The following is a 70,640-nucleotide window of genomic DNA, read 5'->3' as shown; positions in this document are numbered from 1 at the left end:
TGTGTGCGCACCTTGCCAACTGATAGAAAACAGTACCTTTGCACTCTCCTGGCTTTTCCAATCACATGAACATTCGATTGGAAGCTGTTTTGGACAACTTTTCTTTTCTTCCTGCCAAACACTTGGCAGACATCTCTGCAACGTCTAGAACACGATGGGAGATGTTTTCTGTGCTGGCACAGTTTTTCCTAGCCAGACAGAGTGGGAAAGCGTTTTGCCGAGATGTAGACAACAAAAGACGCGAAAGACGAAGGTAGGATGCTCTCCGGAGCTAAGAGCCGCTGCCGGGCGTCTTTCGGCAGAAGCCGCGCTAAGGAGAGCACTGTGAGCGGCACAATCGTCTTTGCGCGAAGAAGCCGCTTCTTGGGCTCCGGGAGCCGGCGAGAGCGGCAGCTTCGGGAAGGTGAAGAAGCAAGCTGTACAACACTGGGATTGTGCGCGCCCCTTGCCAACTGATAGAAAACAGTACCTTTGCACTCTCCTGGCTTTTCCAATCACATGAACATTCGATTGGAAGCTGTTTTGGACAACTTTTCTTTTCTTCCTGCCAAACACTTGGCAGACATCTCTGCAACTTCTAGAACACGATGGGAGATGTTTTCTGTGCTGGCACAGTTTTTCCGAGCCAGACAGAGTGGAAAAGCTTTTTGCCTGATGTAGATGAGAAGAGGAGCTAAAGACGAAGGTAGGATGCTCTCCGGAGCTAAGAGCCGCTGCCGGGCGTCTTTCGGCAGAAGCCGCGCTAAGGAGAGCACTGTGAGCGGCACAATCGTCTTTGCGCGAAGAAGCCGCTTCTTGGGCTCCGGGAGCCGGCGAGAGCGGCAGCTTCGGGAAGGTGAAGAAGCAAGCTGTACAACACTGGGATTGTGCGCGCCCCTTGCGAACTGATAGAAAACAGTACCTTTGCACTCTCCTGGCTTTTCCAATCACATGAACATTCGATTGGAAGCTGTTTTGGACAACTTTTCTTTTCTTCCTGCCAAACACTTGGCAGACATCTCTGCAACGTCTAGAACACGATGGGAGATGTTTTCTGTGCTGGCACAGTTTTTCCTAGCCAGACAGAGTGGGAAAGCGTTTTGCCGAGATGTAGACAACAAAAGACGCGAAAGACGAAGGTAGGATGCTCTCCGGAGCTAAGAGCCGCTGCCGGGCGTCTTTCGGCAGAAGCCGCGCTAAGGAGAGCACTGTGAGCGGCACAATCGTCTTTGCGCGAAGAAGCCGCTTCTTGGGCTCCGGGAGCCGGCGAGAGCGGCAGCTTCGGGAAGGTGAAGAAGCAAGCTGTACAACACTGGGATTGTGCGCGCACCTTGCCAACTGATAGAAAACAGTACCTTTGCACTCTCCTGGCTTTTCCAATCACATGAACATTCGATTGGAAGCTGTTTTGGACAACTTTTCTTTTCTTCCTGCCAAACACTTGGCAGACATCTCTGCAACTTCTAGAACACGATGGGAGATATTTTGTGTGCTGGCACAGTTTTTCCTAGCCAGACAGAGTGGAAAAGCATTTTGCAGAGATGTAGATGAGAAGAGGAGCTAAAGACGAAGGTAGGATGCTCTCCGGAGCTAAGAGCCGCTGCCGGGCGTCTTTCGGCAGAAGCCGCGCTAAGGAGAGCACTGTGAGCGGCACAATCGTCTTTGCGCGAAGAAGCCGCTTCTTGGGCTCCGGGAGCCGGCGAGAGCGGCAGCTTCGGGAAGGTGAAGAAGCAAGCTGTACAACACTGGGATTGTGCGCGCCCCTTGCCAACTGATAGAAAACAGTACCTTTGCACTCTCCTGGCTTTTCCAATCACATGAACATTCGATTGGAAGCTGTTTTGGACAACTTTTCTTTTCTTCCTGCCAAACACTTGGCAGACATCTCTGCAACGTCTAGAACACGATGGGAGATGTTTTCTGTGCTGGCACAGTTTTTCCTAGCCAGACAGAGTGGGAAAGCGTTTTGCCGAGATGTAGACAACAAAAGACGCGAAAGACGAAGGTAGGATGCTCTCCGGAGCTAAGAGCCGCTGCCGGGCGTCTTTCGGCAGAAGCCGCGCTAAGGAGAGCACTGTGAGCGGCACAATCGTCTTTGCGCGAAGAAGCCGCTTCTTGGGCTCCGGGAGCCGGCGAGAGCGGCAGCTTCGGGAAGGTGAAGAAGCAAGCTGTACAACACTGGGATTGTGTGCGCACCTTGCCAACTGATAGAAAACAGTACCTTTGCACTCTCCTGGCTTTTCCAATCACATGAACATTCGATTGGAAGCTGTTTTGGACAACTTTTCTTTTCTTCCTGCCAAACACTTGGCAGACATCTCTGCAACTTCTAGAACATGATGGGAGATGTTTTCTGTGCTGGCACAGTTTTTCCTAGCCAGATAGAGTGGGAAAGCGTTTTGCCGAGATGTAGACAACAAAAGACGCGAAAGACAAAGGTAGGATGCTCTTCGGAGCTAAGAGCCGCTGCCGGGCGTCTTTCGGCAGAAGCCGCGCTAAGGAGAGCACTGTGAGCGGCACAATCGTCTTTGCGCGAAGAAGCCGCTTCTTGGGCTCCGGGAGCCGGCGAGAGCGGCAGCTTCGGGAAGGTGAAGAAGCAAGCTGTACAACACTGGGATTGTGTGCGCACCTTGCCAACTGATAGAAAACAGTACCTTTGCACTCTCCCGGCTTTTCCAATCACATGAACATTCGATTGGAAGCTGTTTTGGACAACTTTTCTTTTCTTCCTGCCAAACACTAGGCAGACATCTCTGCAACGTCTAGAACACGATGGGATATGTTTTCTGTGCTGGCACAGTTTTTCCTAGCCAGACAGAGTGGGAAAGCGTTTTGCCGAGATGTAGACAACAAAAGACGCGAAAGACGAAGGTAGGATGCTCTCCGGAGCTAAGAGCCGCTGCCGGGCGTCTTTCGGCAGAAGACGCGCTAAGGAGAGCACTGTGAGCGGCAAAATCGTCTTTGCGCGAAGAAGCCGCTTCTTGGGCTCCGGGAGCCGGCGAGAGCGGCAGCTTCGGGAAGGTGAAGAAGCAAGCTGTACAACACTGGGATTGTGTGCGCACCTTGCCAACTGATAGAAAACAGTACCTTTGCACTCTCCTGGCTTTTCCAATCACATGAACATTCGATTGGAAGCTGTTTTGGACAACTTTCCTTTTCTTCCTGCCAAACACTTGGCAGACATCTCTGCAACTTCTAGAACATGATGGGAGATGTTTTCTGTGCTGGCACAGTTTTTCCTAGCCAGATAGAGTGGGAAAGCGTTTTGCCGAGATGTAGACAACAAAAGACGCGAAAGACAAAGGTAGGATGCTCTTCGGAGCTAAGAGCCGCTGCCGGGCGTCTTTCGGCAGAAGCCGCGCTAAGGAGAGCACTGTGAGCGGCACAATCGTCTTTGCGCGAAGAAGCCGCTTCTTGGGCTCCGGGAGCCGGCGAGAGCGGCAGCTTCGGGAAGGTGAAGAAGCAAGCTGTACAACACTGGGATTGTGTGCGCACCTTGCCAACTGATAGAAAACAGTACCTTTGCACTCTCCTGGCTTTTCCAATCACATGAACATTCGATTGGAAGCTGTTTTGGACAACTTTTCTTTTCTTCCTGCCAAACACTTGGCAGACATCTCTGCAACGTCTAGAACACGATGGGAGATGTTTTCTGTGCTGGCACAGTTTTTCCTAGCCAGACAGAGTGGGAAAGCGTTTTGCCGAGATGTAGACAACAAAAGACGCGAAAGACGAAGGTAGGATGCTCTCCGGAGCTAAGAGCCGCTGCCGGGCGTCTTTCGGCAGAAGCCGCGCTAAGGAGAGCACTGTGAGCGGCACAATCGTCTTTGCGCGAAGAAGCCGCTTCTTGGGCTCCGGGAGCCGGCGAGAGCGGCAGCTTCGGGAAGGTGAAGAAGCAAGCTGTACAACACTGGGATTGTGTGCGCACCTTGCCAACTGATAGAAAACAGTACCTTTGCACTCTCCTGGCTTTTCCAATCACATGAACATTCGATTGGAAGCTGTTTTGGACAACTTTTCTTTTCTTCCTGCCAAACACTTGGCAGACATCTCTGCAACGTCTAGAACACGATGGGAGATGTTTTCTGTGCTGGCACAGTTTTTCCTAGCCAGACAGAGTGGGAAAGCGTTTTGCCGAGATGTAGACAACAAAAGACGCGAAAGACGAAGGTAGGATGCTCTCCGGAGCTAAGAGCCGCTGCCGGGCGTCTTTCGGCAGAAGCCGCGCTAAGGAGAGCACTGTGAGCGGCACAATCGTCTTTGCGCGAAGAAGCCGCTTCTTGGGCTCCGGGAGCCGGCGAGAGCGGCAGCTTCGGGAAGGTGAAGAAGCAAGCTGTACAACACTGGGATTGTGTGCGCACCTTGCCAACTGATACAAAACAGTACCTTTGCACTCTCCTGGCTTTTCCAATCACATGAACATTCGATTGGAAGCTGTTTTGGACAACTTTTCTTTTCTTCCTGCCAAACACTTGGCAGACATCTCTGCAACTTCTAGAACACGATGGGAGATGTTTTCTGTGCTGGCACAGTTTTTCCGAGCCAGACAGAGTGGAAAAGCTTTTTGCCTGATGTAGATGAGAAGAGGAGCTAAAGACGAAGGTAGGATGCTCTCCGGAGCTAAGAGCCGCTGCCGGGCGTCTTTCGGCAGAAGCCGCGCTAAGGAGAGCACTGTGAGCGGCACAATCGTCTTTGCGCGAAGAAGCCGCTTCTTGGGCTCCGGGAGCCGGCGAGAGCGGCAGCTTCGGGAAGGTGAAGAAGCAAGCTGTACAACACTGGGATTGTGCGCGCCCCTTGCGAACTGATAGAAAACAGTACCTTTGCACTCTCCTGGCTTTTCCAATCACATGAACATTCGATTGGAAGCTGTTTTGGACAACTTTTCTTTTCTTCCTGCCAAACACTTGGCAGACATCTCTGCAATGTCTAGAACACGATGGGAGATATTTTCTGTGCTGGCACAGTTTTTCCTAGACAGACAGAGTGGAAAAGCATTTTGCCGAGATGTAGATGAGAAGAGGAGCTAAAGACGAAGGTAGGATGCTCTCCGGAGCTAAGAGCCGCTGCCGGGCGTCTTTCGGCAGAAGCCGCGCTAAGGAGAGCACTGTGAGCGGCACAATCGTCTTTGCGCGAAGAAGCCGCTTCTTGGGCTCCGGGAGCCGGCGAGAGCGGCAGCTTCGGGAAGGTGAAGAAGCAAGCTGTACAACACTGGGATTGTGCGCGCCCCTTGCCAACTGATAGAAAACAGTACCTTTGCACTCTCCTGGCTTTTCCAATCACATGAACATTCGATTGGAAGCTGTTTTGGACAACTTTTCTTTTCTTCCTGCCAAACACTTGGCAGACATCTCTGCAACGTCTAGAACACGATGGGAGATGTTTTCTGGGCTGGCACAGTTTTTCCTAGCCAGACAGAGTGGGAAAGCGTTTTGCCGAGATGTAGACAACAAAAGACGCGAAAGACGAAGGTAGGATGCTCTCCGGAGCTAAGAGCCGCTGCCGGGCGTCTTTCGGCAGAAGCCGCGCTAAGGAGAGCACTGTGAGCGGCAAAATCGTCTTTGCGCGAAGAAGCCGCTTCTTGGGCTCCGGGAGCCGGCGAGAGCGGCAGCTTCGGGAAGGTGAAGAAGCAAGCTGTACAACACTGGGATTGTGTGCGCACCTTGCCAACTGATAGAAAACAGTACCTTTGCACTCTCCTGGCTTTTCCAATCACATGAACATTCGATTGGAAGCTGTTTTGGACAACTTTTCTTTTCTTCCTGCCAAACACTTGGCAGACATCTCTGCAACTTCTAGAACACGATGGGAGATGTTTTCTGTGCTGGCACAGTTTTTCCGAGCCAGACAGAGTGGAAAAGCTTTTTGCCGAGATGTAGACTACAAAAGACGCGAAAGACGAAGGTAGGATGCTCTCCGGAGCTAAGAGCCGCTGCCGGGCGTCTTTCGGCAGAAGCCGCGCTAAGGAGAGCACTGTGAGCGGCACAATCGTCTTTGCGCGAAGAAGCCGCTTCTTGGGCTCCGGGAGCCGGCGAGAGCGGCAGCTTCGGGAAGGTGAAGAAGCAAGCTGTACAACACTGGGATTGTGCGCGCCCCTTGCGAACTGATAGAAAACAGTACCTTTGCACTCTCCTGGCTTTTCCAATCACATGAACATTCGATTGGAAGCTGTTTTGGACAACTTTTCTTTTCTTCCTGCCAAACACTTGGCAGACATCTCTGCAACGTCTAGAACACGATGGGAGATGTTTTCTGTGCTGGCACAGTTTTTCCTAGCCAGACAGAGTGGGAAAGCGTTTTGCCGAGATGTAGACAACAAAAGACGCGAAAGACGAAGGTAGGATGCTCTCCGGAGCTAAGAGCCGCTGCCGGGCGTCTTTCGGCAGAAGCCGCGCTAAGGAGAGCACTGTGAGCGGCACAATCGTCTTTGCGCGAAGAAGCCGCTTCTTGGGCTCCGGGAGCCGGCGAGAGCGGCAGCTTCGGGAAGGTGAAGAAGCAAGCTGTACAACACTGGGATTGTGCGCGCACCTTGCCAACTGATAGAAAACAGTACCTTTGCACTCTCCTGGCTTTTCCAATCACATGAACATTCGATTGGAAGCTGTTTTGGACAACTTTTCTTTTCTTCCTGCCAAACACTTGGCAGACATCTCTGCAACTTCTAGAACACGATGGGAGATGTTTTCTGTGCTGGCACAGTTTTTCCTAGCCAGACAGAGTGGAAAAGCATTTTGCCGAGATGTAGATGAGGAGCTAAAGACGAAGGTAGGATGCTCTCCGGAGCTAAGAGCCGCTCCCGGGCGTCTTTCGGCAGAAGCCGCGCTAAGGAGAGCACTGTGAGCGGCACAATCGTCTTTGCGCGAAGAAGCCGCTTCTTGGGCTCCGGGAGCCGGCGAGAGCGGCAGCTTCGGGAAGGTGAAGAAGCAAGCTGTACAACACTGGGATTGTGCGCGCCCCTTGCCAACTGATAGAAAACAGTACCTTTGCACTCTCCTGGCTTTTCCAATCACATGAACATTCGATTGGAAGCTGTTTTGGACAACTTTTCTTTTCTTCCTGCCAAACACTTGGCAGACATCTCTGCAACGTCTAGAACACGATGGGAGATGTTTTCTGTGCTGGCACAGTTTTTCATAGACAGACAGAGTGGAAAAGCTTTTTGCCGAGATGTAGATGAGAAGAGGAGCTAAAGACGAAGGTAGGATGCTCTCCGGAGCTAAGAGCCGCTGCCGGGCGTCTTTCGGCAGAAGCCGCGCTAAGGAGAGCACTGTGAGCGGCACAATCGTCTTTGCGCGAAGAAGCCGCTTCTTGGGCTCCGGGAGCCGGCGAGAGCGGCAGCTTCGGGAAGGTGAAGAAGCAAGCTGTACAACACTGGGATTGTGTGCGCACCTTGCCAACTGATAGAAAACAGTACCTTTGCACTCTCCTGGCTTTTCCAATCACATGAACATTCGATTGGAAGCTGTTTTGGACAACTTTTCTTCCTGCCAAACACTTGGCAGACATCTCTGCAACGTCTAGAACACGACGGGAGATATTTTCTGTGCTGGCACAGTTTTTCCTAGCCAGACAGAGGGGAAAATCTTTTTGCCGAGATGTAGACCACAAAAGACGCGAAAGACAAAGGTAGGATGCTCTTCGGAGCTAAGAGCCGCTGCCGGGCGTCTTTCGGCAGAAGCCGCGCTAAGGAGAGCACTGTGAGCGGCACAATCGTCTTTGCGCGAAGAAGCCGCTTCTTGGGCTCCGGGAGCCGGCGAGAGCGGCAGCTTCGGGAAGGTGAAGAAGCAAGCTGTACAACACTGGGATTGTGTGCGCACCTTGCCAACTGATAGAAAACAGTACCTTTGCACTCTCCTGGCTTTTCCAATCACATGAACATTCGATTGGAAGCTGTTTTGGACAACTTTTCTTTTCTTCCTGCCAAACACTTGGCAGACATCTCTGCAACGTCTAGAACACGATGGGAGATGTTTTCTGTGCTGGCACAGTTTTTCCTAGCCAGACAGAGTGGGAAAGCGTTTTGCCGAGATGTAGACAACAAAAGACGCGAAAGACGAAGGTAGGATGCTCTCCGGAGCTAAGAGCCGCTGCCGGGCGTCTTTCGGCAGAAGCCGCGCTAAGGAGAGCACTGTGAGCGGCACAATCGTCTTTGCGCGAAGAAGCCGCTTCTTGGGCTCCGGGAGCCGGCGAGAGCGGCAGCTTCGGGAAGGTGAAGAAGCAAGCTGTACAACACTGGGATTGTGCGCGCACCTTGCCAACTGATAGAAAACAGTACCTTTGCACTCTCCTGGCTTTTCCAATCACATGAACATTCGATTGGAAGCTGTTTTGGACAACTTTTCTTTTCTTCCTGCCAAACACTTGGCAGACATCTCTGCAACTTCTAGAACACGATGGGAGATGTTTTCTGTGCTGGCACAGTTTTTCCTAGACAGACAGAGTGGAAAAGCTTTTTGCCGAGATGTAGACTACAAAAGACGCGAAAGACGAAGGTAGGATGCTCTCCGGAGCTAAGAGCCGCTGCCGGGCGTCTTTCGGCAGAAGCCGCGCTAAGGAGAGCACTGTGAGCGGCACAATCGTCTTTGCGCGAAGAAGCCGCTTCTTGGGCTCCGGGAGCCGGCGAGAGCGGCAGCTTTGGGAAGGTGAAGAAGCAAGCTGTACAACACTGGGATTGTGTGCGCACCTTGCCAACTGATAGAAAACAGTACCTTTGCACTCTCCTGACTTTTCCAATCACATGAACATTCGATTGGAAGCTGTTTTGGACAACTTTTCTTTTCTTCCTGCCAAACACTTGCAGACATCTCTGCAACGTCTAGAACATGATGGGAGATGTTTTCTGTGCTGGCACAGTTTTTCCTAGACAGACAGAGTGGAAAAGCTTTTTGCCGAGATGTAGACTACAAAAGACGCGAAAGACGAAGGTAGGATGCTCTTCGGAGCTAAGAGCCGCTGCCGGGCGTCTTTCGGCAGAAGCCGCGCTAAGGAGAGCACTGTGAGCGGCACAATCGTCTTTGCGCGAAGAAGCCGCTTCTTGGGCTCCGGGAGCCGGCGAGAGCGGCAGCTTCGGGAAGGTGAAGAAGCAAGCTGTACAACACTGGGATTGTGTGCGCACCTTGCCAACTGATAGAAAACAGTACCTTTGCACTCTCCTGGCTTTTCCAATCACATGAACATTCGATTGGAAGCTGTTTTGGACAACTTTTCTTTTCTTCCTGCCAAACACTAGGCAGACATCTCTGCAACGTCTAGAACACGATGGGAGATGTTTTCTGTGCTGGCACAGTTTTTCCTAGACAGACAGAGTGGAAAAGCTTTTTGCCGAGATGTAGATGAGAGGAGGATCTAAAGACGAAGGTAGGATGCTCTCCGGAGCTAAGAGCCGCTGCCGGGCGTCTTTCGGCAGAAGCCGCGCTAAGGAGAGCACTGTGAGCGGCACAATCGTCTTTGCGCGAAGAAGCCGCTTCTTGGGCTCCGGGAGCCGGCGAGAGCGGCAGCTTCGGGAAGGTGAAGAAGCAAGCTGTACAACACTGGGATTGTGCGCGCACCTTGCCAACTGATAGAAAACAGTACCTTTGCACTCTCCTGACTTTTCCAATCACATGAACATTCGATTGGAAGCTGTTTTGGACAACTTTTCTTTTCTTCCTGCCAAACACTTGGCAGACATCTCTGCAACGTCTAGAACACGATGGGAGATGTTTTCTGTGCTGGCACAGTTTTTCCTAGACAGACAGAGTGGAAAAGCTTTTTGCCGAGATGTAGATGAGAAGAGGAGCTAAAGACGAAGGTAGGATGCTCTCCGGAGCTAAGAGCCGCTGCCGGGCGTCTTTCGGCAGAAGCCGCGCTAAGGAGAGCACTGTGAGCGGCACAATCGTCTTTGCGCGAAGAAGCCGCTTCTTGGGCTCCGGGAGCCGGCGAGAGCGGCAGCTTCGGGAAGGTGAAGAAGCAAGCTGTACAACACTGGGATTGTGTGCGCACCTTGCCAACTGATAGAAAACAGTACCTTTGCACTCTCCTGGCTTTTCCAATCACATGAACATTCGATTGGAAGCTGTTTTGGACAACTTTTCTTTTCTTCCTGCCAAACACTTGGCAGACATCTCTGCAACGTCTAGAACACGATGGGAGATGTTTTCTGTGCTGGCACAGTTTTTCCTAGCCAGACAGAGTGGGAAAGCGTTTTGCCGAGATGTAGACAACAAAAGACGCGAAAGACGAAGGTAGGATGCTCTCCGGAGCTAAGAGCCGCTGCCGGGCGTCTTTCGGCAGAAGCCGCGCTAAGGAGAGCACTGTGAGCGGCACAATCGTCTTTGCGCGAAGAAGCCGCTTCTTGGGCTCCGGGAGCCGGCGAGAGCGGCAGCTTCGGGAAGGTGAAGAAGCAAGCTGTACAACACTGGGATTGTGCGCGCACCTTGCCAACTGATAGAAAACAGTACCTTTGCACTCTCCTGGCTTTTCCAATCACATGAACATTCGATTGGAAGCTGTTTTGGACAACTTTTCTTTTCTTCCTGCCAAACACTTGGCAGACATCTCTGCAACTTCTAGAACACGATGGGAGATGTTTTCTGTGCTGGCACAGTTTTTCCTAGACAGACAGAGTGGAAAAGCTTTTTGCCGAGATGTAGACTACAAAAGACGCGAAAGACGAAGGTAGGATGCTCTCCGGAGCTAAGAGCCGCTGCCGGGCGTCTTTCGGCAGAAGCCGCGCTAAGGAGAGCACTGTGAGCGGCACAATCGTCTTTGCGCGAAGAAGCCGCTTCTTGGGCTCCGGGAGCCGGCGAGAGCGGTAGCTTTGGGAAGGTGAAGAAGCAAGCTGTACAACACTGGGATTGTGTGCGCACCTTGCCAACTGATAGAAAACAGTACCTTTGCACTCTCCTGACTTTTCCAATCACATGAACATTCGATTGGAAGCTGTTTTGGACAACTTTTCTTTTCTTCCTGCCAAACACTTGCAGACATCTCTGCAACGTCTAGAACATGATGGGAGATGTTTTCTGTGCTGGCACAGTTTTTCCTAGACAGACAGAGTGGAAAAGCTTTTTGCCGAGATGTAGACTACAAAAGACGCGAAAGACGAAGGTAGGATGCTCTTCGGAGCTAAGAGCCGCTGCCGGGCGTCTTTCGGCAGAAGCCGCGCTAAGGAGAGCACTGTGAGCGGCACAATCATCTTTGCGCGAAGAAGCCGCTTCTTGGGCTCCGGGAGCCGGCGAGAGCGGCAGCTTCGGGAAGGTGAAGAAGCAAGCTGTACAACACTGGGATTGTGTGCGCACCTTGCCAACTGATAGAAAACAGTACCTTTGCACTCTCCTGGCTTTTCCAATCACATGAACATTCGATTGGAAGCTGTTTTGGACAACTTTTCTTTTCTTCCTGCCAAACACTAGGCAGACATCTCTGCAACGTCTAGAACACGATGGGAGATGTTTTCTGTGCTGGCACAGTTTTTCCTAGACAGACAGAGTGGAAAAGCTTTTTGCCGAGATGTAGATGAGAGGAGGAGCTAAAGACGAAGGTAGGATGCTCTCCGGAGCTAAGAGCCGCTGCCGGGCGTCTTTCGGCAGAAGCCGCGCTAAGGAGAGCACTGTGAGCGGCACAATCGTCTTTGCGCGAAGAAGCCGCTTCTTGGGCTCCGGGAGCCGGCGAGAGCGGCAGCTTCGGGAAGGTGAAGAAGCAAGCTGTACAACACTGTGATTGTGCGCGCACCTTGCCAACTGATAGAAAACAGTACCTTTGCACTCTCCTGGCTTTTCCAATCACATGAACATTCGATTGGAAGCTGTTTTGGACAACTTTTCTTTTCTTCCTGCCAAACACTTGGCAGACATCTCTGCAACGTCTAGAACACGATGGGAGATGTTTTCTGTGCTGGCAGAGTTTTTCCTAGCCAGACAGAGTGGAAAAGCTTTTTGCCGAGATGTAGACTACAAAAGACGCGAAAGACGAAGGTATGATGCTCTTCGGAGCTAAGAGCCGCTGCAGGGGGTCATTCGGCAGAAGCCGCGCTAAGGAGAGCACTGTGAGCGGCACAATCGTCTTTGCGCGAAGAAGCCGCTTCTTGGGCTCCGGGAGCCGGCGAGAGCGGCAGCTTCGGGAAGGTGAAGAAGCAAGCTGTACAACACTGGGATTGTGTGCGCACCTTGCCAACTGATAGAAAACAGTACCTTTGCACTCTCCTGGCTTTTCCAATCACATGAACATTCGATTGGAAGCTGTTTTGGACAACTTTTCTTTTCTTCCTGCCAAACACTTGGCAGACATCTCTGCAACGTCTAGAACACGATGGGAGATGTTTTCTGTGCTGGCACAGTTTTTCCTAGCCAGACAGAGTGGGAAAGCGTTTTGCCGAGATGTAGACAACAAAAGACGCGAAAGACGAAGGTAGGATGCTCTCCGGAGCTAAGAGCCGCTGCCGGGCGTCTTTCGGCAGAAGCCGCGCTAAGGAGAGCACTGTGAGCGGCACAATCGTCTTTGCGCGAAGAAGCCGCTTCTTGGGCTCCGGGAGCCGGCGAGAGCGGCAGCTTCGGGAAGGTGAAGAAGCAAGCTGTACAACACTGGGATTGTGCGCGCACCTTGCCAACTGATAGAAAACAGTACCTTTGCACTCTCCTGGCTTTTCCAATCACATGAACATTCGATTGGAAGCTGTTTTGGACAACTTTTCTTTTCTTCCTGCCAAACACTTGGCAGACATCTCTGCAACTTCTAGAACACGATGGGAGATGTTTTCTGTGCTGGCACAGTTTTTCCTAGACAGACAGAGTGGAAAAGCTTTTTGCCGAGATGTAGACTACAAAAGACGCGAAAGACGAAGGTAGGATGCTCTCCGGAGCTAAGAGCCGCTGCCGGGCGTCTTTCGGCAGAAGCCGCGCTAAGGAGAGCACTGTGAGCGGCACAATCGTCTTTGCGCGAAGAAGCCGCTTCTTGGGCTCCGGGAGCCGGCGAGAGCGGTAGCTTTGGGAAGGTGAAGAAGCAAGCTGTACAACACTGGGATTGTGTGCGCACCTTGCCAACTGATAGAAAACAGTACCTTTGCACTCTCCTGGCTTTTCCAATCACATGAACATTCGATTGGAAGCTGTTTTGGACAACTTTTCTTTTCTTCCTGCCAAACACTTGCAGACATCTCTGCAACGTCTAGAACATGATGGGAGATGTTTTCTGTGCTGGCACAGTTTTTCCTAGACAGACAGAGTGGAAAAGCTTTTTGCCGAGATGTAGACTACAAAAGACGCGAAAGACGAAGGTAGGATGCTCTTCGGAGCTAAGAGCCGCTGCCGGGCGTCTTTCGGCAGAAGCCGCGCTAAGGAGAGCACTGTGAGCGGCACAATCATCTTTGCGCGAAGAAGCCGCTTCTTGGGCTCCGGGAGCCGGCGAGAGCGGCAGCTTCGGGAAGGTGAAGAAGCAAGCTGTACAACACTGGGATTGTGTGCGCACCTTGCCAACTGATAGAAAACAGTACCTTTGCACTCTCCTGGCTTTTCCAATCACATGAACATTCGATTGGAAGCTGTTTTGGACAACTTTTCTTTTCTTCCTGCCAAACACTAGGCAGACATCTCTGCAACGTCTAGAACACGATGGGAGATGTTTTCTGTGCTGGCACAGTTTTTCCTAGACAGACAGAGTGGAAAAGCTTTTTGCCGAGATGTAGATGAGAGGAGGAGCTAAAGACGAAGGTAGGATGCTCTCCGGAGCTAAGAGCCGCTGCCGGGCGTCTTTCGGCAGAAGCCGCGCTAAGGAGAGCACTGTGAGCGGCACAATCGTCTTTGCGCGAAGAAGCCGCTTCTTGGGCTCCGGGAGCCGGCGAGAGCGGCAGCTTCGGGAAGGTGAAGAAGCAAGCTGTACAACACTGTGATTGTGCGCGCACCTTGCCAACTGATAGAAAACAGTACCTTTGCACTCTCCTGGCTTTTCCAATCACATGAACATTCGATTGGAAGCTGTTTTGGACAACTTTTCTTTTCTTCCTGCCAAACACTTGGCAGACATCTCTGCAACGTCTAGAACACGATGGGAGATGTTTTCTGTGCTGGCAGAGTTTTTCCTAGCCAGACAGAGTGGAAAAGCTTTTTGCCGAGATGTAGACTACAAAAGACGCGAAAGACGAAGGTATGATGCTCTTCGGAGCTAAGAGCCGCTGCAGGGGGTCTTTCGGCAGAAGCCGCGCTAAGGAGAGCACTGTGAGCGGCACAATCGTCTTTGCGCGAAGAAGCCGCTTCTTGGGCTCCGGGAGCCGGCGAGAGCGGCAGCTTCGGGAAGGTGAAGAAGCAAGCTGTACAACACTGGGATTGTGTGCGCACCTTGCCAACTGATAGAAAACGGTACCTTTGCACTCTCCTGACTTTTCCAATCACATGAACATTCGATTGGAAGCTGTTTTGGACAACTTTTCTTTTCTTCCTGCCAAACACTTGGCAGACATCTCTGCAACGTCTAGAACACGATGGGAGATGTTTTCTGTGCTGGCACAGTTTTTCCTAGACAGACAGAGTGGAAAAGCTTTTTGCCGAGATGTAGATGAGAAGAGGAGCTAAAGACGAAGGTAGGATGCTCTCCGGAGCTAAGAGCCGCTGCCGGGCGTCTTTCGGCAGAAGCCGCGCTAAGGAGAGCACTGTGAGCGGCACAATCGTCTTTGCGCGAAGAAGCCGCTTCTTGGGCTCCGGGAGCCGGCGAGAGCGGCAGCTTCGGGAAGGTGAAGAAGCAAGCTGTACAACACTGGGATTGTGTGCGCACCTTGCCAACTGATAGAAAACAGTACCTTTGCACTCTCCTGGCTTTTCCAATCACATGAACATTCGATTGGAAGCTGTTTTGGACAACTTTTCTTTTCTTCCTGCCAAACACTTGGCAGACATCTCTGCAACGTCTAGAACACGATGGGAGACGTTTTCTGTGCTGGCACAGTTTTTCCTAGCCAGACAGAGTGGAAAAGCGTTTTGCTGAGATGTAGACAAGAAAAGACGCGAAAGACGAAGGTAGGATGCTCTCCGGAGCTAAGAGCCGCTACCGGGCGTCTTTCGGCAGAAGCCGCCCTAAGGAGAGCACTGTGAGCGGCACAATCGTCTTTGCGCGAAGAAGCCGCTTCTTGGGCTCCGGGAGCCGGCGAGAGCGGGAGCTTCGGGAAGGTGAAGAAGCAAGCTGTACCACACTGGGATTGTGTGCGCACCTTGCCAACTGATAGAAAACAGTACCTTTGCACTCTCCTGGCTTTTCCAATCACATGAACATTCGATTGGAAGCTGTTTTGGACAACTTTTCTTTTCTTCCTGCCAAACACTTGGCAGACATCTCTGCAACGTCTAGAACACGATGGGAGATGTTTTCTGTGCTGGCACAGTTTTTCCTAGACAGACAGAGTGGAAAAGCTTTTTGCCGAGATGTAGATGAGAAGAGGAGCTAAAGACGAAGGTAGGATGCTCTCCGGAGCTAAGAGCCGCTGCCGGGCGTCTTTCGGCAGAAGCCGCGCTAAGGAGAGCACTGTGAGCGGCACAATCGTCTTTGCGCGAAGAAGCCGCTTCTTGGGCTCCGGGAGCCGGCGAGAGCGGCAGCTTCGGGAAGGTGAAGAAGCAAGCTGTACAACACTGGGATTGTGTGCGCACCTTGCCAACTGATAGAAAACAGTACCTTTGCACTCTCCTGGCTTTTCCAATCACATGAACATTCGATTGGAAGCTGTTTTGAACAACTTTTCTTTTCTTCCTGCCAAACACTTGGCAGACATCTCTGCAACGTCTAGAACACGATGGGAGATGTTTTCTGTGCTGGCACAGTTTTTCCTAGCCAGACAGAGTGGGAAAGCGTTTTGCCGAGATGTAGACAACAAAAGACGCGAAAGACGAAGGTAGGATGCTCTTCGGAGCTAAGAGCCGCTGCCGGGCGTCTTTCGGCAGAAGCCGCGCTAAGGAGAGCACTGTGAGCGGCACAATCGTCTTTGCGCGAAGAAGCCGCTTCTTGGGCTCCGGGAGCCGGCGAGAGCGGCAGCTTCGGGAAGGTGAAGAAGCAAGCTGTACAACACTGGGATTGTGTGCGCACCTTGCCAACTGATAGAAAACAGTACCTTTGCACTCTCCTGGCTTTTCCAATCACATGAACATTCGATTGGAAGCTGTTTTGGACAACTTTTCTTTTCTTCCTGCCAAACACTTGGCAGACATCTCTGCAACGTCTAGAACACGATGGGAGATGTTTTCTGTGCTGGCACTGTTTTTCCTAGACAGACAGAGTGGAAAAGCTTTTTGCCGAGATGTAGACTACAAAAGACGCGAAAGACGAAGGTAGGATGCTCTTCGGAGCTAAGAGCCGCTGCCGGGCGTCTTTCAGCAGAAGCCGCGCTAAGGAGAGCACTGTGAGCGGCACAATCGTCTTTGCGCGAAGAAGCCGCTTCTTGGGCTCCGGGAGCCGGCGAGAGCGGCAGCTTCGGGAAGGTGAAGAAGCAAGCTGTACAACACTGGGATTGTGTGCGCACCTTGCCAACTGATAGAAAACGGTACCTTTGCACTCTCCTGACTTATCCAATCACATGAACATTCGATTGGAAGCTGTTTTGGACAACTTTTCTTTTCTTCCTGCCAAACACTTGGCAGACATCTCTGCAACCTCTAGAACACGATGGGAGATGTTTTCTGTGCTGGCACTGTTTTTCCTAGCCAGACAGAGTGGAAAAGCTTTTTGCCGAGATGTAGATGAGAAGAGGAGCTAAAGACGAAGGTAGGATGCTCTCCGGAGCTAAGAGCCGCTGCCGGGCGTCTTTCGGCAGAAGACGCGCTAAGGAGAGCACTGTGAGCGGCACAATCGTCTTTGCGCGAAGAAGCCGCTTCTTGGGCTCCGGGAGCCGGCGAGAGCGGCAGCTTCGGGAAGGTGAAGAAGCAAGCTGTACCACACTGGGATTGTGTGCGCACCTTGCCAACTGATAGAAAACAGTACCTTTGCACTCTCCTGGCTTTTCCAATCACATGAACATTCGATTGGAAGCTGTTTTGGACAACTTTTCTTTTCTTCCTGCCAAACACTTGGCAGACATCTCTGCAACGTCTAGAACACGATGGGAGATGTTTTCTGTGCTGGCACAGTTTTTCCTAGACAGACAGAGTGGAAAAGCTTTTTGCCGAGATGTAGACTACAAAAGACGCGAAAGACGAAGGTAGGATGCTCTTCGGAGCTAAGAGCCGCTGCCGGGCGTCTTTCGGCAGAAGCCGCGCTAAGGAGAGCACTGTGAGCGGCACAATCGTCTTTGGGCGAAGAAGCCGCTTCTTGGGCTCCGGGAGCCGGCGAGAGCGGCAGCTTCGGGAAGGTGAAGAAGCAAGCTGTACAACACTGGGATTGTGTGCGCACCTTGCCAACTGATAGAAAACAGTACCTTTGCACTCTCCTGGCTTTTCCAATCACATGAACATTCGATTGGAAGCTGTTTTGGACAACTTTTCTTTTCTTCCTGCCAAACACTTGGCAGACATCTCTGCAACTTCTAGAACACGATGGGAGATGTTTTCTGTGCTGGCACAGTTTTTCCTAGCCAGACAGAGTGGAAAAGCTTTTTGCCGATATGTAGATGAGAAGAGTAGCTAAAGACGAAGGTAGGATGCTCTCCGGAGCTAAGAGCCGCTGCCGGGCGTCTTTCGGCAGAAGCCGCGCTAAGGAGAGCACTGTGAGCGGCACAATCGTCTTTGCGCGAAGAAGCCGCTTCTTGGGCTCCGGGAGCCGGCGAGAGCGGCAGCTTCGGGAAGGTGAAGAAGCAAGCTGTACAACACTGGGATTGTGTGCGCACCTTGCCAACTGATAGAAAACGGTACCTTTGCACTCTCCTGACTTTTCCAATCACATGAACATTCGATTGGAAGCTGTTTTGGACAACTTTTCTTTTCTTCCTGCCAAACACTTGGCAGACATCTCTGCAACGTCTAGAACACGACGGGAGATATTTTCTGTGCTGGCACAGTTTTTCCTAGCCAGACAGAGTGGAAAAGCTTTTTGCCGAGATGTAGACCACAAAAGACGCGAAAGACGAAGGTAGGATGCTCTTCGGAGCTAAGAGCCGCTGCCGGGCGTCTTTCGGCAGAAGCCGCGCTAAGGAGAGCACTGTGAGCGGCACAATCGTCTTTGCGCGAAGAAGCCGCTTCTTGGGCTCCGGGAGCCGGCGAGAGCGGCAGCTTTGGGAAGGTGAAGAAGCAAGCTGTACAACACTGGGATTGTGTGCGCACCTTGCCAACTGATAGAAAACAGTACCTTTGCACTCTCCTGGCTTTTCCAATCACATGAACATTCGATTGGAAGCTGTTTTGGACAACTTTTCTTTTCTTCCTGCCAAACACTTGGCAGACATCTCTGCAACGTCTAGAACACGATGGGAGATGTTTTCTGTGCTGGCACAGTTTTTCCTAGACAGACAGAGTGGAAAAGCTTTTTGCCGAGATGTAGACTACAAAAGACGCGAAAGACGAAGGTAGGATGCTCTTCGGAGCTAAGAGCCGCTGCCGGGCGTCTTTCGGCAGAAGCCGCGCTAAGGAGAGCACTGTGAGCGGCACAATCGTCTTTGCGCGAAGAAGCCGCTTCTTGGGCTCCGGGAGCCGGCGAGAGCGGCAGCTTCGGGAAGGTGAAGAAGCAAGCTGTACAACACTGGGATTGTGTGCGCACCTTGCCAACTGATAGAAAACAGTACCTTTGCACTCTCCTGGCTTTTCCAATCACATGAACATTCGATTGGGAGCTGTTTTGGACAACTTTTCTTTTCTTCCTGCCAAACACTTGGCAGACATCTCTGCAACGTCTAGAACACGATGGGAGATGTTTTCTGTGCTGGCACAGTTTTTCCTAGACAGACAGAGTGGAAAAGCTTTTTGCCGAGATGTAGACTACAAAAGACGCGAAAGACGAAGGTAGGATGCTCTCCGGAGCTAAGAGCCGCTGCTGGGCGTCTTTCGGCAGAAGCCGCGCTAAGGAGAGCACTGTGAGCGGCACAATCGTCTTTGGGCGAAGAAGCCGCTTCTTGGGCTCCGGGAGCCGGCGAGAGCGGCAGCTTTGGGAAGGTGAAGAAGCAAGCTGTACAACACTGGGATTGTGTGCGCACCTTGCCAACTGATAGAAAACAGTACCTTTGCACTCTCCTGACTTTTCCAATCACATGAACATTCGATTGGAAGCTGTTTTGGACAACTTTTCTTTTCTTCCTGCCAAACACTTGCAGACATCTCTGCAACGTCTAGAACACGATGGGAGATGTTTTCTGTGCTGGCACAGTTTTTCCTAGACAGACAGAGTGGAAAAGCTTTTTGCCGAGATGTAGACTACAAAAGACGCGAAAGACGAAGGTTGGATGCTCTCGGGAGCTAAGAGCCGCTGCCGGGCGTCTTTCGGCAGAAGCCGCGCTAAGGAGAGCACTGTGAGCGGCACAATCGTCTTTGCGCGAAGAAGCCGCTTCTTGGGCTCCGGGAGCCGGCGAGAGCGGCAGCTTCGGGAAGGTGAAGAAGCAAGCTGTACAACACTGGGATTGTGTGCGCACCTTGCCAACTGATAGAAAACAGTACCTTTGCACTCTCCTGGCTTTTCCAATCACATGAACATTTGATTGGAAGCTGTTTTGGACAACTTTTCTTTTCTTCCTGCCAAACACTTGGCAGACATCTCTGCAACGTCTAGAACACGATGGGAGATGTTTTCTGTGCTGGCACAGTTTTTCCTAGACAGACAGAGTGGAAAAGCTTTTTGCCGAGATGTTGATGAGAAGAGGAGCTAAAGACGAAGGTAGGATGCTCTCCGGAGCTAAGAGCCGCTGCCGGGCGTCTTTCGGCAGAAGCCGCGCTAAGGAGAGCACTGTGAGCGGCACAATCGTCTTTGCGCGAAGAAGCCGCTTCTTGGGCTCCGGGAGCCGGCGAGAGCGGCAGCTTCGGGAAGGTGAAGAAGCAAGCTGTACCACACTGGGATTGTGTGCGCACCTTGCCAACTGATAGAAAACAGTACCTTTGCACTCACCTGGCTTTTCCAATCACATGAACATTCGATTGGAAGCTGTTTTGGACAACTTTTCTTTTCTTCCTGCCAAACACTTGGCAGACATCTCTGCAACGTCTAGAACACGATGGGAGATGTTTTCTGTGCTGGCACAGTTTTTCCTAGACAGACAGAGTGGAAAAGCTTTTTGCCGAGATGTAGATGAGAAGAGGAGCTAAAGACGAAGGTAGGATGCTCTCCGGAGCTAAGAGCCGCTGCCGGGCGTCTTTCGGCAGAAGCCGCGCTATGGAGAGCACTGTGAGCGGCACAATCGTCTTTGCGCGAAGAAGCCGCTTCTTGGGCTCCGGGAGCCGGCGAGAGCGGCAGCTTCGGGAAGGTGAAGAAGCAAGCTGTACCACACTGGGATTGTGTGCGCACCTTGCCAACTGATAGAAAACAGTACCTTTGCACTCTCCTGGCTTTTCCAATCACATGAACATTCGATTGGAAGCTGTTTTGGACAACTTTTCTTTTCTTCCTGCCAAACACTTGGCAGACATCTCTGCAACGTCTAGAACACGATGGGAGATGTTTTCTGTGCTGGCACAGTTTTTCCTAGCCAGACAGATTGGAAAAGCGTTTTGCCGAGATGTAGACAACAAAAGACGCGAAAGACGAAGGTAGGATGCTCTTCGGAGCTAAGAGCCGCTGCCGGGCGTCTTTCGGCAGAAGCCGCGCTAAGGAGAGCACTGTGAGCGGCACAATCGTCTTTGCGCGAAGAAGCCGCTTCTTGGGCTCCGGGAGCCGGCGAGAGCGGCAGCTTCGGGAAGGTGAAGAAGCAAGCTGTACAACACTGGGATTGTGTGCGCACCTTGCCAACTGATACAAAACAGTACCTTTGCACTCTCCTGGCTTTTCCAATCACATGAACATTCGATTGGAAGCTGTTTTGGACAACTTTTCTTTTCTTCCTGCCAAACACTTGGCAGACATCTGTGCAACTTCTAGAACACGATGGGAGATGTTTTCTGTGCTGGCACAGTTTTTCCTAGCCAGACAGAGTGGAAAAGCTTTTTGCAGAGATGTAGACTACAAAAGACGCGAAAGACGAAGGTAGGATGCTCTCCGGAGCTAAGAGCCGCTGCCGGGCGTCTTTCGGCAGAAGCCGCGCTAAGGAGAGCACTGTGAGCGGCACAATCGTCTTTGCGCGAAGAAGCCGCTTCTTGGGCTCCGGGAGCCGGCGAGAGCGGCAGCTTTGGGAAGGTGAAGAAGCAAGCTGTACAACACTGGGATTGTGTGCGCACCTTGCCAACTGATAGAAAACAGTACCTTTGCACTCTCCTGGCTTTTCCAATCACATGAACATTCGATTGGAAGCTGTTTTGGACAACTTTTCTTCCTGCCAAACACTTGGCAGACATCTCTGCAACGTCTAGAACACGATGGGAGATGTTTTCTGTGCTGGCACAGTTTTTCCTAGCCAGACAGAGTGGAAAATCTTTTTGCCGAGATGTAGACCACAAAAGACGCGAAAGACGAAGGTAGGATGCTCTTCGGAGCTAAGAGCCGCTGCCGGGCGTCTTTCGGCAGAAGCCGCGCTAAGGAGAGCACTGTGAGCGGCACAATCGTCTTTGCGCGAAGAAGCCGCTTCTTGGGCTCCGGGAGCCGGCGAGAGCGGCAGCTTCGGGAAGGTGAAGAAGCAAGCTGTACAACACTGGGATTGTGTGCGCACCTTGCCAACTGATAGAAAACAGTACCTTTGCACTCTCCTGGCTTTTCCAATCACATGAACATTTGATTGGAAGCTGTTTTGGACAACTTTTCTTTTCTTCCTGCCAAACACTTGGCAGACATCTCTGCAACGTCTAGAACACGATGGGAGATGTTTTCTGTGCTGGCACAGTTTTTCCTAGACAGACAGAGTGGAAAAGCTTTTTGCCGAGATGTAGATGAGAAGAGGAGCTAAAGACGAAGGTAGGATGCTCTCCAGGGCTAAGAGCCGCTGCCGGGCGTCTTTCGGCAGAAGCCGCGCTAAGGAGAGCACTGTGAGCGGCACAATCGTCTTTGCGCGAAGAAGCCGCTTCTTGGGCTCCGGGAGCCGGCGAGAGCGGCAGCTTCGGGAAGGTGAAGAAGCAAGCTGTACCACACTGGGATTGTGTGCGCACCTTGCCAACTGATAGAAAACAGTACCTTTGCACTCACCTGGCTTTTCCAATCACATGAACATTCGATTGGAAGCTGTTTTGGACAACTTTTCTTTTCTTCCTGCCAAACACTTGGCAGACATCTCTGCAACGTCTAGAACACGATGGGAGATGTTTTCTGTGCTGGCACAGTTTTTCCTAGACAGACAGAGTGGAAAAGCTTTTTGCCGAGATGTAGACTACAAAAGACGCGAAAGACGAAGGTAGGATGCTCTTCGGAGCTAAGAGCCGCTGCCGGGCGTCTTTCGGCAGAAGCCGCGCTAAGGAGAGCACTGTGAGCGGCACAATCGTCTTTGCGCGAAGAAGCCGCTTCTTGGGCTCCGGGAGCCGGCGAGAGCGGCAGCTTCGGGAAGGTGAAGAAGCAAGCTGTACAACACTGGGATTGTGTGCGCACCTTGCCAACTGCTAAGAAAACGGTACCTTTGCACTCTCCTGACTTTTCCAATCACATGAACATTCGATTGGAAGCTGTTTTGGACAACTTTTCTTTTCTTCCTGCCAAACACTTGGCAGACATCTCTGCAACGTCTAGAACACGATGGGAGATGTTTTCTGTGCTGGCACAGTTTTTCCTAGACAGACAGAGTGGAAAAGCTTTTTGCCGAGATGTAGATGAGAAGAGGAGCTAAAGACGAAGGTAGGATGCTCTCCAGGGCTAAGAGCCGCTGCCGGGCGTCTTTCGGCAGAAGCCGCGCTAAGGAGAGCACTGTGAGCGGCACAATCGTCTTTGCGCGAAGAAGCCGCTTCTTGGGCTCCGGGAGCCGGCGAGAGCGGCAGCTTCGGGAAGGTGAAGAAGCAAGCTGTACCACACTGGGATTGTGTGCGCACCTTGCCAACTGATACAAAACAGTACCTTTGCACTCTCCTGGCTTTTCCAATCACATGAACATTCGATTGGAAGCTGTTTTGGACAACTTTTCTTTTCTTCCTGCCAAACACTTGGCAGACATCTCTGCAACGTCTAGAACACGATGGGAGATGTTTTCTGTGCTGGCACAGTTTTTCCTAGCCAGACAGAGTGGGAAAGCGTTTTGCCGAGATGTAGACAACAAAAGACGCGAAAGACGAAGGTAGGATGCTCTCCGGAGCTAAGAGCCGCTGCCGGGCGTCTTTCGGCAGAAGCCGCGCTAAGGAGAGCACTGTGAGCGGCACAATCGTCTTTGCGCGAAGAAGCCGCTTCTTGGGCTCCGGGAGCCGGCGAGAGCGGCAGCTTCGGGAAGGTGAAGAAGCAAGCTGTACAACACTGGGATTGTGTGCGCACCTTGCCAACTGATACAAAACAGTACCTTTGCACTCTCCTGGCTTTTCCAATCACATGAACATTCGATTGGAAGCTGTTTTAGACAACTTTTCTTTTCTTCCTGCCAAACACTTGGCAGACATCTGTGCAACTTCTAGAACACGATGGGAGATGTTTTCTGTGCTGGCACAGTTTTTCCTAGACAGACAGAGTGGAAAAGCTTTTTGCCGAGATGTAGATGAGAAGAGGAGCTAAAGACGAAGGTAGGATGCTCTCCGGAGCTAAGAGCCGCTGCCGGGCGTCTTTCGGCAGAAGCCGCGCTAAGGAGAGCACTGTGAGTGGCACAATCGTCTTTGCGCGAAGAAGCCGCTTCTTGGGCTCCGGGAGCCGGCGAGAGCGGCAGCTTCGGGAAGGTGAAGAAGCAAGCTGTACAACACTGGGATTGTGTGCGCACCTTGCCAACTGATACAAAACAGTACCTTTGCACTCTCCTGGCTTTTCCAATCACATGAACATTCGATTGGAAGCTGTTTTGGACAACTTTTCTTTTCTTCCTGCCAAACACTTGGCAGACATCTCTGCAACGTCTAGAACACGATGGGAGATGTTTTCTGTGCTGGCACAGTTTTTCCTAGCCAGACAGAGTGGAAAAGCGTTTTGCCGAGATGTAGACAACAAAAGACGCGAAAGACGAAGGTAGGATGCTCTTCGGAGCTAAGAGCCGCTGCCGGGCGTCTTTCGGCAGAAGCCGCGCTAAGGAGAGCACTGTGAGCGGCACAATCGTCTTTGCGCGAAGAAGCCGCTTCTTGGGCTCCGGGAGCCGGCGAGAGCGGCAGCTTCGGGAAGGTGAAGAAGCAAGCTGTACAACACTGGGATTGTGTGCGCACCTTGCCAACTGATACAAAACAGTACCTTTGCACTCTCCTGGCTTTTCCAATCACATGAACATTCGATTGGAAGCTGTTTTGGACAACTTTTCTTTTCTTCCTGCCAAACACTTGGAAGACATCTCTGCAACTTCTAGAACACGATGGGAGATGTTTTCTGTGCTGGCACAGTTTTTCCTAGCCAGACAGAGTGGAAAAGCGTTTTGCCGAGATGTAGACTACAAAAGACGCGAAAGACGAAGGTAGGATGCTCTCCGGAGCTAAGAGCCGCTGCCGGGCGTCTTTCGGCAGAAGCCGCGCTAAGGAGAGCACTGTGAGCGGCACAATCGTCTTTGCGCGAAGAAGCCGCTTCTTGGGCTCCGGGAGCCGGCGAGAGCGGCAGCTTCGGGAAGGTGAAGAAGCAAGCTGTACAACACTGGGATTGTGTGCGCACCTTGCCAACTGATAGAAAACAGTACCTTTGCACTCTCCTGGCTTTTCCAATCACATGAACATTCGATTGGAAGCTGTTTTGGACAACTTTTCTTTTCTTCCTGCCAAACACTTGGCAGACATCTCTGCAACGTCTAGAACACGATGGGAGATGTTTTCTGTGCTGGCACAGTTTTTCCTAGCCAGACAGAGTGGAAAAGCTTTTTGCAGAGATGTAGACTACAAAAGACGCGAAAGACGAAGGTAGGATGCTCTGCGGAGCTAAGAGCCGCTGCCGGGCGTCTTTCGGCAGAAGCCGCGCTAAGGAGAGCACTGTGAGCGGCACAATCGTCTTTGCGCGAAGAAGCCGCTTCTTGGGCTCCGGGAGCCGGCGAGAGCGGCAGCTTCGGGAAGGTGAAGAAGCAAGCTGTACAACACTGGGATTGTGTGCGCACCTTGCCAACTGATACAAAACAGTACCTTTGCACTCTCCTGGCTTTTCCAATCACATGAACATTCGATTGGAAGCTGTTTTGGACAACTTTTCTTCCTGCCAAACACTTGGCAGACATCTCTGCAACGTCTAGAACACGATGGGAGATGTTTTCTGTGCTGGCACAGTTTTTCCTAGCCAGACAGAGTGGAAAAGCGTTTTGCCGAGATGTAGACAACAAAAGACGCGAAAGACGAAGGTAGGATGCTCTTCGGAGCTAAGAGCCGCTGCCGGGCGTCTTTCGGCAGAAGCCGCGCTAAGGAGAGCACTGTGAGCGGCACAATCGTCTTTGCGCGAAGAAGCCGCTTCTTGGGCTCCGGGAGCCGGCGAGAGCGGCAGCTTCGGGAAGGTGAAGAAGCAAGCTGTACAACACTGGGATTGTGTGCGCACCTTGCCAACTGATACAAAACAGTACCTTTGCACTCTCCTGGCTTTTCCAATCACATGAACATTCGATTGGAAGCTGTTTTGGACAACTTTTCTTTTCTTCCTGCCAAACACTTGGCAGACATCTCTGCAACGTCTAGAACACGATGGGAGATGCTTTCTGTGCTGGCACAGTTTTTCCTAGCCAGACAGAGTGGAAAAGCTTTTTGCAGAGATGTAGACTACAAAAGACGCGAAAGACGAAGGTAGGATGCTCTGCGGAGCTAAGAGCCGCTGCCGGGCGTATTTCGGCAGAAGCCGCGCTAAGGAGAGCACTGTGAGCGGCACAATCGTCTTTGCGCGAAGAAGCCGCTTCTTGGGCTCCGGGAGCCGGCGAGAGCGGCAGCTTTGGGAAGGTGAAGAAGCAAGCTGTACAACACTGGGATTGTGTGCGCACCTTGCCAACTGATACAAAACAGTACCTTTGCACTCTCCTGGCTTTTCCAATCACATGAACATTCGATTGGAAGCTGTTTTGGACAACTTTTCTTCCTGCCAAACACTTGGCAGACATCTCTGCAACGTCTAGAACACGATGGGAGATGTTTTCTGTGCTGGCACAGTTTTTCCTAGCCAGACAGAGTGGAAAATCTTTTTGCCGAGATGTAGACCACAAAAGACGCGAAAGACGAAGGTAGGATGCTCTTCGGAGCTAAGAGCCGCTGCCGGGCGTCTTTCGGCAGAAGCCGCGCTAAGGAGAGCACTGTGAGCGGCACAATCGTCTTTGCGCGAAGAAGCCGCTTCTTTGGCTCCGGGAGCCGGCGAGAGCGGCAGCTTCGGGAAGGTGAAGAAGCAAGCTGTACAACACTGGGATTGTGTGCGCACCTTGCCAACTGATACAAAACAGTACCTTTGCACTCTCCTGGCTTTTCCAATCACATGAACATTCGATTGGAAGCTGTTTTGGACAACTTTTCTTTTCTTCCTGCCAAACACTTGGCAGACATCTCTGCAACGTCTAGAACACGATGGGAGATGTTTTCTGTGCTGGCACAGTTTTTCCTAGACAGACAGAGTGGAAAAGCTTTTTGCCGAGATGTAGACCACAAAAGACGCGAAAGACGAAGGTAGGATGCTCTTCGGAGCTAAGAGCCGCTGCCGGGCGTCTTTCGGCAGAAGCCGCGCTAAGGAGAGCACTGTGAGCGGCACAATCGTCTTTGCGCGAAGAAGCCGCTTCTTGGGCTCCGGGAGCCGGCGAGAGCGGCAGCTTTGGGAAGGTGAAGAAGCAAGCTGTACAACACTGGGATTGTGTGCGCACCTTGCCAACTGATAGAAAACAGTACCTTTGCACTCTCCTGACTTTTCCAATCACATGAACATTCGATTGGAAGCTGTTTTGGACAACTTTTCTTTTCTTCCTGCCAAACACTTGGCAGACATCTCTGCAACGTCTAGAACACGATGGGAGATGTTTTCTGTGCTGGCACAGTTTTTCCTAGACAGACAGAGTGGAAAAGCTTTTTGCCGAGATGTAGACTACAAAAGACGCGAAAGACGAAGGTAGGATGCTCTTCGGAGCTAAGAGCCGCTGCCGGGCGTCTTTCGGCAGAAGCCGCGCTAAGGAGAGCACTGTGAGCGGCACAATCGTCTTTGCGCGAAGAAGCCGCTTCTTGGGCTCCGGGAGCCGGCGAGAGCGGCAGCTTCGGGAAGGTGAAGAAGCAAGCTGTACAACACTGGGATTGTGTGCGCACCTTGCCAACTGATAGAAAACAGTACCTTTGCACTCTCCTGGCTTTTCCAATCACATGAACATTTGATTGGAAGCTGTTTTGGACAACTTTTCTTTTCTTCCTGCCAAACACTTGGCAGACATCTCTGCAACGTCTAGAACACGATGGGAGATGTTTTCTGTGCTGGCACAGTTTTTCCTAGACAGACAGAGTGGAAAAGCTTTTTGCCGAGATGTAGATGAGAAGAGGAGCTAAAGACGAAGGTAGGATGCTCTCCGGAGCTAAGAGCCGCTGCCGGGCGTCTTTCGGCAGAAGCCGCGCTAAGGAGAGCACTGTGAGCGGCACAATCGTCTTTGCGCGAAGAAGCCGCTTCTTGGGCTCCGGGAGCCGGCGAGAGCGGCAGCTTCGGGAAGGTGAAGAAGCAAGCTGTACCACACTGGGATTGTGTGCGCACCTTGCCAACTGATAGAAAACAGTACCTTTGCACTCTCCTGGCTTTTCCAATCACATGAACATTCGATTGGAAGCTGTTTTGGACAACTTTTCTTTTCTTCCTGCCAAACACTTGGCAGACATCTCTGCAACGTCTAGAACACGATGGGAGATGTTTTCTGTGCTGGCACAGTTTTTCCTAGACAGACAGAGTGGAAAAGCTTTTTGCCGAGATGTAGACTACAAAAGACGCGAAAGACGAAGGTAGGATGCTCTTCGGAGCTAAGAGCCGCTGCCGGGCGTCTTTCGGCAGAAGCCGCGCTAAGGAGAGCACTGTGAGCGGCACAATCGTCTTTGCGCGAAGAAGCCGCTTCTTGGGCTCCGGGAGCCGGCGAGAGCGGCAGCTTCGGGAAGGTGAAGAAGCAAGCTGTACAACACTGGGATTGTGTGCGCACCTTGCCAACTGATAGAAAACGGTACCTTTGCACTCTCCTGACTTTTCCAATCACATGAACATTCGATTGGAAGCTGTTTTGGACAACTTTTCTTTTCTTCCTGCCAAACACTTGGCAGACATCTCTGCAACGTCTAGAACACGATGGGAGATGTTTTATGTGCTGGCACAGTTTTTCCTAGACAGACAGAGTGGAAAAGCTTTTTGCCGAGATGTAGATGAGAAGAGGAGCTAAAGACGAAGGTAGGATGCTCTCCGGAGCTAAGAGCCGCTGCCGGGCGTCTTTCGGCAGAAGCCGCGCTAAGGAGAGCACTGTGAGCGGCACAATCGTCTTTGCGCGAAGAAGCCGCTTCTTGGGCTCCGGGAGCCGGCGAGAGCGGCAGCTTCGGGAAGGTGAAGAAGCAAGCTGTACAACACTGGGATTGTGTGCGCACCTTGCCAACTGATAGAAAACAGTACCTTTGCACTCTCCTGGCTTTTCCAATCACATGAACATTCGATTGGAAGCTGTTTTGGACAACTTTTCTTTTCTTCCTGCCAAACACTTGGCAGACATCTCTGCAACGTCTAGAACACGACGGGAGATGTTTTCTGTGCTGGCACAGTTTTTCCTAGCCAGACAGAGTGGAAAAGCGTTTTGCCGAGATGTAGGCAACAAAAGACGCGAAAGACGAAGGTAGGATGCTCTTCGGAGCTAAGAGCCGCTGCCGGGCGTCTTTCGGCAGAAGCCGCGCTAAGGAGAGCACTGTGAGCGGCACAATCGTCTTTGCGCGAAGAAGCCGCTTCTTGGGCTCCGGGAGCCGGCGAGAGCGGCAGCTTCGGGAAGGTGAAGAAGCAAGCTGTACAACACTGGGATTGTGTGCGCACCTTGCCAACTGATACAAAACAGTACCTTTGCACTCTCCTGGCTTTTCCAATCACATGAACATTCGATTGGAAGCTGTTTTGGACAACTTTTCTTTTCTTCCTGCCAAACACTTGGCAGACATCTGTGCAACTTCTAGAACACGATGGGAGATGTTTTCTGTGCTGGCACAGTTTTTCCTAGCCAGACAGAGTGGAAAAGCGTTTTGCCGAGATGTAGACTACAAAAGACGCGAAAGACGAAGGTAGGATGCTCTCCGGAGCTAAGAGCCGCTGCCGGGCGTCTTTCGGCAGAAGCCGCGCTAAGGAGAGCACTGTGAGCGGCACAATCGTCTTTGCGCGAAGAAGCCGCTTCTTGGGCTCCGGGAGCCGGCGAGAGCGGCAGCTTCGGGAAGGTGAAGAAGCAAGCTGTACAACACTGGGATTGTGTGCGCACCTTGCCAACTGATAGAAAACAGTACCTTTGCACTCTCCTGGCTTTTCCAATCACATGAACATTCGATTGGAAGCTGTTTTGGACAACTTTTCTTTTCTTCCTGCCAAACACTTGGCAGACATCTCTGCAACGTCTAGAACACGATGGGAGATGTTTTCTGTGCTGGCACAGTTTTTCCTAGCCAGACAGAGTGGAAAAGCTTTTTGCAGAGATGTAGACTACAAAAGACGCGAAAGACGAAGGTAGGATGCTCTGCGGAGCTAAGAGCCGCTGCCGGGCGTCTTTCGGCAGAAGCCGCGCTAAGGAGAGCACTGTGAGCGGCACAATCGTCTTTGCGCGAAGAAGCCGCTTCTTGGGCTCCGGGAGCCGGCGAGAGCGGCAGCTTTGGGAAGGTGAAGAAGCAAGCTGTACAACACTGGGATTGTGTGCGCACCTTGCCAACTGATACAAAACAGTACCTTTGCACTCTCCTGGCTTTTCCAATCACATGAACATTCGATTGGAAGCTGTTTTGGACAACTTTTCTTCCTGCCAAACACTTGGCAGACATCTCTGCAACGTCTAGAACACGATGGGAGATGTTTTCTGTGCTGGCACAGTTTTTCCTAGCCAGACAGAGTGGAAAAGCGTTTTGCCGAGATGTAGACAACAAAAGACGCGAAAGACGAAGGTAGGATGCTCTGCGGAGCTAAGAGCCGCTGCCGGGCGTATTTCGGCAGAAGCCGCGCTAAGGAGAGCACTGTGAGCGGCACAATCGTCTTTGCGCGAAGAAGCCGCTTCTTGGGCTCCGGGAGCCGGCGAGAGCGGCAGCTTCGGGAAGGTGAAGAAGCAAGCTGTACAACACTGGGATTGTGTGCGCACCTTGCCAACTGATACAAAACAGTACCTTTGCACTCTCCTGGCTTTTCCAATCACATGAACATTCGATTGGAAGCTGTTTTGGACAACTTTTCTTTTCTTCCTGCCAAACACTTGGCAGACATCTCTGCAACGTCTAGAACACGATGGGAGATGCTTTCTGTGCTGGCACAGTTTTTCCTAGCCAGACAGAGTGGAAAAGCTTTTTGCCGAGATGTAGACCACAAAAGACGCGAAAGACGAAGGTAGGATGCTCTGCGGAGCTAAGAGCCGCTGCCGGGCGTATTTCGGCAGAAGCCGCGCTAAGGAGAGCACTGTGAGCGGCACAATCGTCTTTGCGCGAAGAAGCCGCTTCTTGGGCTCCGGGAGCCGGCGAGAGCGGCAGCTTTGGGAAGGTGAAGAAGCAAGCTGTACAACACTGGGATTGTGTGCGCACCTTGCCAACTGATACAAAACAGTACCTTTGCACTCTCCTGGCTTTTCCAATCACATGAACATTCGATTGGAAGCTGTTTTGGACAACTTTTCTTCCTGCCAAACACTTGGCAGACATCTCTGCAACGTCTAGAACACGATGGGAGATGTTTTCTGTGCTGGCACAGTTTTTCCTAGCCAGACAGAGTGGAAAATCTTTTTGCCGAGATGTAGACCACAAAAGACGCGAAAGACGAAGGTAGGATGCTCTTCGGAGCTAAGAGCCGCTGCCGGGCGTCTTTCGGCAGAAGCCGCGCTAAGGAGAGCACTGTGAGCGGCACAATCGTCTTTGCGCGAAGAAGCCGCTTCTTTGGCTCCGGGAGCCGGCGAGAGCGGCAGCTTCGGGAAGGTGAAGAAGCAAGCTGTACAACACTGGGATTGTGTGCGCACCTTGCCAACTGATACAAAACAGTACCTTTGCACTCTCCTGGCTTTTCCAATCACATGAACATTCGATTGGAAGCTGTTTTGGACAACTTTTCTTTTCTTCCTGCCAAACACTTGGCAGACATCTCTGCAACGTCTAGAACACGATGGGAGATGTTTTCTGTGCTGGCACAGTTTTTCCTAGACAGACAGAGTGGAAAAGCTTTTTGCCGAGATGTAGACCACAAAAGACGCGAAAGACGAAGGTAGGATGCTCTTCGGAGCTAAGAGCCGCTGCCGGGCGTCTTTCGGCAGAAGCCGCGCTAAGGAGAGCACTGTGAGCGGCACAATCGTCTTTGCGCGAAGAAGCCGCTTCTTGGGCTCCGGGAGCCGGCGAGAGCGGCAGCTTTGGGAAGGTGAAGAAGCAAGCTGTACAACACTGGGATTGTGTGCGCACCTTGCCAACTGATAGAAAACAGTACCTTTGCACTCTCCTGACTTTTCCAATCACATGAACATTCGATTGGAAGCTGTTTTGGACAACTTTTCTTTTCTTCCTGCCAAACACTTGGCAGACATCTCTGCAACGTCTAGAACACGATGGGAGATGTTTTCTGTGCTGGCACAGTTTTTCCTAGACAGACAGAGTGGAAAAGCTTTTTGCCAAGATGTAGACGAGAAAAGACGCGAAAGACGAAGGTAGGATGCTCTCCGGAGCTAAGAGCCGCTGCCGGGCGTCTTTCGGCAGAAGCCGCGCTAAGGAGAGCACTGTGAGCGGCACAATCGTCTTTGCGCGAAGAAGCCGCTTCTTGGGCTCCGGGAGCCGGCGAGAGCGGCAGCTTCGGGAAGGTGAAGAAGCAAGCTGTACCACACTGGGATTGTGTGCGCACCTTGCCAACTGATAGAAAACAGTACCTTTGCACTCTCCTGGCTTTTCCAATCACATGAACATTCGATTGGAAGCTGTTTTGGACAACTTTTCTTTTCTTCCTGCCAAACACTTGGCAGACATCTCTGCAACGTCTAGAACACGATGGGAGATGTTTTCTGTGCTGGCACAGTTTTTCCTAGCCAGACAGAGTGGAAAAGCGTTTTGCCGAGATGTAGACAACAAAAGATGCGAAAGACGAAGGTAGGATGCTCTTCGGAGCTAAGAGCCGCTGCCGGGCGTCTTTCGGCAGAAGCCGCGCTAAGGAGAGCACTGTGAGCGGCACAATGATCTTTGCGCGAAGAAGCCGCTTCTTGGCCTCCGGGAGCCGGCGAGAGCGGCAGCTTCGGGAAGGTGAAGAAGCAAGCTGTACAACACTGGGATTGTGTGCGCACCTTGCCAACTGATACAAAACAGTACATTTGCACTCTCCTGGCTTTTCCAATCACATGAACATTCGATTGGAAGCTGTTTTGGACAACTTTTCTTTTCTTCCTGCCAAACACTTGGCAGACATCTGTGCAACTTCTAGAACACGATGGGAGATGTTTTCTGTGCTGGCACAGTTTTTCCTAGCCAGACAGAGTGGAAAAGCTTTTTGCAGAGATGTAGACTACAAAAGACGCGAAAGACGAAGGTAGGATGCTCTCCGGAGCTAAGAGCCGCTGCCGGGCGTCTTTCGGCAGAAGCCGCGCTAAGGAGAGCACTGTGAGCGGCACAATCGTCTTTGCGCGAAGAAGCCGCTTCTTGGGCTCCGGGAGCCGGCGAGAGCGGCAGCTTCGGGAAGGTGAAGAAGCAAGCTGTACAACACTGGGATTGTGTGCGCACCTTGCCAACTGATAGAAAACAGTACCTTTGCACTCTCCTGGCTTTTCCAATCACATGAACATTCGATTGGAAGCTGTTTTGGACAACTTTTCTTTTCTTCCTGCCAAACACTTGGCAGACATCTCTGCAACGTCTAGAACACGATGGGAGATGTTTTCTGTGCTGGCACAGTTTTTCCTAGCCAGACAGAGTGGAAAAGCTTTTTGCAGAGATGTAGACTACAAAAGACGCGAAAGACGAAGGTAGGATGCTCTGCGGAGCTAAGAGCCGCTGCCGGGCGTCTTTCGGCAGAAGCCGCGCTAAGGAGAGCACTGTGAGCGGCACAATCGTCTTTGCGCGAAGAAGCCGCTTCTTGGGCTCCGGGAGCCGGCGAGAGCGGCAGCTTCGGGAAGGTGAAGAAGCAAGCTGTACAACACTGGGATTGTGTGCGCACCTTGCCAACTGATACAAAACAGTACCTTTGCACTCTCCTGGCTTTTCCAATCACATGAACATTCGATTGGAAGCTGTTTTGGACAACTTTTCTTCCTGCCAAACACTTGGCAGACATCTCTGCAACGTCTAGAACACGATGGGAGATGTTTTCTGTGCTGGCACAGTTTTTCCTAGCCAGACAGAGTGGAAAATCTTTTTGCCGAGATGTAGACCACAAAAGACGCGAAAGACGAAGGTAGGATGCTCTTCGGAGCTAAGAGCCGCTGCCGGGCGTCTTTCGGCAGAAGCCGCGCTAAGGAGAGCACTGTGAGCGGCACAATCGTCTTTGCGCGAAGAAGCCGCTTCTTTGGCTCCGGGAGCCGGCGAGAGCGGCAGCTTCGGGAAGGTGAAGAAGCAAGCTGTACAACACTGGGATTGTGTGCGCACCTTGCCAACTGATAGAAAACAGTACCTTTGCACTCTCCTGGCTTTTCCAATCACATGAACATTCGATTGGAAGCTGTTTTGGACAATTTTCTTTTCTTCCTGCCAAACACTTGGCAGACATCTCTGCAACGTCTAGAACACGATGGGAGATGTTTTCTGTGCTGGCACAGTTTTTCCTAGCCAGACAGAGTGGAAAAGCTTTTTGCCGAGATGTAGATGAGAAGAGGAGCTAAAGACGAAGGTAGGATGCTCTCCGGAGCTAAGAGCCGCTGCCGGGCGTCTTTCGGCAGAAGCCGCGCTAAGGAGAGCACTGTGAGCGGCACAATCGTCTTTGCGCGAAGAAGCCACTTCTTGGGCTCCGGGAGCCGGCGAGAGCGGCAGCTTCGGGAAGGTGAAGAAGCAAGCTGTACCACACTGGGATTGTGTGCGCACCTTGCCAACTGATAGAAAACAGTACCTATGCACTCTCCTGGCTTTTCCAATCACATGAACATTCGATTGGAAGCTGTTTTGAACAACTTTTCTTTTCTTCCTGCCAAACACTTGGCAGACATCTCTGCAACGTCTAGAACACGATGGGAGATGTTTTCTGTGCTGGCACAGTTTTTCCTAGCCAGACAGAGTGGAAAAGCATTTTGCCGAGATGTAGACTACAAAAGACGCGAAAGACGAAGGTAGGATGCTCTTCGGAGCTAAGAGCCGCTGCCGGGCGTCTTTCGGCAGAAGCCGCGCTAAGGAGAGCACTGTGAGCGGCACAATCGTCTTTGCGCGAAGAAGCCGCTTCTTGGGCTCCGGGAGCCGGCGAGAGCGGCAGCTTCGGGAAGGTGAAGAAGCAAGCTGTACAACACTGGGATTGTGTGCGCACCTTGCCAACTGATAGAAAACGGTACCTTTGCACTCTCCTGACTTATCCAATCACATGAACATTCGATTGGAAGCTGTTTTGGACAACTTTTCTTTTCGTCCTGCCAAACACTTGGCAGACATCTCTGCAACGTCTAGAACACGATGGGAGATGTTTTCTGTGCTGGCACAGTTTTTCCTAGCCAGACAGAGTGGAAAAGCTTTTTGCCGAGATGTAGATGAGAAGAGGAGCTAAAGACGAAGGTAGGATGCTCTCCGGAGCTAAGAGCCGCTGCCGGGCGTCTTTCGGCAGAAGACGCGCTAAGGAGAGCACTGTGAGCGGCACAATCGTCTTTGCGCGAAGAAGCCGCTTCTTGGGCTCCGGGAGCCGGCGAGAGCGGCAGCTTCGGGAAGGTGAAGAAGCAAGCTGTACAACACTGGGATTGTGTGCGCACCTTGCCAACTGATAGAAAACAGTACCTTTGCACTCTCCTGACTTTTCCAATCACATGAACATTCGATTGGAAGCTGTTTAGGACAACTTTTCTTCCTGCCAAGCACTTGGCAGACATCTCTGCAACTTCTAGAACATGATGGGAGATGTTTTCTGTGCTGGCACAGTTTTTCCTAGCCAGACAGAGTGGGAAAGCGTTTTGCCGAGATGTAGACAAGAAAAGACGCGAAAGACGAAGGTAGGATGCTCTCCGGAACTAAGAGCCGCTACCCCGCGTCTTTCGGCAGAAGCCGCGCTAAGGAGAGCACTGTGAGCGGCACAATCGTCTTTGCGCGAAGAAGCCGCTTCTTGGGCTCCGGGAGCCGGCGAGAGCGGCAGCTTCGGGAAGGTGAAGAAGCAAGCTGTACCACACTGGGATTGTGTGCGCACCTTGCCAACTGATAGAAAACAGTACCTTTGCACTCTCCTGACTTTTCCAATCACATGAACATTCGATTGGAAGCTGTTTTGGACAACTTTTCTTTTCTTCCTGCCAAACACTTGGCAGACATCTCTGCAACGTCTAGAACACGATGGGAGATGTTTTCTGTGCTGGCACAGTTTTTCCTAGACAGACAGAGTGGAAAAGCTTTTTGCCGAGATGTAGATGAGAAGAGGAGCTAAAGACGAAGGTAGGATGCTCTCCGGAGCTAAGAGCCGCTGCCGGGCGTCTTTCGGCAGAAGCCGCGCTAAGGAGAGCACTGTGAGCGGCACAATCGTCTTTGCGCGAAGAAGCCGCTTCTTGGGCTCCGGGAGCCGGCGAGAGCGGCAGCTTCGGGAAGGTGAAGAAGCAAGCTGTACAACACTGGGATTGTGTGCGCACCTTGCCAACTGATAGAAAACGGTACCTTTGCACTCTCCTGACTTATCCAATCACATGAACATTCGATTGGAAGCTGTTTTGGACAACTTTTCTTTTCGTCCTGCCAAACACTTGGCAGACATCTCTGCAACGTCTAGAATACGATGGGAGATGTTTTCTGTGCTGGCACAGTTTTTCCTAGCCAGACAGAGTGGAAAAGCTTTTTGCCGAGATGTAGATGAGAAGAGGAGCTAAAGACGAAGGTAGGATGCTCTCCGGAGCTAAGAGCCGCTGCCGGGCGTCTTTCGGCAGAAGACGCGCTAAGGAGAGCACTGTGAGCGGCACAATCGTCTTTGCGCGAAGAAGCCGCTTCTTGGGCTCCGGGAGCCGGCGAGAGCGGCAGCTTCGGGAAGGTGAAGAAGCAAGCTGTACAACACTGGGATTGTGTGCGCACCTTGCCAACTGATAGAAAACAGTACCTTTGCACTCTCCTGACTTTTCCAATCACATGAACATTCGATTGGAAGCTGTTTTGGACAACTTTTCTTCCTGCCAAACACTTGGCAGACATCTCTGCAACTTCTAGAACATGATGGGAGATGTTTTCTGTGCTGGCACAGTTTTTCCTAGCCAGACAGAGTGGGAAAGCGTTTTGCTGAGATGTAGACAAGAAAAGACGCGAAAGACGAAGGTAGGATGCTCTCCGGAACTAAGAGCCGCTACCGGGCGTCTTTCGGCAGAAGCCGCGCTAAGGAGAGCACTGTGAGCGGCACAATCGTCTTTGCGCGAAGAAGCCGCTTCTTGGGCTCCGGGAGCCGGCGAGAGCGGCAGCTTCGGGAAGGTGAAGAAGCAAGCTGTACCACACTGGGATTGTGTGCGCACCTTGCCAACTGATAGAAAACAGTACCTTTGCACTCTCCTGGCTTTTCCAATCACATGAACATTCGATTGGAAGCTGTTTTGGACAACTTTTCTTTTCTTCCTGCCAAACACTTGGCAGACATCTCTGCAACGTCTAGAACACGATGGGAGATGTTTTCTGTGCTGGCACAGTTTTTCCTAGACAGACAGAGTGGAAAAGCTTTTTGCCGAGATGTAGATGAGAAGAGGAGCTAAAGACGAAGGTAGGATGCTCTCCGGAGCTAAGAGCCGCTGCCGGGCGTCTTTCGGCAGAAGCCGCGCTAAGGAGAGCACTGTGAGCGGCACAATCGTCTTTGCGCGAAGAAGCCGCTTCTTGGGCTCCGGGAGCCGGCGAGAGCGGCAGCTTCGGGAAGGTGAAGAAGCAAGCTGTACAACACTGGGATTGTGTGCGCACCTTGCCAACTGATAGAAAACAGTACCTTTGCACTCTCCTGGCTTTTCCAATCACATGAACATTCGATTGGAAGCTGTTTTGAACAACTTTTCTTTTCTTCCTGCCAAACACTTGGCAGACATCTCTGCAACGTCTAGAACACGATGGGAGATGTTTTCTGTGCTGGCACAGTTTTTCCTAGCCAGACAGAGTGGGAAAGCGTTTTGCCGAGATGTAGACAACAAAAGACGCGACAGACGAAGGTAGGATGCTCTACGGAGCTAAGAGCCGCTGCCGGGCGTCTTTCGGCAGAAGCCGCGCTAAGGAGAGCACTGTGAGCGGCACAATCGTCTTTGCGCGAAGAAGCCGCTTCTTGGGCTCCGGGAGCCGGCGAGAGCGGCAGCTTCGGGAAGGTGAAGAAGCAAGCTGTACAACACTGGGATTGTGTGCGCACCTTGCCAACTGATAGAAAACAGTACCTTTGCACTCTCCTGGCTTTTCCAATCACATGAACATTCGATTGGAAGCTGTTTTGGACCACTTTTCTTTTCTTCCTGCCAAACACTTGGCAGACATCCGTGCAACTTCTAGAACACGATGGGAGATGTTTTCTGTGCTGGCACAGTTTTTCCTAGCCAGACAGAGTGGAAAAGCTTTTTGCCGAGATGTAGATGAGAAGAGGAGCTAAAGACGAAGGTAGGATGCTCTCCGGAGCTAAGAGCCGCTGCCGGGCGTCTTTCGGCAGAAGCCGCGCTAAGGAGAGCACTGTGAGCGGCACAATCGTCTTTGCGCGAAGAAGCCGCTTCTTGGGCTCCGGGAGCCGGCGAGAGCGGCAGCTTCGGGAAGGTGAAGAAGCAAGCTGTACCACACTGGGATTGTGTGCGCACCTTGCCAACTGATAGAAAACAGTACCTTTGCACTCTCCTGGCTTTTCCAATCACATGAACATTCAATTGGAAGCTGTTTTGGACAACTTTTCTTTTCTTCCTGCCAAACACTTGGCAGACATCTCTGCAACGTCTAGAACACGATGGGAGATGTTTTCTGTGCTGGCACAGTTTTTCCTAGCCAGACAGAGTGGAAAAGCTTTTTGCCGAGATGTAGACTACAAAAGACGCGAAAGACGAAGGTAGGATGCTCTTCGGAGCTAAGAGCCGCTGCCGGGCGTCTTTCGGCAGAAGCCGCGCTAAGGAGAGCACTGTGAGCGGCACAATCGTCTTTGCGCAAAGAAGCCGCTTCTTGGGCTCCGGGAGCCGGCGAGAGCGGCAGCTTCGGGAAGGTGAAGAAGCAAGCTGTACAACACTGGGATTGTGTGCGCACCTTGCCAACTGATACAAAACAGTACCTTTGCACTCTCCTGGCTTTTCCAATCACATGAACATTCGATTGGAAGCTGTTTTGGACAACTTTTCTTTTCTTCCTGCCAAACACTTGGCAGACATCTCTGACACGTCTAGAACACGATGGGAGATGTTTTCTATTCTGGCACAGTTTTTCCTAGCCAGACAGAGTGGGAAAGCGTTTTGCCGAGATGTAGACAACAAAAGACGCGAAAGACGAAGGTAGGATGCTCTTCGGAGCTAAGAGCCGCTGCCGGGCGTCTTTCGGCAGAAGCCGCGCTAGGAGAGCGATGTGAGCGGCACAATCGTCTTTGCGCGAAGAAGCCGCTTCTTGGGCTCCGGGAGCCGGCGAGAGCGGCAGCTTTGGGAAGGTGAAGAAGCAAGCTGTACAACACTGGGATTGTGTGCGCACCTTGCCAACTGATAGAAAACAGTACCTTTGCACTCTCCTGGCTTTTCCAATCACATGAACATTCGATTGGAAGCTGTTTTGGACAACTTTTCTTTTCTTCCTGCCAAACACTTGGCAGACATCTCTGCAACGTCTAGAACACGATGGGAGATGTTTTCTGTGCTGGCACAGTTTTTCCTAGCCAGACAGAGTGGAAAAGCTTTTTGCCGAGATGTAGACTACAAAAGACGCGAAAGACGAAGGTAGGATGCTCTTCGGAGCTAAGAGCCGCTGCCGGGCGTCTTTCGGCAGAAGCCGCGCTAAGGAGAGCACTGTGAGCGGCACAATCGTCTTTGCGCGAAGAAGCCGCTTCTTGGGCTCCGGGAGCCGGCGAGAGCGGCAGCTTCGGGAAGGTGAAGAAGCAAGCTGTACAACACTGGGATTGTGTGCGCACCTTGCCAACTGATAGAAAACAGTACCTTTGCACTCTCCTGGCTTTTCCAATCACATGAACATTCGATTGGAAGCTGTTTTGGACAACTTTTCTTTTCTTCCTGCCAAACACTTGGCAGACATCACTGCAACTTCTAGAACACGATGGGAGATGTTTTCTGTGCTGGCACAGTTTTTCCTAGCCAGACAGAGTGGAAAAGCTTTTTGCCGAGATGTAGATGAGAAGAGGAGCTAAAGACGAAGGTAGGATGCTCTCCGGAGCTAAGAGCCGCTGCCGGGCGTCTTTCGGCAGAAGCCGCGCTAAGGAGAGCACTGTGAGCGGCACAATCGTCTTTGCGCGAAGAAGCCGCTTCTTGGGCTCCGGGAGCCGGCGAGAGCGGCAGCTTCGGGAAGGTGAAGAAGCAAGCTGTACAACACTGGGATTGTGCGCGCACCTTGCCAACTGATAGAAAACAGTACCTTTGCACTCTCCTGGCTTTTCCAATCACATGAACATTCGATTGGAAGCTGTTTTGGACAACTTTTCTTTTCTTCCTGCCAAACACTTGGCAGACATCTCTGCAACGTCTAGAACACGATGGGAGATGTTTTCTGTGCTGGCACAGTTTTTCCTAGCCAGACAGAGTGGGAAAGCGTTTTGCCGAGATGTAGACAACAAAAGACGCGAAAGACGAAGGTAGGATGCTCTTCGGAGCTAAGAGCCGCTGCCGGGCGTCTTTCGGCAGAAGCCGCGCTAAGGAGAGCACTGTGAGCGGCACAATCGTCTTTGCGCGAAGAAGCCGCTTCTTGGGCTCCGGGAGCCGGCGAGAGCGGCAGCTTCGGGAAGGTGAAGAAGCAAGCTGTACAACACTGGGATTGTGTGCGCACCTTGCCAACTGATAGAAAACAGTACCTTTGCACTCTCCTGGCTTTTCCAATCACATGAACATTCGATTGGAAGCTGTTTTGGACCACTTTTCTTTTCTTCCTGCCAAACACTTGGCAGACATCCGTGCAACTTCTAGAACACGATGGGAGATGTTTTCTGTGCTGGCACAGTTTTTCCTAGCCAGACAGAGTGGAAAAGCTTTTTGCCGAGATGTAGATGAGAAGAGGAGCTAAAGACGAAGGTAGGATGCTCTCCGGAGCTAAGAGCCGCTGCCGGGCGTCTTTCGGCAGAAGCCGCGCTAAGGAGAGCACTGTGAGCGGCACAATCGTCTTTGCGCGAAGAAGCCGCTTCTTGGGCTCCGGGAGCCGGCGAGAGCGGCAGCTTCGGGAAGGTGAAGAAGCAAGCTGTACCACACTGGGATTGTGTGCGCACCTTGCCAACTGATAGAAAACAGTACCTTTGCACTCTCCTGGCTTTTCCAATCACATGAACATTCGATTGGAAGCTGTTTTGGACAACTTTTCTTTTCTTCCTGCCAAACACTTGGCAGACATCTCTGCAACGTCTAGAACACGGTGGGAGATGTTTTCTGTGCTGGCACAGTTTTTCCTAGACAGACAGAGTGGAAAAGCTTTTTGCCGAGATGTAGACTACAAAAGACGCGAAAGACGAAGGTAGGATGCTCTTCGGAGCTAAGAGCCGCTGCCGGGCGTCTTTCGGCAGAAGCCGCGCTAAGGAGAGCACTGTGAGCGGCACAATCGTCTTTGCGCGAAGAAGCCGCTTCTTGGGCTCCGGGAGCCGGCGAGAGCGGCAGCTTCGGGAAGGTGAAGAAGCAAGCTGTACAACACTGGGATTGTGTGCGCACCTTGCCAACTGATACAAAACAGTACCTTTGCACTCTCCTGGCTTTTCCAATCACATGAACATTCGATTGGAAGCTGTTTTGGACAACTTTTCTTTTCTTCCTGCCAAACACTTGGCAGACATCTCTGACACGTCTAGAACACGATGGGAGATGTTTTCTATTCTGGCACAGTTTTTCCTAGCCAGACAGAGTGGGAAAGCGTTTTGCCGAGATGTAGACAACAAAAGACGCGAAAGACGAAGGTAGGATGCTCTTCGGAGCTAAGAGCCGCTGCCGGGCGTCTTTCGGCAGAAGCCGCGCTAGGAGAGCGATGTGAGCGGCACAATCGTCTTTGCGCGAAGAAGCCGCTTCTTGGGCTCCGGGAGCCGGCGAGAGCGGCAGCTTTGGGAAGGTGAAGAAGCAAGCTGTACAACACTGGGATTGTGTGCGCACCTTGCCAACTGATAGAAAACAGTACCTTTGCACTCTCCTGGCTTTTCCAATCACATGAACATTCGATTGGAAGCTGTTTTGGACAACTTTTCTTTTCTTCCTGCCAAACACTTGGCAGACATCTCTGCAACGTCTAGAACACGATGGGAGATGTTTTCTGTGCTGGCACAGTTTTTCCTAGACAGACAGAGTGGAAAAGCTTTTTGCCGAGATGTAGACTACAAAAGACGCGAAAGACGAAGGTAGGATGCTCTTCGGGGCTAAGAGCCGCTGCCGGGCGTCTTTCGGCAGAAGCCGCGCTAAGGAGAGCACTGTGAGCGGCACAATCGTCTTTGCGCGAAGAAGCCGCTTCTTGGGCTCCGGGAGCCGGCGAGAGCGGCAGCTTCGGGAAGGTGAAGAAGCAAGCTGTACAACACTGGGATTGTGTGCGCACCTTGCCAACTGATACAAAACAGTACCTTTGCACTCTCCTGGCTTTTCCAATCACATGAACATTCGATTGGAAGCTGTTTTGGACAACTTTTCTTTTCTTCCTGCCAAACACTTGGCAGACATCTCTGACACGTCTAGAACACGATGGGAGATGTTTTCTATTCTGGCACAGTTTTTCCTAGCCAGACAGAGTGGGAAAGCGTTTTGCCGAGATGTAGACAACAAAAGACGCGAAAGACGAAGGTAGGATGCTCTTCGGAGCTAAGAGCCGCTGCCGGGCGTCTTTCGGCAGAAGCCGCGCTAGGAGAGCGATGTGAGCGGCACAATCGTCTTTGCGCGAAGAAGCCGCTTCTTGGGCTCCGGGAGCCGGCGAGAGCGGCAGCTTTGGGAAGGTGAAGAAGCAAGCTGTACAACACTGGGATTGTGTGCGCACCTTGCCAACTGATAGAAAACAGTACCTTTGCACTCTCCTGGCTTTTCCAATCACATGAACATTCGATTGGAAGCTGTTTTGGACAACTTTTCTTTTCTTCCTGCCAAACACTTGGCAGACATCTCTGCAACGTCTAGAACACGATGGGAGATGTTTTCTGTGCTGGCACAGTTTTTCCTAGACAGACAGAGTGGAAAAGCTTTTTGCCGAGATGTAGACTACAAAAGACGCGAAAGACGAAGGTAGGATGCTCTTCGGGGCTAAGAGCCGCTGCCGGGCGTCTTTCGGCAGAAGCCGCGCTAAGGAGAGCACTGTGAGCGGCACAATCGTCTTTGCGCGAAGAAGCCGCTTCTTGGGCTCCGGGAGCCGGCGAGAGCGGCAGCTTCGGGAAGGTGAAGAAGCAAGCTGTACAACACTGGGATTGTGTGCGCACCTTGCCAACTGATAGAAAACAGTACCTTTGCACTCTCCTGGCTTTTCCAATCACATGAACATTCGATTGGAAGCTGTTTTGGACAACTTTTCTTTTCTTCCTGCCAAACACTTGGCAGACATCTCTGCAACTTCTAGAACACGATGGGAGATGTTTTCTGTGCTGGCACAGTTTTTCCTAGCCAGACAGAGTGGAAAAGCTTTTTGCCGAGATGTAGATGAGAAGAGGAGCTAAAGACGAAGGTAGGATGCTCTCCGGAGCTAAGAGCCGCTGCCGGGCGTCTTTCGGCAGAAGCCGCGCTAAGGAGAGCACTGTGAGCGGCACAATCGTCTTTGCGCGAAGAAGCCGCTTCTTGGGCTCCGGGAGCCGGCGAGAGCGGCAGCTTCGGGAAGGTGAAGAAGCAAGCTGTACAACACTGGGATTGTGCGCGCACCTTGCCAACTGATACAAAACAGTACCTTTGCACTCTCCTGACTTTTCCAATCACATGAACATTCGATTGGAAGCTGTTTTGGACAACTTTTCTTTTCTTCCTGCCAAACACTTGGCAGACATCTCTGCAACGTCTAGAACACGATGGGAGATGTTTTCTGTGCTGGCACAGTTTTTCCTAGACAGACAGAGTGGAAAAGCTTTTTGCCGAGATGTAGACTACAAATGACGCGAAAGACGAAGGTAGGATGCTCTTCGGAGCTAAGAGCCGCTGCCGGGCGTCTTTCGGCAGAAGCCGCGCTAAGGAGAGCACTGTGAGCGGCACAATCGTCTTTGCGCGAAGAAGCCGCTTCTTGGGCTCCGGGAGCCGGCGAGAGCGGCAGCTTCGGGAAGGTGAAGAAGCAAGCTGTACAACACTGGGATTGTGTGCGCACCTTGCCAACTGATACAAAACAGTACCTTTGCACTCTCCTGGCTTTTCCAATCACATGAACATTCGATTGGAAGCTGTTTTGGACAACTTTTCTTTTCTTCCTGCCAAACACTTGGCAGACATCTCTGCAACGTCTAGAACACGACGGGAGATATTTTCTGTGCTGGCACAGTTTTTCCTAGCCAGACAGAGTGGAAAATCTTTTTGCCGAGATGTAGACAACAAAAGACGCGAAAGACGAAGGTAGGATGCTCTTCGGAGCTAAGAGCCGCTGCCGGGCGTCTTTCGGCAGAAGCCGCGCTAAGGAGAGCACTGTGAGCGGCACAATCGTCTTTGCGCGAAGAAGCCGCTTCTTGGGCTCCGGGAGCCGGCGAGAGCGGCAGCTTCGGGAAGGTGAAGAAGCAAGCTGTACCACACTGGGATTGTGTGCGCACCTTGCCAACTGATAGAAAACAGTACCTTTGCACTCTCCTGGCTTTTCCAATCACATGAACATTCGATTGGAAGCTGTTTTGGACAACTTTTCTTTTCTTCCTGCCAAACACTTGGCAGACATCTCTGCAACGTCTAGAACACGATGGGAGATGTTTTCTGTGCTGGCACAGTTTTTCCTAGACAGACAGAGTGGAAAAGCTTTTTGCCGAGATGTAGATGAGAAGAGGAGCTAAAGAGGAAGGTAGGATGCTCTCCGGAGCTAAGAGCCGCTGCCGGGCGTCTTTCGGCAGAAGTCGCGCTAAGGAGAGCACTGTGAGCGGCACAATCGTCTTTGCGCGAAGAAGCCGCTTCTTGGGCTCCGGGAGCCGGCGAGAGCGGCAGCTTTGGGAAGGTGAAGAAGCAAGCTGTACAACACTGGGATTGTGTGCGCACCTTGCCAACTGATAGAAAACAGTACCTTTGCACTCTCCTGGCTTTTCCAATCACATGAACATTCGATTGGAAGCTGTTTTGGACAACTTTTCTTTTCTTCCTGCCAAACACTTGGCAGACATCTCTGCAACGTCTAGAACACGATGGGAGATGTTTTCTGTGCTGGCACAGTTTTTCCTAGACAGACAGAGTGGAAAAGCTTTTTGCCGAGATGTAGACTACAAAAGACGCGAAAGACGAAGGTAGGATGCTCTTCGGAGCTAAGAGCCGCTGCCGGGCGTCTTTCGGCAGAAGCCGCGCTCAGGAGAGCACTGTGAGCGGCACAATCGTCTTTGCGCGAAGAAGCCGCTTCTTGGGCTCCGGGAGCCGGCGAGAGCGGCAGCTTTGGGAAGGTGAAGAAGCAAGCTGTACAACACTGGGATTGTGTGCGCACCTTGCCAACTGATAGAAAACAGTACCTTTGCACTCTCCTGGCTTTTCCAATCACATGAACATTCGATTGGAAGCTGTTTTGGACAACTTTTCTTTTCTTCCTGCCAAACACTTGGCAGACATCTCTGCAACGTCTAGAACACGATGGGAGATGTTTTCTGTGCTGGCACAGTTTTTCCTAGCCAGACAGAGTGGAAAAGCTTTTTGCCGAGATGTAGACTACAAAAGACGCGAAAGACGAAGGTAGGATGCTCTTCGGAGCTAAGAGCCGCTGCCGGGCGTCTTTCGGCAGAAGCCGCGCTAAGGAGAGCACTGTGAGCGGCACAATCGTCTTTGCGCGAAGAAGCCGCTTCTTGGGCTCCGGGAGCCGGCGAGAGCTGCAGCTTCGGGAAGGTGAAGAAGCAAGCTGTACCACACTGGGATTGTGTGCGCACCTTGCCAACTGATAGAAAACAGTACCTTTGCACTCTCCTGGCTTTTCCAATCACATGAACATTCGATTGGAAGCTGTTTTGGACAACTTTTCTTTTCTTCCTGCCAAACACTTGGCAGCCATCTCTGCAACGTCTAGAACACGATGGGAGATGTTTTCTGTGCTGGCACAGTTTTTCCTAGCCAGACAGAGTGGAAAAGCTTTTTGCCGAGATGTAGATGAGAAGAGGAGCTAAAGAGGAAGGTAGGATGCTCTCCGGAGCTAAGAGCCGCTGCCGGGCGTCTTTCGGCAGAAGCCGCGCTAAGGAGAGCACTGTGAGCGGCACAATCGTCTTTGCGCGAAGAAGCCGCTTCTTGGGCTCCGGGAGCCGGCGAGAGCGGCAGCTTCGGGAAGGTGAAGAAGCAAGCTGTACCACACTGGGATTGTGTGCGCACCTTGCCAACTGATAGAAAACAGTACCTTTGCACTCTCCTGGCTTTTCCAATCACATGAACATTCGATTGGAAGCTGTTTTGGACAACTTTTCTTTTCTTCCTGCCAAACACTTGGCAGACATCTCTGCAACGTCTAGAACACGATGGGAGATGTTTTCTGTGCTGGCACAGTTTTTCCTAGACAGACAGAGTGGAAAAGCTTTTTGCCGAGATGTAGACTACAAAAGACGCGAAAGACGAAGGTAGGATGCTCTTCGGAGCTAAGAGCCGCTGCCGGGCGTCTTTCGGCAGAAGCCGCGCTAAGGAGAGCACTGTGAGCGGCACAATCGTCTTTGCGCGAAGAAGCCGCTTCTTGGGCTCCGGGAGCCGGCGAGAGCTGCAGCTTCGGGAAGGTGAAGAAGCAAGCTGTACCACACTGGGATTGTGTGCGCACCTTGCCAACTGATAGAAAACAGTACCTTTGCACTCTCCTGGCTTTTCCAATCACATGAACATTCGATTGGAAGCTGTTTTGGACAACTTTTCTTTTCTTCCTGCCAAACACTTGGCAGCCATCTCTGCAACGTCTAGAACACGATGGGAGATGTTTTCTGTGCTGGCACAGTTTTTCCTAGCCAGACAGAGTGGAAAAGCTTTTTGCCGAGATGTAGATGAGAAGAGGAGCTAAAGAGGAAGGTAGGATGCTCTCCGGAGCTAAGAGCCGCTGCCGGGCGTCTTTCGGCAGAAGCCGCGCTAAGGAGAGCACTGTGAGCGGCACAATCGTCTTTGCGCGAAGAAGCCGCTTCTTGGGCTCCGGGAGCCGGCGAGAGCGGCAGCTTCGGGAAGGTGAAGAAGCAAGCTGTACAACACTGGGATTGTGTGCGCACCTTGCCAACTGATAGAAAACAGTACCTTTGCACTCTCCTGGCTTTTCCAATCACATGAACATTCGTTTGAAAGCTGTTTTGGACAACTTTTCTTTTCTTCCTGCCAAACACTTGGCAGACATCTCTGCAACGTCTAGAACACGATGGGAGATGTTTTCTGTGCTGGCACAGTTTTTCCTAGACAGACAGAGTGGAAAATCTTTTTGCCGAGATGTAGACTACAAATGACGCGAAAGACGAAGGTAGGATGCTCTTCGGAGCTAAGAGCCGCTGCCGGGCGTCTTTCGGCAGAAGCCGCGCTAAGGAGAGCACTGTGAGCGGCACAATCGTCTTTGCGCGAAGAAGCCGCTTCTTGGGCTCCGGGAGCCGGCGAGAGCGGCAGCTTCGGGAAGGTGAAGAAGCAAGCTGTACCACACTGGGATTGTGTGCGCACCTTGCCAACTGATAGAAAACAGTACCTTTGCACTCTCCTGGCTTTTCCAATCACATGAACATTCGATTGGAAGCTGTTTTGGACAACTTTTCTTTTCTTCCTGCCAAACACTTGGCAGACATCTCTGCAACGTCTAGAACACGACGGGAGATATTTTCTGTGCTGGCACAGTTTTTCCTAGCCAGACAGAGTGGAAAATCTTTTTGCCGAGATGTAGACAACAAAAGACGCGAAAGACGAAGGTAGGATGCTCTTCGGAGCTAAGAGCCGCTGCCGGGCGTCTTTCGGCAGAAGCCGCGCTAAGGAGAGCACTGTGAGCGGCACAATCGTCTTTGCGCGAAGAAGCCGCTTCTTGGGCTCCGGGAGCCGGCGAGAGCGGCAGCTTCGGGAAGGTGAAGAAGCAAGCTGTACCACACTGGGATTGTGTGCGCACCTTGCCAACTGATAGAAAACAGTACCTTTGCACTCTCCTGGCTTTTCCAATCACATGAACATTCGATTGGAAGCTGTTTTGGACAACTTTTCTTTTCTTCCTGCCAAACACTTGGCAGACATCTCTGCAACGTCTAGAACACGATGGGAGATGTTTTCTGTGCTGGCACAGTTTTTCCTAGACAGACAGAGTGGAAAAGCTTTTTGCCGAGATGTAGATGAGAAGAGGAGCTAAAGAGGAAGGTAGGATGCTCTCCGGAGCTAAGAGCCGCTGCCGGGCGTCTTTCGGCAGAAGTCGCGCTAAGGAGAGCACTGTGAGCGGCACAATCGTCTTTGCGCGAAGAAGCCGCTTCTTGGGCTCCGGGAGCCGGCGAGAGCGGCAGCTTCGGGAAGGTGAAGAAGCAAGCTGTACAACACTGGGATTGTGTGCGCACCTTGCCAACTGATAGAAAACAGTACCTTTGCACTCTCCTGGCTTTTCCAATCACATGAACATTCGATTGGAAGCTGTTTTGGACAACTTTTCTTTTCTTCCTGCCAAACACTTGGCAGACATCTCTGCAACGTCTAGAACACGATGGGAGATGTTTTCTGTGCTGGCACAGTTTTTCCTAGACAGACAGAGTGGAAAAGCTTTTTGCCGAGATGTAGACTACAAAAGACGCGAAAGACGAAGGTAGGATGCTCTTCGGAGCTAAGAGCCGCTGCCGGGCGTCTTTCGGCAGAAGCCGCGCTCAGGAGAGCACTGTGAGCGGCACAATCGTCTTTGCGCGAAGAAGCCGCTTCTTGGGCTCCGGGAGCCGGCGAGAGCGGCAGCTTTGGGAAGGTGAAGAAGCAAGCTGTACAACACTGGGATTGTGTGCGCACCTTGCCAACTGATAGAAAACAGTACCTTTGCACTCTCCTGGCTTTTCCAATCACATGAACATTCGATTGGAAGCTGTTTTGGACAACTTTTCTTTTCTTCCTGCCAAACACTTGGCAGACATCTCTGCAACGTCTAGAACACGATGGGAGATGTTTTCTGTGCTGGCACAGTTTTTCCTAGCCAGACAGAGTGGAAAAGCTTTTTGCCGAGATGTAGACTACAAAAGACGCGAAAGACGAAGGTAGGATGCTCTTCGGACCTAAGAGCCGCTGCCGGGCGTCTTTCGGCAGAAGCCGCGCTAAGGAGAGCACTGTGAGCGGCACAATCGTCTTTGCGCGAAGAAGCCGCTTCTTGGGCTCCGGGAGCCGGCGAGAGCGGCAGCTTTGGGAAGGTGAAGAAGCAAGCTGTACAACACTGGGATTGTGTGCGCACCTTGCCAACTGATAGAAAACAGTACCTTTGCACTCTCCTGGCTTTTCCAATCACATGAACATTCGATTGGAAGCTGTTTTGGACAACTTTTCTTTTCTTCCTGCCAAACACTTGGCAGACATCTCTGCAACGTCTAGAACACGATATGAGATGTTTTCTGTGCTGGCACAGTTTTTCCTAGCCAGACAGAGTGGAAAAGCTTTTTGCCGAGATGTAGATGAGAAGAGGAGCTAAAGACGAAGGTAGGATGCTCTCCGGAGCTAAGAGCCGCTGCCGGGCGTCTTTCGGCAGAAGCCGCGCTAAGGAGAGCACTGTGAGCGGCACAATCGTCTTTGCGCGAAGAAGCCGCTTCTTGGGCTCCGGGAGCCGGCGAGAGCGGCAGCTTCGGGAAGGTGAAGAAGCAAGCTGTACCACACTGGGATTGTGTGCGCACCTTGCCAACTGATAGAAAACAGTACCTTTGCACTCACCTGGCTTTTCCAATCACATGAACATTCGATTGGAAGCTGTTTTGGACAACTTTTCTTTTCTTCCTGCCAAACACTTGGCAGACATCTCTGCAACGTCTAGAACACGATGGGAGATGTTTTCTGTGCTGGCACAGTTTTTCCTAGACAGACAGAGTGGAAAAGCTTTTTGCCGAGATGTAGACTACAAAAGACGCGAAAGACGAAGGTAGGATGCTCTTCGGAGCTAAGAGCCGCTGCCGGGCGTCTTTCGGCAGAAGCCGCGCTAAGGAGAGCACTGTGAGCGGCACAATCGTCTTTGCGCGAAGAAGCCGCTTCTTGGGCTCCGGGAGCCGGCGAGAGCGGCAGCTTCGGGAAGGTGAAGAAGCAAGCTGTACCACACTGGGATTGTGTGCGCACCTTGCCAACTGATAGAAAACAGTACCTTTGCACTCTCCTGGCTTTTCCAATCACATGAACATTCGATTGGAAGCTGTTTTGGACAACTTTTCTTTTCTTCCTGCCAAACACTTGGCAGCCATCTCTGCAACGTCTAGAACACGATGGGAGATGTTTTCTGTGCTGGCACAGTTTTTCCTAGCCAGACAGAGTGGAAAAGCTTTTTGCCGAGATGTAGATGAGAAGAGGAGCTAAAGACGAAGGTAGGATGCTCTCCGGAGCTAAGAGCCGCTGCCGGGCGTCTTTCGGCAGAAGCCGCGCTAAGGAGAGCACTGTGAGCGGCACAATCGTCTTTGCGCGAAGAAGCCGCTTCTTGGGCTCCGGGAGCCGGCGAGAGCGGCAGCTTCGGGAAGGTGAAGAAGCAAGCTGTACCACACTGGGATTGTGTGCGCACCTTGCCAACTGATAGAAAACAGTACCTTTGCACTCTCCTGGCTTTTCCAATCACATGAACATTCGATTGGAAGCTGTTTTGGACAACTTTTCTTTTCTTCCTGCCAAACACTTGGCAGACATCTCTGCAACGTCTAGAACACGATGGGAGATGTTTTCTGTGCTGGCACAGTTTTTCCTAGACAGACAGAGTGGAAAATCTTTTTGCCGAGATGTAGACTACAAATGACGCGAAAGACGAAGGTAGGATGCTCTTCGGAGCTAAGAGCCGCTGCCGGGCGTCTTTCGGCAGAAGCCGCGCTAAGGAGAGCACTGTGAGCGGCACAATCGTCTTTGCGCGAAGAAGCCGCTTCTTGGGCTCCGGGAGCCGGCGAGAGCGGCAGCTTCGGGAAGGTGAAGAAGCAAGCTGTACCACACTGGGATTGTGTGCGCACCTTGCCAACTGATAGAAAACAGTACCTTTGCACTCTCCTGGCTTTTCCAATCACATGAACATTCGATTGGAAGCTGTTTTGGACAACTTTTCTTTTCTTCCTGCCAAACACTTGGCAGATATCTGTGCAACATCTAGAACACGATGGGAGATGTTTTCTGTGCTGGCACAGTTTTTCCTAGCCAGACAGAGTGGAAAAGCTTTTTGCAGAGATGTAGACTACAAAAGACGCGAAAGACGAAGGCAGGATGCTCTCCGGAGCTAAGAGCCGCTGCCGGGCGTCTTTCGGCAGAAGCCGCGCTAAGGAGAGCACTGTGAGCGGCACAATCGTCTTTGCGCGAAGAAGCCGCTTCTTGGGCTCCGGGAGCCGGCGAGAGCGGCAGCTTCGGGAAGGTGAAGAAGCAAGCTGTACAACACTGGGATTGTGTGCGCACCTTGCCAACTGATAGAAAACAGTACCTTTGCACTCTCCTGGCTTTTCCAATCACATGAACATTCGATTGGAAGCTGTTTTGGACAACTTTTCTTTTCTTCCTGCCAAACACTTGGCAGACATCTCTGCAACGTCTAGAACACGATGGGAGATGTTTTCTGTGCTGGCACAGTTTTTCCTAGACAGACAGAGTGGAAAAGCTTTTTGCCGAGATGTAGATGAGAAGAGGAGCTAAAGACGAAGGTAGGATGCTCTCCGGAGCTAAGAGCCGCTGCCGGGCGTCTTTCGGCAGAAGCCGCGCTAAGGAGAGCACTGTGAGCGGCACAATTGTCTTTGCGCGAAGAAGCCGCTTCTTGGGCTCCGGGAGCCGGCGAGAGCGGCAGCTTCGGGAAGGTGAAGAAGCAAGCTGTACAACACTGGGATTGTGTGCGCACCTTGCCAACTGATAGAAAACAGTACCTTTGCACTCTCCTGGCTTTTCCAATCACATGAACATTCGATTGGAAGCTGTTTTGGACAACTTTTCTTTTCTTCCTGCCAAACACTTGGCAGACATCTCTGCAACGTCTAGAACACGATGGGAGATGTTTTCTGTGCTGGCACAGTTTTTCCTAGCCAGACAGAGTGGAAAAGCTTTTTGCCGAGATGTAGATGAGAAGAGGAGCTAAAGACGAAGGTAGGATGCTCTCCGGAGCTAAGAGCCGCTGCCGGGCGTCTTTCGGCAGAAGCCGCGCTAAGGAGAGCACTGTGAGCGGCACAATCGTCTTTGCGCGAAGAAGCCGCTTCTTGGGCTCCGGGAGCCGGCGAGAGCGGCAGCTTCGGGAAGGTGAAGAAGCAAGCTGTACCACACTGGGATTGTGTGCGCACCTTGCCAACTGATAGAAAACAGTACCTTTGCACTCTCCTGGCTTTTCCAATCACATGAACATTCGATTGGAAGCTGTTTTGGACAACTTTTCTTTTCTTCCTGCCAAACACTTGGCAGACATCTCTGCAACGTCTAGAACACGATGGGAGATGTTTTCTGTGCTGGCACAGTTTTTCCTAGCCAGACAGAGTGGAAAAGCTTTTTGCCGAGATGTAGATGAGAAGAGGAGCTAAAGAGGAAGGTAGGATGCTCTCCGGAGCTAAGAGCCGCTGCCGGGCGTCTTTCGGCAGAAGCCGCGCTAAGGAGAGCACTGTGAGCGGCACAATCGTCTTTGCGCGAAGAAGCCGCTTCTTGGGCTCCGGGAGCCGGCGAGAGCGGCAGCTTCGGGAAGGTGAAGAAGCAAGCTGTACAACACTGGGATTGTGTGCGCACCTTGCCAACTGATAGAAAACGGTACCTTTGCACTCTCCTGGCTTTTCCAATCACATGAACATTCGATTGGAAGCTGTTTTGGACAACTTTTCTTTTCTTCCTGCCAAACACTTGGCAGACATCTCTGCAACTTCTAGAACACGATGGGAGATGTTTTCTGTGCTGGCACAGTTTTTCCTAGCCAGACAGAGTGGAAAAGCTTTTTGCCGAGATGTAGATGAGAAGAGGAGCTAAAGACGAAGGTAGGATGCTCTCCGGAGCTAAGAGCCGCTGCCGGGCGTCTTTCGGCAGAAGCCGCGCTAAGGAGAGCACTGTGAGCGGCACAATCGTCTTTGCGCGAAGAAGCCGCTTCTTGGGCTCCGGGAGCCGGCGAGAGCGGCAGCTTCGGGAAGGTGAAGAAGCAAGCTGTACCACACTGGGTTTGTGTGCGCACCTTGCCAACTGATAGAAAACGGTACCTTTGCACTCTCCTGACTTTTCCAATCACATGAACATTCCATTGGAAGCTGTTTTGGACAACTTTTCTTTTCTTCCTGCCAAACACTTGGCAGACATCTCTGCAACGTCTAGAACACGATGGGAGATGTTTTCTGTGCTGGCACAGTTTTTCCTAGCCAGACAGAGTGGGAAAGCGTTTTGCCGAGATGTAGACAACAAAAGACGCGAAAGACGAAGGTAGGATGCTCTCCGGAGCTAACAGCCGCTGCCGGGCGTCTTTCGGCAGAAGCCGCGCTAAGGAGAGCACTGTGAGCGGCACAATCGTCTTTGCGCGAAGAAGCCGCTTCTTGGGCTCCGGGAGCCGGCGAGAGCGGCAGCTTCGGGAAGGTGAAGAAGCAAGCTGTACAACACTGGGATTGTGTGCGCACCTTGCCAACTGATAGAAAACAGTACCTTTGCACTCTCCTGGCTTTTCCAATCACATGAACATTCGATTGGAAGCTGTTTTGGACAACTTTTCTTTTCTTCCTGCCAAACACTTGGCAGACATCTCTGCAACGTCTAGAACACGATGGGAGATGTTTTCTGTGCTGGCACAGTTTTTCCTAGCCAGACAGAGTGGAAAAGCTTTTTGCCGAGATGTAGATGAGAAGAGGAGCTAAAGACGAAGGTAGGATGCTCTCCGGAGCTAAGAGCCGCTGCCGGGCGTCTTTCGGCAGAAGCCGCGCTAAGGAGAGCACTGTGAGCGGCACAATCGTCTTTGCGCGAAGAAGCCGCTTCTTGGGCTCCGGGAGCCGGCGAGAGCGGCAGCTTCGGGAAGGTGAAGAAGCAAGCTGTACCACACTGGGTTTGTGTGCGCACCTTGCCAACTGATAGAAAACGGTACCTTTGCACTCTCCTGACTTTTCCAATCACATGAACATTCGATTGGAAGCTGTTTTGGACAACTTTTCTTTTCTTCCTGCCAAACACTTGGCAGACATCTCTGCAACGTCTAGAACACGATGGGAGATGTTTTCTGTGCTGGCACTGTTTTTCCTAGACAGACAGAGTGGAAAAGCGTTTTGCCGAGATGTAAACAACAAAAGACGCGAAAGACGAAGGTAGGATGCTCTCCGGAGCTAAGAGCCGCTGCCGGGCGTCTTTCGGCAGAAGCCGCGCTAAGGAGAGCACTGTGAGCGGCACAATCGTCTTTGCGCGAAGAAGCCGCTTCTTGGGCTCCGGGAGCCGGCGAGAGCGGCAGCTTCGGGAAGGTGAAGAAGCAAGCTGTACAACACTGGGATTGTGTGCGCACCTTGCCAACTGATAGAAAACAGTACCTTTGCACTCTCCTGGCTTTTCCAATCACATGAACATTCGATTGGAAGCTGTTTTGGACAACTTTTCTTTTCTTCCTGCCAAACACTTGGCAGACATCTCTGCAACGTCTAGAACACGATGGGAGATGTTTTCTGTGCTGGCACAGTTTTTCCTAGCCAGACAGAGTGGAAAAGCTTTTTGCCGAGATGTAGATGAGAATAGGAGCTAAAGACGAAGGTAGGATGCTCTCCGGAGCTAAGAGCCGCTGCCGGGCGTCTTTCGGCAGAAGCCGCGCTAAGGAGAGCACTGTGAGCGGCACAATCGTCTTTGCGCGAAGAAGCCGCTTCTTGGGCTCCGGGAGCCGGCGAGAGCGGCAGCTTCGGGAAGGTGAAGAAGCAAGCTGTACAACACTGGGATTGTGTGCGCACCTTGCCAACTGATAGAAAACGGTACCTTTGCACTCTCCTGGCTTTTCCAATCACATGAACATTCGATTGGAAGCTGTTTTGGACAACTTTTCTTTTCTTCCTGCCAAACACTTGGCAGACATCTCTGCAACGTCTAGAACACGATGGGAGATGTTTTCTGTGCTGGCACAGTTTTTCCTAGCCAGACAGAGTGGAAAAGCTTTTTGCCGAGATGTAGATGAGAAGAGGAGCTAAAGACGAAGGTAGGATGCTCTCCGGAGCTAAGAGCCGCTGCCGGGCGTCTTTCGGCAGAAGCCGCGCTAAGGAGAGCACTGTGAGCGGCACAATCGTCTTTGCGCGAAGAAGCCGCTTCTTGGGCTCCGGGAGCCGGCGAGAGCGGCAGCTTCGGGAAGGTGAAGAAGCAAGCTGTACCACACTGGGTTTGTGTGCGCACCTTGCCAACTGATAGAAAACGGTACCTTTGCACTCTCCTGACTTTTCCAATCACATGAACATTCCATTGGAAGCTGTTTTGGACAACTTTTCTTTTCTTCCTGCCAAACACTTGGCAGACATCTCTGCAACGTCTAGAACACGATGGGAGATGTTTTCTGTGCTGGCACAGTTTTTCCTAGCCAGACAGAGTGGGAAAGCGTTTTGCCGAGATGTAGACAACAAAAGACGCGAAAGACGAAGGTAGGATGCTCTCCGGAGCTAAGAGCCGCTGCCGGGCGTCTTTCGGCAGAAGCCGCGCTAAGGAGAGCACTGTGAGCGGCACAATCGTCTTTGCGCGAAGAAGCCGCTTCTTGGGCTCCGGGAGCCGGCGAGAGCGGCAGCTTCGGGAAGGTGAAGAAGCAAGCTGTACAACACTGGGATTGTGTGCGCACCTTGCCAACTGATAGAAAACAGTACCTTTGCACTCTCCTGGCTTTTCCAATCACATGAACATTCGATTGGAAGCTGTTTTGGACAACTTTTCTTTTCTTCCTGCCAAACACTTGGCAGAAATCTGTGCAACATCTAGAACACGATGGGAGATGTTTTCTGTGCTGGCACAGTTTTTCCTAGCCAGACAGAGTGGAAAAGCTTTTTGCAGAGATGTAGACTACAAAAGACGCGAAAGACGAAGGTAGGATGCTCTCCGGAGCTAAGAGCCGCTGCCGGGCGTCTTTCGGCAGAAGCCGCGCTAAGGAGAGCACTGTGAGCGGCACAATCGTCTTTGCGCGAAGAAGCCGCTTCTTGGGCTCCGGGAGCCGGCGAGAGCGGCAGCTTCGGGAAGGTGAAGAAACAAGCTGTACCACACTGGGATTGTGTGCGCACCTTGCCAACTGATAGAAAACAGTACCTTTGCACTCTCCTGGCTTTTCCAATCACATGAACATTCGATTGGAAGCTGTTTTGGACAACTTTTCTTTTCTTCCTGCCAAACACTTGGCAGACATCTCTGCAACGTCTAGAACACGATGGGAGATGTTTTCTGTGCTGGCACAGTTTTTCCTAGCCAGACAGAGTGGAAAAGCTTTTTGCCGAGATGTAGATGAGAAGAGGAGCTAAAGAGGAAGGTAGGATGCTCTCCGGAGCTAAGAGCCGCTGCCGGGCGTCTTTCGGCAGAAGCCGCGCTAAGGAGAGCACTGTGAGCGGCACAATCGTCTTTGCGCGAAGAAGCCGCTTCTTGGGCTCCGGGAGCCGGCGAGAGCGGCAGCTTCGGGAAGGTGAAGAAGCAAGCTGTACAACACTGGGATTGTGTGCGCACCTTGCCAACTGATAGAAAACGGTACCTTTGCACTCTCCTGGCTTTTCCAATCACATGAACATTCGATTGGAAGCTGTTTTGGACAACTTTTCTTTTCTTCCTGCCAAACACTTGGCAGACATCTCTGCAACTTCTAGAACACGATGGGAGATGTTTTCTGTGCTGGCACAGTTTTTCCTAGCCAGACAGAGTGGAAAAGCTTTTTGCCGAGATGTAGATGAGAAGAGGAGCTAAAGACGAAGGTAGGATGCTCTCCGGAGCTAAGAGCCGCTGCCGGGCGTCTTTCGGCAGAAGCCGCGCTAAGGAGAGCACTGTGAGCGGCACAATCGTCTTTGCGCGAAGAAGCCGCTTCTTGGGCTCCGGGAGCCGGCGAGAGCGGCAGCTTCGGGAAGGTGAAGAAGCAAGCTGTACCACACTGGGTTTGTGTGCGCACCTTGCCAACTGATAGAAAACGGTACCTTTGCACTCTCCTGACTTTTCCAATCACATGAACATTCCATTGGAAGCTGTTTTGGACAACTTTTCTTTTCTTCCTGCCAAACACTTGGCAGACATCTCTGCAACGTCTAGAACACGATGGGAGATGTTTTCTGTGCTGGCACAGTTTTTCCTAGCCAGACAGAGTGGGAAAGCGTTTTGCCGAGATGTAGACAACAAAAGACGCGAAAGACGAAGGTAGGATGCTCTCCGGAGCTAAGAGCCGCTGCCGGGCGTCTTTCGGCAGAAGCCGCGCTAAGGAGAGCACTGTGAGCGGCACAATCGTCTTTGCGCGAAGAAGCCGCTTCTTGGGCTCTGGGAGCCGGCGAGAGCGGCAGCTTCGGGAAGGTGAAGAAGCAAGCTGTACAACACTGGGATTGTGTGCGCACCTTGCCAACTGATAGAAAACAGTACCTTTGCACTCTCCTGGCTTTTCCAATCACATGAACATTCGATTGGAAGCTGTTTTGGACAACTTTTCTTTTCTTCCTGCCAAACACTTGGCAGACATCTCTGCAACGTCTAGAACACGATGGGAGATGTTTTCTGTGCTGGCACAGTTTTTCCTAGCCAGACAGAGTGGAAAAGCTTTTTGCCAAGATGTAGATGAGAAGAGGAGCTAAAGACGAAGGTAGGATGCTCTCTGGAGCTAAGAGCCGCTGCCGGGCGTCTTTCGGCAGAAGCCGCGCTAAGGAGAGCACTGTGAGCGGCACAATCGTCTTTGCGCGAAGAAGCCGCTTCTTGGGCTCCGGGAGCCGGCGAGAGCGGCAGCTTCGGGAAGGTGAAGAAGCAAGCTGTACCACACTGGGTTTGTGTGCGCACCTTGCCAACTGATAGAAAACGGTACCTTTGCACTCTCCTGACTTTTCCAATCACATGAACATTCGATTGGAAGCTGTTTTGGACAACTTTTCTTTTCTTCCTGCCAAACACTTGGCAGACATCTCTGCAACGTCTAGAACACGATGGGAGATGTTTTCTGTGCTGGCACTGTTTTTCCTAGACAGACAGAGTGGAAAAGCGTTTTGCCGAGATGTAAACAACAAAAGACGCGAAAGACGAAGGTAGGATGCTCTCCGGAGCTAAGAGCCGCTGCCGGGCGTCTTTCGGCAGAAGCCGCGCTAAGGAGAGCACTGTGAGCGGCACAATCGTCTTTGCGCGAAGAAGCCGCTTCTTGGGCTCCGGGAGCCGGCGAGAGCGGCAGCTTCGGGAAGGTGAAGAAGCAAGCTGTACAACACTGGGATTGTGTGCGCACCTTGCCAACTGATAGAAAACAGTACCTTTGCACTCTCCTGGCTTTTCCAATCACATGAACATTCGATTGGAAGCTGTTTTGGACAACTTTTCTTTTCTTCCTGCCAAACACTTGGCAGACATCTCTGCAACGTCTAGAACACGATGGGAGATGTTTTCTGTGCTGGCACAGTTTTTCCTAGCCAGACAGAGTGGAAAAGCTTTTTGCCGAGATGTAGATGAGAAGAGGAGCTAAAGACGAAGGTAGGATGCTCTCCGGAGCTAAGAGCCGCTGCCGGGCGTCTTTCGGCAGAAGCCGCGCTAAGGAGAGCACTGTGAGCGGCACAATCGTCTTTGCGCGAAGAAGCCGCTTCTTGGGCTCCGGGAGCCGGCGAGAGCGGCAGCTTCGGGAAGGTGAAGAAGCAAGCTGTACCACACTGGGATTGTGTGCGCACCTTGCCAACTGATAGAAAACAGTACCTTTGCACTCTCCTGGCTTTTCCAATCACATGAACATTCGATTGGAAGCTGTTTTGGACAACTTTTCTTTTCTTCCTGCCAAACACTTGGCAGCCATCTCTGCAACGTCTAGAACACGATGGGAGATGTTTTCTGTGCTGGCACAGTTTTTCCTAGCCAGACAGAGTGGAAAAGCTTTTTGCCGAAATGTAGATGAGAAGAGGAGCTAAAGAGGAAGGTAGGATGCTCTCCGGAGCTAAGAGCCGCTGCCGGGCGTCTTTCGGCAGAAGCCGCGCTAAGGAGAGCACTGTGAGCGGCACAATCGTCTTTGCGCGAAGAAGCCGCTTCTTGGGCTCCGGGAGCCGGCGAGAGCGGCAGCTTCGGGAAGGTGAAGAAGCAAGCTGTACAACACTGGGATTGTGTGCGCACCCTGCCAACTGATAGAAAACGGTACCTTTGCACTCTCCTGGCTTTTCCAATCACATGAACATTCGATTGGAAGCTGTTTTGGACAACTTTTCTTTTCTTCCTGCCAAACACTTGGCAGACATCTCTGCAACTTCTAGAACACGATGGGAGATGTTTTCTGTGCTGGCACAGTTTTTCCTAGCCAGACAGAGTGGAAAAGCTTTTTGCCGAGATGTAGATGAGAAGAGGAGCTAAAGACGAAGGTAGGATGCTCTCCGGAGCTAAGAGCCGCTGCCGGGCGTCTTTCGGCAGAAGCCGCGCTAAGGAGAGCACTGTGAGCGGCACAATCGTCTTTGCGCGAAGAAGCCGCTTCTTGGGCTCCGGGAGCCGGCGAGAGCGGCAGCTTCGGGAAGGTGAAGAAGCAAGCTGTACCACACTGGGTTTGTGTGCGCACCTTGCCAACTGATAGAAAACGGTACCTTTGCACTCTTATGACTTTTCCAATCACATGAACATTCCATTGGAAGCTGTTTTGGACAACTTTTCTTTTCTTCCTGCCAAACACTTGGCAGACATCTCTGCAACGTCTAGAACACGATGGGAGATGTTTTCTGTGCTGGCACAGTTTTTCCTAGCCAGACAGAGTGGAAAAGCTTTTTGCCGAGATGTAGATGAGAAGAGGAGCTAAAGAGGAAGGTAGGATGCTCTCCGGAGCTAAGAGCCGCTGCCGGGCGTCTTTCGGCAGAAGCCGCGCTAAGGAGAGCACTGTGAGCGGCACAATCGTCTTTGCGCGAAGAAGCCGCTTCTTGGGCTCCGGGAGCCGGCGAGAGCGGCAGCTTTGGGAAGGTGAAGAAGCAAGCTGTACAACACTGGGATTGTGTGCGCACCTTGCCAACTGATAGAAAACGGTACCTTTGCACTCTCCTGGCTTTTCCAATCACATGAACATTCGATTGGAAGCTGTTTTGGACAACTTTTCTTTTCTTCCTGCCAAACACTTGGCAGACATCTCTGCAACTTCTAGAACACGATGGGAGATGTTTTCTGTGCTGGCACAGTTTTTCCTAGCCAGACAGAGTGGAAAAGCTTTTTGCCGAGATGTAGATGAGAAGAGGAGCTAAAGACGAAGGTAGGATGCTCTCCGGAGCTAAGAGCCGCTGCCGGGCGTCTTTCGGCAGAAGCCGCGCTAAGGAGAGCACTGTGAGCGGCACAATCGTCTTTGCGCGAAGAAGCCGCTTCTTGGGCTCCGGGAGCCGGCGAGAGCGGCAGCTTCGGGAAGGTGAAGAAGCAAGCTGTACCACACTGGGTTTGTGTGCGCACCTTGCCAACTGATAGAAAACGGTACCTTTGCACTCTCCTGACTTTTCCAATCACATGAACATTCCATTGGAAGCTGTTTTGGACAACTTTTCTTTTCTTCCTGCCAAACACTTGGCAGACATCTCTGCAACGTCTAGAACACGATGGGAGATGTTTTCTGTGCTGGCACAGTTTTTCCTAGCCAGACAGAGTGGGAAAGCGTTTTGCCGAGATGTAGACAACAAAAGACGCGAAAGACGAAGGTAGGATGCTCTCCGGAGCTAAGAGCCGCTGCCGGGCGTCTTTCGGCAGAAGCCGCGCTAAGGAGAGCACTGTGAGCGGCACAATCGTCTTTGCGCGAAGAAGCCGCTTCTTGGGCTCCGGGAGCCGGCGAGAGCGGCAGCTTCGGGAAGGTGAAGAAGCAAGCTGTACAACACTGGGATTGTGTGCGCACCTTGCCAACTGATAGAAAACAGTACCTTTGCACTCTCCTGGCTTTTCCAATCACATGAACATTCGATTGGAAGCTGTTTTGGACAACTTTTCTTTTCTTCCTGCCAAACACTTGGCAGACATCTCTGCAACGTCTAGAACACGATGGGAGATGTTTTCTGTGCTGGCACAGTTTTTCCTAGCCAGACAGAGTGGAAAAGCTTTTTGCCGAGATGTAGATGAGAAGAGGAGCTAAAGACGAAGGTAGGATGCTCTCCGGAGCTAAGAGCCGCTGCCGGGCGTCTTTCGGCAGAAGCCGCGCTAAGGAGAGCACTGTGAGCGGCACAATCGTCTTTGCGCGAAGAAGCCGCTTCTTGGGCTCCGGGAGCCGGCGAGAGCGGCAGCTTCGGGAAGGTGAAGAAGCAAGCTGTACCACACTGGGTTTGTGTGCGCACCTTGCCAACTGATAGAAAACGGTACCTTTGCACTCTCCTGACTTTTCCAATCACATGAACATTCGATTGGAAGCTGTTTTGGACAACTTTTCTTTTCTTCCTGCCAAACACTTGGCAGACATCTCTGCAACGTCTAGAACACGATGGGAGATGTTTTCTGTGCTGGCACAGTTTTTCCTAGCCAGACAGAGTGGAAAAGCGTTTTGCCGAGATGTAAACAACAAAAGACGCGAAAGACGAAGGTAGGATGCTCTCCGGAGCTAAGAGCCGCTGCCGGGCGTCTTTCGGCAGAAGCCGCGCTAAGGAGAGCACTGTGAGCGGCACAATCGTCTTTGCGCGAAGAAGCCGCTTCTTGGGCTCCGGGAGCCGGCGAGAGCGGCAGCTTCGGGAAGGTGAAGAAGCAAGCTGTACAACACTGGGATTGTGTGCGCACCTTGCCAACTGATAGAAAACAGTACCTTTGCACTCTCCTGGCTTTTCCAATCACATGAACATTCGATTGGAAGCTGTTTTGGACAACTTTTCTTTTCTTCCTGCCAAACACTTGGCAGACATCTCTGCAACGTCTAGAACACGATGGGAGATGTTTTCTGTGCTGGCACAGTTTTTCCTAGCCAGACAGAGTGGAAAAGCTTTTTGCCGAGATGTAGATGAGAAGAGGAGCTAAAGACGAAGGTAGGATGCTCTCCGGAGCTAAGAGCCGCTGCCGGGCGTCTTTCGGCAGAAGCCGCGCTAAGGAGAGCACTGTGAGCGGCACAATCGTCTTTGCGCGAAGAAGCCGCTTCTTGGGCTCAGGGAGCCGGCGAGAGCGGCAGCTTCGGGAAGGTGAAGAAGCAAGCTGTACCACACTGGGATTGTGTGCGCACCTTGCCAACTGATAGAAAACAGTACCTTTGCACTCTCCTGGCTTTTCCAATCACATGAACATTCGATTGGAAGCTGTTTTGGACAACTTTTCTTCCTGCCAAACACTTGGCAGCCATCTCTGCAACGTCTAGAACACGATGGGAGATGTTTTCTGTGCTGGCACAGTTTTTCCTAGCCAGACAGAGTGGAAAAGCTTTTTGCCGAGATGTAGATGAGAAGAGGAGCTAAAGAGGAAGGTAGGATGCTCTCCGGAGCTAAGAGCCGCTGCCGGGCGTCTTTCGGCAGAAGCCGCGCTAAGGAGAGCACTGTGAGCGGCACAATCGTCTTTGCGCGAAGAAGCCGCTTCTTGGGCTCCGGGAGCCGGCGAGAGCGGCAGCTTCGGGAAGGTGAAGAAGCAAGCTGTACAACACTGGGATTGTGTGCGCACCTTGCCAACTGATAGAAAACGGTACCTTTGCACTCTCCTGGCTTTTCCAATCACATGAACATTCGATTGGAAGCTGTTTTGGACAACTTTTCTTTTCTTCCTGCCAAACACTTGGCAGACATCTCTGCAACTTCTAGAACACGATGGGAGATGTTTTCTGTGCTGGCACAGTTTTTCCTAGCCAGACAGAGTGGAAAAGCTTTTTGCCGAGATGTAGATGAGAAGAGGAGCTAAAGACGAAGGTAGGATGCTCTCCGGAGCTAAGAGCCGCTGCCGGGCGTCTTTCGGCAGAAGCCGCGCTAAGGAGAGCACTGTGAGCGGCACAATCGTCTTTGCGCGAAGAAGCCGCTTCTTGGGCTCCGGGAGCCGGCGAGAGCGGCAGCTTCGGGAAGGTGAAGAAGCAAGCTGTACCACACTGGGTTTGTGTGCGCACCTTGCCAACTGATAGAAAACGGTACCTTTGCACTCTCCTGACTTTTCCAATCACATGAACATTCCATTGGAAGCTGTTTTGGACAACTTTTCTTTTCTTCCTGCCAAACACTTGGCAGACATCTCTGCAACGTCTAGAACACGATGGGAGATGTTTTCTGTGCTGGCACAGTTTTTCCTAGCCAGACAGAGTGGGAAAGCGTTTTGCCGAGATGTAGACAACAAAAGACGCGAAAGACGAAGGTAGGATGCTCTCCGGAGCTAAGAGCCGCTGCCGGGCGTCTTTCGGCAGAAGCCGCGCTAAGGAGAGCACTGTGAGCGGCACAATCGTCTTTGCGCGAAGAAGCCGCTTCTTGGGCTCCGGGAGCCGGCGAGAGCGGCAGCTTCGGGAAGGTGAAGAAGCAAGCTGTACCACACTGGGTTTGTGTGCGCACCTTGCCAACTGATAGAAAACGGTACCTTTGCACTCTCCTGACTTTTCCAATCACATGAACATTCGATTGGAAGCTGTTTTGGACAACTTTTCTTTTCTTCCTGCCAAACACTTGGCAGACATCTCTGCAACGTCTAGAACACGATGGGAGATGTTTTCTGTGCTGGCACAGTTTTTCCTAGCCAGACAGAGTGGAAAAGCGTTTTGCCGAGATGTAGATGAGAAGGGGAGCTAAAGACGAAGGTAGGATGCTCTCCGGAGCTAAGAGCCGCTGCCGGGCGTCTTTCGGCAGAAGCCGCGCTAAGGAGAGCACTGTGAGCGGCACAATCGTCTTTGCGCGAAGAAGCCGCTTCTTGGGCTCCGGGAGCCGGCGAGAGCGGCAGCTTCGGGAAGGTGAAGAAGCAAGCTGTACCACACTGGGTTTGTGTGCGCACCTTGCCAACTGATAGAAAACGGTACCTTTGCACTCTCCTGACTTTTCCAATCACATGAACATTCGATTGGAAGCTGTTTTGGACAACTTTTCTTTTCTTCCTGCCAAACACTTGGCAGACATCTCTGCAACGTCTAGAACACGATGGGAGATGTTTTCTGTGCTGGCACAGTTTTTCCTAGCCAGACAGAGTGGAAAAGCTTTTTGCTGAGATGTAGATGAGAAGAGGAGCTAAAGACGAAGGTAGGATGCTCTCCGGAGCTAAGAGCTGCTGCCGGGCGTCTTTCGGCAGAAGCCGCGCTAAGGAGAGCACTGTGAGCGGCACAATCGTCTTTGCGCGAAGAAGCCGCTTCTTGGGCTCCGGGAGCCGGCGAGAGCGGCAGCTTCGGGAAGGTGAAGAAGCAAGCTGTACCACACTGGGATTGTGTGCGCACCTTGCCAACTGATAGAAAACAGTACCTTTGCACTCTCCTGGCTTTTCCAATCACATGAACATTCGATTGGAAGCTGTTTTGGACAACTTTTCTTCCTGCCAAACACTTGGCAGCCATCTCTGCAACGTCTAGAACACGATGGGAGATGTTTTCTGTGCTGGCACAGTTTTTCCTAGCCAGACAGAGTGGAAAAGCTTTTTGCCGAGATGTAGATGAGAAGAGGAGCTAAAGAGGAAGGTAGGATGCTCTCCGGAGCTAAGAGCCGCTGCCGGGCGTCTTTCGGCAGAAGCCGCGCTAAGGAGAGCACTGTGAGCGGCACAATCGTCTTTGCGCGAAGAAGCCGCTTCTTGGGCTCCGGGAGCCGGCGAGAGCGGCAGCTTCGGGAAGGTGAAGAAGCAAGCTGTACAACACTGGGATTGGGTGCGCACCTTGCCAACTGATAGAAAACGGTACCTTTGCACTCTCCTGGCTTTTCCAATCACATGAACATTCGATTGGAAGCTGTTTTGGACAACTTTTCTTTTCTTCCTGCCAAACACTTGGCAGACATCTCTGCAACTTCTAGAACACGATGGGAGATGTTTTCTGTGCTGGCACAGTTTTTCCTAGCCAGACAGAGTGGAAAAGCTTTTTGCCGAGATGTAGATGAGAAGAGGAGCTAAAGACGAAGGTAGGATGCTCTCCGGAGCTAAGAGGCGCTGCCGGGCGTCTTTCGGCAGAAGCCGCGCTAAGGAGAGCACTGTGAGCGGCACAATCGTCTTTGCGCGAAGAAGCCGCTTCTTGGGCTCCGGGAGCCGGCGAGAGCGGCAGCTTCGGGAAGGTGAAGAAGCAAGCTGTACCACACTGGGTTTGTGTGCGCACCTTGCCAACTGATAGAAAACGGTACCTTTGCACTCTCCTGACTTTTCCAATCACATGAACATTCCATTGGAAGCTGTTTTGGACAACTCTTCTTTTCTTCCTGCCAAACACTTGGCAGACATCTCTGCAACGTCTAGAACACGATGGGAGATGTTTTCTGTGCTGGCACAGTTTTTCCTAGCCAGACAGAGTGGGAAAGCGTTTTGCCGAGATGTAGACAACAAAAGACGCGAAAGACGAAGGTAGGATGCTCTCCGGAGCTAAGAGCCGCTGCCGGGCGTCTTTCGGCAGAAGCCGCGCTAAGGAGAGCACTGTGAGCGGCACAATCGTCTTTGCGCGAAGAAGCCGCTTCTTGGGCTCCGGGAGCCGGCGAGAGCGGCAGCTTCGGGAAGGTGAAGAAGCAAGCTGTACAACACTGGGATTGTGTGCGCACCTTGCCAACTGATAGAAAACAGTACCTATGCACTCTCCTGGCTTTTCCAATCACATGAACATTCGATTGGAAGCTGTTTTGGACAACTTTTCTTTTCTTCCTGCCAAACACTTGGCAGACATCTCTGCAACGTCTAGAACACGATGGGAGATGTTTTCTGTGCTGGCACAGTTTTTCCTAGCCAGACAGAGTGGAAAAGCTTTTTGCCGAGATGTAGATGAGAAGAGGAGCTAAAGACGAAGGTAGGATGCTCTCCGGAGCTAAGAGCCGCTGCCGGGCGTCTTTCGGCAGAAGCCGCGCTAAGGAGAGCACTGTGAGCGGCACAATCGTCTTTGCGCGAAGAAGCCGCTTCTTGGGCTCCGGGAGCCGGCGAGAGCGGCAGCTTCGGGAAGGTGAAGAAGCAAGCTGTACCACACTGGGATTGTGTGCGCACCTTGCCAACTGATAGAAAACAGTACCTTTGCACTCTCCTGGCTTTTCCAATCACATGAACATTCGATTGGAAGCTGTTTTGGACAACTTTTCTTTTCTTCCTGCCAAACACTTGGCAGACATCTCTGCAACGTCTAGAACACGATGGGAGATGTTTTCTGTGCTGGCACAGTTTTTCCTAGCCAGACAGAGTGGAAAAGCTTTTTGCCGAGATGTAGATGAGAAGAGGAGCTAAAGAGGAAGGTAGGATGCTCTCCGGAGCTAAGAGCCGCTGCCGGGCGTCTTTCGGCAGAAGCCGCGCTAAGGAGAGCACTGTGAGCGGCACAATCGTCTTTGCGCGAAGAAGCCGCTTCTTGGGCTCCGGGAGCCGGCGAGAGCGGCAGCTTCGGGAAGGTGAAGAAGCAAGCTGTACAACACTGGGATTGTGTGCGCACCTTGCCAACTGATAGAAAACAGTACCTTTGCACTCTCCTGGCTTTTCCAATCACATGAACATTCGATTGGAAGCTGTTTTGGACAACTTTTCTTTTCTTCCTGCCAAACACTTGGCAGACATCTCTGCAACGTCTAGAACACGATGGGAGATGTTTTCTGTGCTGGCACAGTTTTTCCTAGCCAGACAGAGTGGGAAAGCGTTTTGCCGAGATGTAGACAACAAAAGACGCGAAAGACGAAGGTAGGATGCTCTTCGGAGCTAAGAGCCGCTGCCGGGCGTCTTTCGGCAGAAGCCGCGCTAAGGAGAGCACTGTGAGCGGCACAATCGTCTTTGCGCGAAGAAGCCGCTTCTTGGGCTCCGGGAGCCGGCGAGAGCGGCAGCTTTGGGAAGGTGAAGAAGCAAGCTGTACAACACTGGGATTGTGTGCGCACCTTGCCAACTGATAGAAAACAGTACCTTTGCACTCTCCTGGCTTTTCCAAACACATGAACATTCGATTGGAAGCTGTTTTGGACAACTTTTCTTTTCTTCCTGCCAAACACTTGGCAGACATCTCTGCAACGTCTGGAACACGATGGGAGATGTTTTCTGTGCTGGCACAGTTTTTCCTAGCCAGATAGATTGGAAAAGCTTTTTGCCGAGATGTAGACTACAAAAGACGCGAAAGACGAAGGTAGGATGCTCTCCGGAGCTAAGAGCCGCTGCCGGGCGTCTTTCGGCAGAAGTCGCGCTAAGGAGAGCACTGTGAGCGGCACAATCGTCTTTGCGCGAAGAAGCCGCTTCTTAGGCTCCGGGAGCCGGCGAGAGCGGCAGCTTCGGGAAGGTGAAGAAGCAAGCTGTACAACACTGGGATTGTGTGCGCACCTTGCCAACTGATAGAAAACGGTACCTTTGCACTCTCCTGGCTTTTCCAATCACATGAACATTCGATTGGAAGCTGTTTTGGACAACTTTTCTTTTCTTCCTGCCAAACACTTGGCAGACATCTCTGCAACTTCTAGAACACGATGGGAGATGTTTTCTGTGCTGGCACAGTTTTTCCTAGCCAGACAGAGTGGAAAAGCTTTTTGCCGAGATGTAGATGAGAAGAGGAGCTAAAGACGAAGGTAGGATGCTCTCCGGAGCTAAGAGCCGCTGCCGGGCGTCTTTCGGCAGAAGCCGCGCTAAGGAGAGCACTGTGAGCGGCACAATCGTCTTTGCGCGAAGAAGCCGCTTCTTGGGCTCCGGGAGCCGGCGAGAGCGGCAGCTTCGGGAAGGTGAAGAAGCAAGCTGTACCACACTGGGTTTGTGTGCGCACCTTGCCAACTGATAGAAAACGGTACCTTTGCACTCTCCTGACTTTTCCAATCACATGAACATTCGATTGGAAGCTGTTTTGGACAACTTTTCTTTTCTTCCTGCCAAACACTTGGCAGACATCTCTGCAACGTCTAGAACACGATGGGAGATGTTTTCTGTGCTGGCACTGTTTTTCCTAGACAGACAGAGTGGAAAAGCGTTTTGCCGAGATGTAGACAACAAAAGACGCGAAAGACGAAGGTAGGATGCTCTCCGGAGCTAAGAGCCGCTGCCGGGCGTCTTTCGGCAGAAGCCGCGCTAAGGAGAGCACTGTGAGCGGCACAATCGTCTTTGCGCGAAGAAGCCGCTTCTTGGGCTCCGGGAGCCGGCGAGAGCGGCAGCTTCGGGAAGGTGAAGAAGCAAGCTGTACCACACTGGGATTGTGTGCGCACCTTGCCAACTGATAGAAAACAGTACCTTTGCACTCTCCTGGCTTTTCCAATCACATGAACATTCGATTGGAAGCTGTTTTGGACAACTTTTCTTTTCTTCCTGCCAAACACTTGGCAGCCATCTCTGCAACGTCTAGAACACGATGGGAGATGTTTTCTGTGCTGGCACAGTTTTTCCTAGCCAGACAGAGTGGAAAAGCTTTTTGCCGAGATGTAGATGAGAAGAGGAGCTAAAGACGAAGGTAGGATGCTCTTCAGAGCTAAGAGCCGCTGCCGGGCGTCTTTCGGCAGAAGCCGCGCTAAGGAGAGCACTGTGAGCGGCACAATCGTCTTTGCGCGAAGAAGCCGCTTCTTGGGCTCCGGGAGCCGGCGAGAGCGGCAGCTTCGGGAAGGTGAAGAAGCAAGCTGTACAACACTGGGATTGTGTGCGCACCTTGCCAACTGATAGAAAACGGTACCTTTGCACTCTCCTGACTTTTCCAATCACATGAACATTCGATTGGAAGCTGTTTTGGACAACTTTTCTTTTCTTCCTGCCAAACACTTGGCAGACATCTCTGCAACGTCTAGAACACGATGGGAGATGTTTTCTGTGCTGGCACTGTTTTTCCTAGACAGACAGAGTGGAAAAGCTTTTTGCCGAGATGTAAACAACAAAAGACACGAAAGACGAAGGTAGGATGCTCTCCGGAGCTAAGAGCCGCTGCCGGGCGTCTTTCGGCAGAAGCCGCGCTAAGGAGAGCACTGTGAGCGGCACAATCGTCTTTGCGCGAAGAAGCCGCTTCTTGGGCTCCGGGAGCCGGCGAGAGCGGCAGCTTCGGGAAGGTGAAGAAGCAAGCTGTACAACACTGGGATTGTGTGCGCACCTTGCCAACTGATAGAAAACAGTACCTTTGCACTCTCCTGGCTTTTCCAATCACATGAACATTCGATTGGAAGCTGTTTTGGACAACTTTTCTTTTCTTCCTGCCAAACACTTGGCAGACATCTCTGCAACGTCTAGAACACGATGGGAGATGTTTTCTGTGCTGGCACAGTTTTTCCTAGCCAGACAGAGTGGAAAAGCTTTTTGCCGAGATGTAGATGAGAAGAGGAGCTAAAGACGAAGGTAGGATGCTCTCCGGAGCTAAGAGCCGCTGCCGGGCGTCTTTCGGCAGAAGCCGCGCTAAGGAGAGCACTGTGAGCGGCACAATCGTCTTTGCGCGAAGAAGCCGCTTCTTGGGCTCCGGGAGCCGGCGAGAGCGGCAGCTTCGGGAAGGTGAAGAAGCAAGCTGTACCACGCTGGGATTGTGTGCGCACCTTGCCAACTGATAGAAAACAGTACCTTTGCACTCTCCTGGCTTTTCCAATCACATGAACATTCGATTGGAAGCTGTTTTGGACAACTTTTCTTTTCTTCCTGCCAAACACTTGGCAGACATCTCTGCAACGTCTAGAACACGATGGGAGATGTTTTCTGTGCTGGCACTGTTTTTCCTAGACAGACAGAGTGGAAAAGCTTTTTGCCGAGATGTAAACAACAAAAGACACGAAAGACGAAGGTAGGATGCTCTCCGGAGCTAAGAGCCGCTGCCGGGCGTCTTTCGGCAGAAGCCGCGCTAAGGAGAGCACTGTGAGCGGCACAATCGTCTTTGCGCGAACAAGCCGCTTCTTGGGCTCCGGGAGCCGGCGAGAGCGGCAGCTTCGGGAAGGTGAAGAAGCAAGCTGTACAACACTGGGATTGTGTGCGCACCTTGCCAACTGATAGAAAACAGTACCTTTGCACTCTCCTGGCTTTTCCAATCACATGAACATTCGATTGGAAGCTGTTTTGGACAACTTTTCTTTTCTTCCTGCCAAACACTTGGCAGACATCTCTGCAACGTCTAGAACACGATGGGAGATGTTTTCTGTGCTGGCACAGTTTTTCCTAGCCAGACAGAGTGGAAAAGCTTTTTGCCGAGATGTAGATGAGAAGAGGAGCTAAAGACGAAGGTAGGATGCTCTCCGGAGCTAAGAGCCGCTGCCGGGCGTCTTTCGGCAGAAGCCGCGCTAAGGAGAGCACTGTGAGCGGCACAATCGTCTTTGCGCGAAGAAGCCGCTTCTTGGGCTCCGGGAGCCGGCGAGAGCGGCAGCTTCGGGAAGGTGAAGAAGCAAGCTGTACCACGCTGGGATTGTGTGCGCACCTTGCCAACTGATAGAAAACAGTACCTTTGCACTCTCCTGGCTTTTCCAATCACATGAACATTCGATTGGAAGCTGTTTTGGACAACTTTTCTTTTCTTCCTGCCAAACACTTGGCAGACATCTCTGCAACGTCTAGAACACGATGGGAGATGTTTTCTGTGCTGGCACAGTTTTTCCTAGACAGACAGAGTGGAAAAGCTTTTTGCCGAGATGTAGACTACAAAAGACGCGAAAGACGAAGGTAGGATGCTCTTCGGAGCTAAGAGCCGCTGCCGGGCGTCTTTCGGCAGAAGCCGCGCTAAGGAGAGCACTGTGAGCGGCACAATCGTCTTTGCGCGAAGAAGCCGCTTCTTGGGCTCCGGGAGGCGGCGAGAGCGGCAGCTTCGGGAAGGTGAAGAAGCAAGCTGTACCACACTGGATTTGTGTGCGCACCTTGCCAACTGATAGAAAACGGTACCTTTGCACTCTCCTGACTTTTCCAATCACATGAACATTCGATTGGAAGCTGTTTTGGACAACTTTTCTTTTCTTCCTGCCAAACACTTGGCAGA

This window comes from Melospiza melodia, chromosome W (assembly GCF_035770615.1).
Source record: "Melospiza melodia melodia isolate bMelMel2 chromosome W, bMelMel2.pri, whole genome shotgun sequence".
NCBI classification, from domain to species: domain Eukaryota; kingdom Metazoa; phylum Chordata; class Aves; order Passeriformes; family Passerellidae; genus Melospiza; species Melospiza melodia.
Note: the sequence above shows the minus strand (reverse complement) of the source record.